The sequence below is a fragment of the Lepisosteus oculatus genome, chromosome 18, assembly GCF_040954835.1.
Source record: "Lepisosteus oculatus isolate fLepOcu1 chromosome 18, fLepOcu1.hap2, whole genome shotgun sequence".
NCBI lineage: Eukaryota > Metazoa > Chordata > Actinopteri > Semionotiformes > Lepisosteidae > Lepisosteus > Lepisosteus oculatus.
In genome coordinates, this window is record NC_090713.1 from 3,480,141 (window position 1) to 3,552,229 (window position 72,089).

General features: G+C 38.3%; 1 protein-coding gene and 1 long non-coding RNA gene across 2 annotated transcripts; both read left to right on the plus strand.

Moving 5' to 3' along the window:
* The first annotated feature begins 8,791 nt into the window (after positions 1-8,791).
* Positions 8,792-31,158, plus strand: LOC102683627 (ribonuclease inhibitor). Its single transcript, XM_069180572.1, is given in 8 exon segments — positions 8,792-8,880; positions 9,266-9,346; positions 12,763-12,936; positions 13,419-14,500; positions 15,848-16,019; positions 19,810-19,983; positions 23,145-23,312; positions 30,882-31,158. Coding segments are annotated over 4 exon segments (552 nt in total). The 5' UTR covers positions 8,792-8,880; positions 9,266-9,346; positions 12,763-12,936; positions 13,419-14,500; positions 15,848-15,987; the 3' UTR covers positions 31,060-31,158.
* Positions 31,159-51,823: 20,665 nt separating this feature from the next.
* LOC107075905 (uncharacterized) lies at positions 51,824-59,201 on the plus strand. Its single transcript, XR_011182431.1, has 6 exons — positions 51,824-51,859; positions 52,728-53,580; positions 53,678-53,807; positions 56,458-56,617; positions 57,034-57,090; positions 57,923-59,201. It is a non-coding gene; the product is annotated as an uncharacterized lncRNA (long non-coding RNA).
* The last annotated feature ends 12,888 nt before the right edge of the window (positions 59,202-72,089 follow it).

Consider the following 72,089-nt stretch of genomic DNA (forward strand, 5'->3'; position numbering starts at 1 on the left):
ATGAGTTACGCTGAACAGACTTCTGACTTTTTGCTTAAATCTGAGATTTCAATTTTAAAATTGTCATTAATTTCAGAGTTGTAGTAAATGTTTTTTTCTTTCCCTGGTTGTGGACCACAGTGCCAGATGGAGACCCTTGTGAATGATGCTTGACTGGAACTTGTCAGTGGTGCACAGAAGAAGAGATTTCCATTTTCAGACCTGTCATAGTCCATTCATTTTGTTTTGATCTGGCTACACTGTTTTGATCACCAACATGCCGACAGAAGAGAAAAAAGTAGAACAGGATGCGATTACCTTGGCTAACAAATCAAGCTACTGATTGTATCCAGCTTCCTTTCATTTTTGTTCTTTATAATCTTCATATGATTTCCTTGTGCAGTTGTTGTCTGGTGTCGAAGGAGTCAAAGACCAAGAGTTGTTGCTCAATTTGTTACAGTAGGTGAGTAATTCTGGTTGAAAATTGTTCCATTCATAAAGATTTAAGTTAAGGTCCTGGTTATAGAATAGAAACAGAACAGAGAATGATGTGTTTTAACAAAAAGACTGGAAATAGCACAGTTTAAATAATATGTCAAGTAATGTATTTTAACAGGTGCATCAGGTTATTAAATGTGGTCATCAATCTTATTACTTTTAATATTAAATACTGTTAAACAGTTATCTAAACTATTTAAATAATACAATTGGATAAATTACTCTTTTGGCATTAATAGGTCACTTCAAATTTAAAAATGAAGACATTAATTTCAGACTGTTTGAAGAATTTACATGTAAAGCAGTTATCTGACAGTTACAGTGCTTTTCAAATTAATACTTCTCTGCTTTCCAAAAATGAAGAGACTTGAGAAAGTAGTTCTTCTGCAATCTGAAAAGAAAGGTTATAAAAGGAATCTACATACAGTATAAAATTCCTGTTACATTCCTGTTCATCTAGTTTCTCGAGAGTTTCTGTATGCGCTGTTCACTTGCTTTTGAATCCAGCCTACAGACATTGACTGCTGCACATTTACTAGTAAGTTCAGTGGCATTACCTATTCCTTCTGGATAGCTGTTGCCTTCTTAGTAGCTTGTCAAATCATTCCCTGCTATTTCAAGCAATCCGGAAACTGGCCTCCATCTCTCGCACAAAAATCTAATAACGATATCCTTCAACAAGCATTCCTCCATCCATAGTTCACTAGTGTTAGAATTCAAATTTGTTTTCTCAGCTTTTCTCTGTGTTTTTTCCTGTATTATTATTTTGGGTGGTTTGTAGTTCTACTTTTAAGCCAAATCTTACAATGATTGAACATTCAACAAAAACTTTTCAAAACTTTTAATTCTTTGGTACTATAATTCTATACAAAACAATGTCTATAACAAACATTCAGGAGGGATGACATCAGCCATGTTCAATATGTCACTGCTGCTCTAACTCAATCATTTCTGATCTCCTATTTTAAATGTATAAAGTGTATAAAGTGTATGCTCAAGCCGTTTCTCCTCCAAGCTAACTCCACCTTTGCAATGAGATTTTGTGCCAAAATGGATTATATCCATGGTTAAGACAATACATGCTGTATATGGAAGCAGCATACAGTACTTGCCATTGGTCTGAAGATTCCTAATGTTTAAGTGATAAAACTTCTATTTATTTGTAAATATATTATTGTGTTTGTGTCTGTGTTTTATTGTTTTGGTAAGTGTGCGGGGTAGCATAAGAGGAATAAGAACAATGACTAAGATCAAAGGTATCTGATAAAGGAGACCTACAGAACCTGAAAAGTCAATAATCTGGGATAACGTACAGTGGGTATCCTGACCGAGGTTTTAAAGATAAGAAAAAAAAGGAAAGAAAAAAGCATTAATTTACCCTTTAAGCATTATTTGATTCAAGGAGACAGAACTGTTGAATGCTGTCTTTTTTGTTTTTTTATAAATTTCGCTCAGACTCATGACTATGATCGTTTTTTTTAAACTCCTGACTAATCTGTTCAGAAAAATCAAAGCAGCTTTCCTTTGGAAAGGTGGACTCAGGGTTTATTGTTGCACTCAGCAGACGAGCTTCCCAGCTGCATGGAAGTGATTCTAGCCTACTTGCCCAGGCGAGTTGAGCCAAATCATGCAATGACTGAATACTCTTTTAACACATGTAATTCCCAGGTGTCATTATTCCTCATGAACTATGACTTTTAGTACCATTTATGGTCTTCTGTTTAAGTATAAAGGTTTGGAATAAAATATCTAGTTTAAAAACATGTATATGCATCTTTTTAGCTTCATAAATTGGGACATCCAAGGAAGGGTGTGAATAGATTTGCAAAACACTGTAGATCAGGACCATCAATGGATCTCAGATTAATTGTTTACATGCATACAATCAGAGGCTCCTGACTTTTAAGATGGCATGCTGTTTCCAGTTCTGAGTAAATGTAAAGACTTCAGTCTGGATTACAGTTCATACAGTTTGGAAATCTATTGCCATTTCAAGTGCTTATTAGAATATTATAGAATATTAACAATAATGCTGCTGTATGGTAGTTTCCTATTCACCTAGTAGTCACAGTTTGTGATTTTTACTGTGCACACATCAGTCAGTTGCACTATGTTTTTAATTACTAACTTTCTAAATCCACTTATTTTAGATGTGTGTGAGAGTGTATCAGTGTTGTAGTGCAGTACAGTCTGTGAGAGTGTGTCAGTTTGTTAATGTGCAGTACAGTGCGTGAGAGTGTGTCAGTGCTGTTAATGTGCAGTACAGTCTGTGAATGTGGCAGTGTTGTTATTGTGCAGTACAGTGTGTGTGAGAGTGTCAGTGTCAGTATTAATGTGCAGTACAGTGTGTGAAAGTGTGTCACTTTTGTTAATGTGCAGCTCAGTGTGTGAGAGTGTGTCAGTGTTGTTAAAGTGCAGTGCAGTGTGTGAGAGTGCATCATTGTTAATGTGAGAGTTTCTCACTCTCTGTTGTGTGTTGGCAGGTTGTGCTGGTCTGGATCAGATCTCTGTCCTTGAGTCCCTCTGCTGATCCTCAGGAGGGGAGCAGCTTCTGAAATGTATCTCTCTGGGAGGTATGAGGATGAAAATGAAGTCATGGGACCTGAAATTGAGAGGTAGGGTTTGAGGAACTGACTCTGTCAGTGTTTTTCTGGTTTGGTAGCTGTGGGGGTGTGACTGGGTAAAAAAACACACTCCTCTACTATGTCATAAAGAGCGTGTGGAATGCTGTTTATACTGTAATCAAATACAGTTTAACACATGGACTCTGTATGATATTGTGTTCAATGGACAAGACAAAACAAGGGATACACCTTGGTGATACACACCACTGATATTGTAGATGTACTGTAGGTAAGCACATAACACTGCCATTGCATAAAACAATATAATTTAATTCTTCTAGGCCATGTGGGGAAACAAAAAAGCAAACAGAGTGTTTGGTTACAAAGTTAAAAATAAAGAACTCATTAATGAATGTTCTGGTAAAATTGCATAACACACACCAGTGAGGCTGCATTCATAATTCTTTACATTTTTAGTTATAGTTTGGTCAATGCGTATAATTTTTTGGTTACAGGCACAGATTAGGTAATTATGGTACAAGCCTGTGTTCAAAGGAATGTTTAATACTGACATGTGAAAAGACCTTTCTGTTCTCATAAGAGTGATTAAGAGAAGTCTGATTCAAGTTCACAGACACTGGCACAGTCAACCCAGTGAACTGAATCAATATCAGTAGTAATGCACAAACTGAGAGACATGAGTAGAAACTACACAGAATCAATTAGCTATTACAGATCAATTAGCTTCTATTTACAAAACGTAGTATAGGCTGAATGGCCTTCTCTAATGACTGTAGATGACAGAAAATCTGGAACACTTTTTGCACCTGTTGGATTGGAAAATTTTTAGATTAAGGCTGTTTTGAAGACCAAGCTAAACACAAACTATGCTTTGTGTATATTGTGTATTTGTTTGCACAAACTATACTTGAGGTGGACCAGAGAAATATTTTAATAGTCACCTTAACTGAATACATGATCTGACCAATGGAAGGTCCAGTAAGAGATGGAGAAGATCCCAGGTAAAATACATTGTTGATTTATTATTTAGACTTACACCATTAGCAACAACGTGATCGATGTGAGTGACTTCAGCTGAACATTTCTGACTCTCCAGTAGAAAAGCGACTCCAGGAACTGGAGCTGCTCCAATGTGGAAACCAGCAGGAACACCCTGGAGTTCAGGCTCATGTTCACACACTTTTATTGTGTTCTGTCCCCTGCAGGCTCTTTCCTTTAGACCATGAAGAGGGAAAGGGGTCACGAGGGCTGGAGTTGAAGGGGGAGAACAACTCTAATACTAGCACACTCACCCCTGAACATTACATAAGCAGCAATAGAGACACCTAAAATCTCAACAAGAGTGTTTCTGAAGAGACACACATAGCTGCTGTACTTCAGCCCAGTGTGCAGATGTGGAGAGAGGAGGTTAATAAAAAAAACTGTCTTGCTGTTCACAGGGTCAAGCTGGTGAGATCAGGGTCACCAGCAGCCAGCTTTGAGTCTGTGAAGAGTGAGGAGCCAATGTCCCCCCTAAGAGAGTTTGGAGATGAAGTCTTTCCTATTTACACCAGGTGAGGTCACTGTTGTCCTTTGGGTGTATCTGTCATATGTGAACTGGATCATTTCTCCCTTTCTTTATCTTTTAGTTTTGTCAAAAGTGTAAGAAGAATACAAATGCCAGATCTATAACATTTTGTGTACAAAGATCTACAGCTAGGATGTATTTTCACATGACTAAGGGATGAAAGAGTGTCTATCCACTGCAGACATAATCGCAGATGCACACAGGGGGAGAAACAGAGATCTGCAATTGATCACAGGAATAACAAGTGGCAGAACATAGAACTTGGATTTCTTAAAACGATTGTGTCTTGGAATTTGTCTCACACCATGAATGACAGAGGTAGAGAACTGCTGTACCAGCTCCTAGTGGTGTGTCCATGATGAGTGACCTTTCAACAGATCAACCACTAGACCTTGGAACAGGAGCTCCTCTAGGACACTCAGTACTTTTACACAACAATAAGAACCTGGTTTTATTGAGCTGACTTTCCTGAAAGCTGTATTGGTAGCAGATTGATGACAATGTGATGATGATGGTGGTGCTAGTAGCTTAGCTGTAATGATTACTGTTAATAGGGGTGTGTACGTCTCACTGATATTGTAATTATTGGTTTACAAAGTCCAGCCCTCACAGTGGAAACTAGTCACTGAGTCCTGTAGGCATGTGGTGTCACATCCAACAGGGTGATGTGCAGTAGGACATGTCTAGATATTAGCAAGGCCAGGGGAAGATTTGATATCTCTACTGTAAAGAATAATATAACTTACTTCTAGACTTTATGGTAAGGTTATATAATAAAAAGAAAGGGACTTTTTAAAGGACATTAAAATGTTTTAAAATTGTGTTCAATATTTGTCACAATTTTGTCATTGTGTACAATGCTTGGGTTACAAACACAGAGTGCTGTTCCACAATTAGTCCAGAGAAGAGGAACCAGATACAACCCTCGGCTCAAAGGAATGTCTAACACTGAGTTTAGAACTGAACTTTTGAGAGTCTAGTCTTCTGAGAGTTACTAAGGGGAGACTGATTCAAGACTATTGAATCCAAAAGACAGTGGCACAGTCAAGCCAGTGAGCTGAATCACTATACAAAACATTAAAAACAATAGTTGAAACAAGGAAGAGCATTTCAGACTGATAACAGGAGACTTTTCTTTACATAAAGGGTTGGCGGAGTGTGAAATAAGAAAACCAGCCACATGGGTGATACTGATACCCTTGGCTCACTTAGCAACTAACTACCTCCCTGGAATTGTGGGCCAAATTAACTCCCCTGGTGCTTAGAATTTAGATATAGGACACCTGGAACACTACTTGAACCTGCTGGATTTTCTAAATCACAATCAGGTTTTGTTGAATTCCTGCTGCTTTTTCAAGATTTATACCTTAAGTGAGGCATGAAGGATGTAATTACATAACTGAATATACAATCTGATGTGTGAAGGTCAAGAACAGGAAAATATTAGAAGATCTCAGGTAATATACATTAATGATTTATTACTATACCTACAACATCACCAGCAACATGATCAATGTGTGACTTCGGGAAAGAGGCTGTGAGGGCTGGAGGTGAAATGGAAGAACAGCCCCAATACCAGCATAGCCAACCCTGAAGACTACATAAGCAGAAATAGAGAGACACCTAAAATCTCAACACTTCACTGCACTTCAGCTCTGTGTCTAGATGTGGATAGAGGAAGTTAATGAAAAAACTGTCATGCTGTTCACAGGGTGAAGCCGGTGACACCAGCATCACCAACAGCCAGCTGTGGGTCTGTGAAGAATGAAGAGTCAACATCTCCAGCAAAAGAGTTTGGAATTGATGACTTTCCTACTTACTCAAAGTGAGATCATTTTTGTCCTTTGAGTGTATCTGTTAGCTGGTCATGAGATAAAATTGTGTGAACTGGATCATTTCTCCCTTTCTAACTCTTATAATTGTGTCAAAAGTGTATGAAGAATAAAGACGTAAGATCTTCAACATATTATGTATAAAAATGTACAGCAAGGATATATTATCCCATGCCTAAGGGATGAAAGAGTGTTTGTTCACTGCAGACATGATCACTGACACACACAGGTGCTGAGGAACAGTGAGCTGTAGTTGTACCAACATAGTAAGAGATGAGAAGATCCCAGATAAAAAACACTCTTTCCTTCAGGTCATGGTCAGAGCCCTGAGAGATGGAGAGCCAGCCTTATCCCATGCAGAATGGGAAAATTCCAGTGACAGGATCTGCTGTCTTATCAACAATTCACAACATTCAAAAGTAGATGCAGCTGCTTATGTTCACATCCTCTGTGTCACAAAAGCTGTTCATGTTGCAAAAGGCTATAATTTCTAACACTTGTTTTCCACTGACTGCCATCATATCTCAAGAACTTGGTCAAGTGTATTCTGTTCCCTATCTGTTTCAGTCCCTTCTTTTTTTTTGATGAGCTCCCTGTTCATAACTTTATCTCATTATTGTTAGTGTGCGCATCTTATGTGAGTTCAAGGTTAGGTGTTTGGTCTTTGTTCTTCAGTCTTTTCTTCTCACCTGTGTCTGTGCCTGTTCACAGGTGCAAGTTGGTGAGATCAAGGTTACCAGCACCCAGCGTTGTGTCAATGAAGAATGAGTGGTCAATCGATCACTCATTGCAGTCCAGAGGTGGAGCCGTTGTCACTGACCCCAGGTGAGGTCACTTTTGCCATTAGAGTTTTTCTGTCAGCTGGTCTTGAGAAATGATTGTGTGAACTGGGTCAGCTTTCCCTTTCTTAATTTCTTTAAATAATAAAGACTTGTGTAAAAAAGCTGAAAAAATCTATAGCTTTAGTCAATTAGGGACACACATGGTCACTGCACCTAAGCCCAGTGTACAGATGTGGAGAGAGGAAGTTAATGAAAAACTGTGCTGGTGCTCTTCACAGGGTCGGAGGTTAAAGGTCGAAGGTTAAAAACGAAGGTTATCGGAACCCATCCATGCATCTCTGAAGAATGAGAGGTCAAAGACTCAACTAATAGAGTTCACGGATGAAGCCACTGACACTGACCCCAGGTGAGGACACTGTTGTCAATTAAGTTTATTTGTCAGCTGGTCATGAAATAAAAAATCTGTGAATTGGATGATCATTGAGCTGGACTCCCTGTAAGCTGTATGGGTAGCAAATTGCCGACAATGTGATGATGATGGTGGTGCTGGCAGTTGTAATGATTATTGTTAATAGGCGTGTATCCATCACTCCATAGCATAATTATTGGTTACAAATTCCAGACCCTAGTCTGTGATTCCTGTAGTCATGTAAGTTCAAAGTCAACAAGGTGAAGTGCAGAAGAACTGCTTCTGTCCTTCAGTGTCCTGCACACTCAGCACACAGGACCCTGTCCAAGTAGTGCCAGTGCAGGACGAAGAAGGTGAACCACCTGGAATATCTCAGTGTCTCTTCTGGTGGACAATGCATGCAGTAGAAGGAGACATCTAATCATCTGAGTTTCAAGTCAGAGGATGAAGGTCTTGTTTTGTCAAGGTGCGACCAGGCTGGCGTGCAGTGGTTTCTCCACAATAAAACATCACACACAGGTGTCTCCCATTGCCAACATGTTGTCCAGGTCATGTGGAGACCAGAAAATGGTGACAGGAGCAGGACAGTTATGTCAGCAGCTTTATCTGTGAAAGAGCAGCACTGTTGAGGATCAGCTTTATATTAATCACTTCAGACTGGACAGATATGAGTCTGAATCTCTGTTTTTTTTTTTAATTTTAGAGAAGCAAACATGCACCTGTCATTTCAAAACAAACATTCTCAATAAAGAAAATATGCGACACAACAAAATACCAATATATTCACACAACTAAGACAGTTGTCTGGGTGTTTATTCTCCTCTACTGATCTCTGTTTGTGGCTGTGTGACTGTACCTTTTTTTTTTGTTAAGGAGCAGTGTAGTCAGGATATCTAAAAGTATTGTCTTTGCTCACAGTTTTGCTGGGCCTGGAGAAGTGTGCTGTGATTTCTGCACTGAAAAGAAGCTCAAAGCTGTGAAACACTGTGTGACCTGCACTTCCTCCTACTGTGAGATACATGCCCGACAGCACTACATAGTCCCAGTGCTGCAGAGACACAGACTGGTGGACATAAGTGAAGACCAGGAGCCCAGACTGTGTCAGCAGCACCACAGAGCTCTGGAGCTGTTCTGTAAGACTGACCAGACTCTTATCTGTAGTCTGTGTTCAGTGCTGGAACACAGGGGCCATGACACCATCTTTATGGCTGAACCAGCACTGACACAGGTAAGAGACTTCATTTACTCAACTGCTAGCTGATATCAGACCTGTACTAAATATTGACACTCTTTACACCAGCTGATTAACAGTGAAACTCTAGAGATCTGGAGAGACCATTGTGACTGAATTAATACACACATTACTGAGGGAAACTGGATGTCTGTGTGCTGTTTTATTTCACATGCAAAGTTGAAAAAAGTAGAGATCACAACTCAGTATTTCAGTACAGACAGATTGAGGGATGGTCTCTCATTCGTACTGTATAACTGTTGTCACTATGAATGTTGTCACTGAGTTTCTATGAAATCTTCAGATCTCTTGATTCCTTTGTACTCTGCCAATTTTACCTCTTCCTGAAGTCTCACCTCTCTCTCTACTCTCTGTGTCCAAGATGTGAGGAGAGCTGTCACTGAACTGACAGAGGAACTTCAGGATTTCTGCACAGCAGAATTGCAGGAGACTGACTAAACAGGTTAGTATGTGAGAGTAAGTGTCTGTTTCTTTGGATTGTCCTTCTCCAGACAGGCACACATACTGTCTCACACATTGAGTTAGAGCAGGAAAGAGCAGGTCAGTGTGTGTGAGAGTGTGAAGGATTTTAATTTACTGTAACCAACAGAAATTGGAATAATTGTGAATTTACTTTGATGATTGTTAGTTATCAAACATAATATGTTTGATATTATGTCTCACACATAGGTTATAAATATACAGTATACAATTTATTGATACAATAACGAAATATGTGTAACAAACCAACAAGAATAAAAGAATATATTTGTGGATCGATCTGCTGTGATACACATTGTTGATCATTTACTCAGGGATTAAAAACAATAAATTACTACTAAATTAAAATATATACACTAATGTATTATTGTCTACCTTGTAGGTTATATCAGTCTCCTATATCATATATCGGATATCATATATATATATACAGTATATCTCATATATAAGATGATTTGTTTGATCCCACATCCACTACAACTCAGCGAACACCTCAGTTGCTTTCTTGCTTTCAATGAATGTTGACACTAGATGCTGACCACTGTCTCAATCTATTCTTACACACTTCAACAGCCATACCAATACTATACAATGTACTATTCAGTAATTATACACAAAATAAAACACCTGAGTGAATTTATTTGATCATTTACTTTGTGTTTCCCAGACATGACTGCATTACGCGTTACTCACAATTTTCCATATAAAAGCACAAGAAGATACGCAGATACATGTGTATGAAAACAGAATGAAACAGAGTAACATGGTGTCCTGTGGTGACTGTGTTATGAATACTCTACGTTTATAACCCACAGAAGGAGTTCATCACACAAATTGTTCTTTACTTGTCTAAAGTAACTTAACTTAGTTACAGAAGGCAACTTTCAGAAACTTTTTTTTTCTATGGAACTTATGGGAGATTCTTACATAAAGCTGAACCTTACACAACACAGGGAAAGCTAGACCTTGTATCAGGTCTCCTCATAGTTTTCTTTGTTCAGGACTAAAAAGTTCAGTTCTTTCAGAGGCTCCCAATGCAACACATTTCTTTTAATTGTCACTTGCTAGAGGTTGTGACAAAGGGATAAATTGATCCATAAATTGGTTCATTAAAACGTTTAAAACCTAAGGTGACTGTGACAGATTCCCCTTAGATGGTAGCTGAGCACCTGCACACATTAACTGGAGACTGGATTTTGACTGGATATTTTGTATTCTAACCCTAATTCAGTCCCTAACTCTTTGTCTTCTTTAACTTTTTTGTATCTTACAAATGAGTAGCAGTGGAAAGAGACCTCAACTTGATTATTTTCATTTTGGCCTGTCAGCCTACCCTGTCTTCTTTTTTAACCTGTTTTCTTTATTAACTCCAGGAGTTACTTTCTCCCAAATAGCTCACTCCCTGATGAGACCAAACTGAGGCACCGGTTTCTGCAGTACACTAATACATAAATAAATCGTAATCATAATTAATCAGGTTAATTTTCACAACTTACAAGTTATCAATATTTTCTAAAACAAACTGAGAAAAAGGAACAGACAAAAAGTCTTTTTTCACTTTCATTAGTAAAGCCTTTCTGATGTACCCAGGGTGCCTTCATCATAAACCGATAATAACCATCTCACAAACCTAAATATGACCTAAAAATCAAAAGCTGAGCAAAATATATAAAATTAGATGTTGTATGCACTGAATAACAAGTTATGTACCTGCTAAACCACTGCTAAACCAAACTCATTGTTATGTCAGTACCTTTCTTTAATTCTCTTTTATTACTTCCTTGTATTTCCTGTATTTCCTGTATTGGTGCTGTGCTGTTCACCTTGTTCTGTACTGTACATGGATTTCTGCTGGAATTCCTGTTGAAACTGCTACAGATTTGAGAGCATTTTCATCACCACATCTAGCTCCTCTTAGTTTTTCCAGTTTGTTCATCTCTGCCTCCACAGCTGCTTCTAAGTCACTCACATCACAAACACTAAGGTAACCACTTTATTAAAGTAAGTACTGCTGCGCAATGAATAGGACCCCATTCAAATCAAATAAAACAGGATATAACAGTAAAACTTCCTTATTTTAAAGGAACAGGTAACAAAGCACCTCACAACGAAGAAGGCTCCACAGCCGAAACGTTGTGTTCCCTTTCTTTTCTTTTCAGGATGGAATAAACCCATTACCTGTTCCTTTGCAGCCTACGTATGCTGACGGAGCTACCTACTTGAACTACTTTCTTATTTTAATTCTCAATATGCACATAATGGAAGTTCCACAAATGAAATCTCAGAGAAGATAGAGCTTCCATTTTTTAATTCATTTCTAATGGCAGGTGGCTAAGTAAATAGTCTCCCACCTACAGTAATTCAAGGAAATTGACTTTGGGTTACATTTGGGGGAGGGGATCCATATTAATGAAATTGTTGTTAGCACAACATGATTAGTGTAGGAAGTCAATTAACATTTAATACTGTACCAACTTGTCAACATCTTGAACTAATTCAACTCAGATTTTTCTCATGCAAGATAACCCCTCTGTGTAAACTCATGAGAGGGTGGGTCTATGAAGCTGTAAGAGTGCAAGACTTAAAATTAATCAGCAGCTATATCACTCTGCAACTAACAAGTGGCAACCCACTTAAGCCAAGCAGGTGTGAGCCTGGCCAGTACCTGGATAGGAGACCTCCTGGAAAAGTTAAGGAAGAAGTTTCTGGAAGAGGTGTTAGTGGAACAAGTAGGGGGCACTCACCCTGCAGTCTGTGTGGGTCATAATGTCCCAGTATACTGAATGGGACACTATATTGTAAAAAGGCACCGTCCTTCAAATGAGACACAAAACCAAGGTCTCGACTTTCCATGGTCATTAAGAATCCTAGGACATTTATCGAAAAGAGTAGGGGTGTTAACCTTGGTGTTCTGACCAAATTTCGCCTTGGCCTTTACCACTCATGACCTCCTAAGAATCCCAATCTATTTATTGGCTTCATTCACTCTGTTCTCCTCCCCACTGATAGCTGATGTGTGGTGAGTGTACTGACGCACTATAGCTGCTGTCACATCATCCAGGTGGGTTCTACACATTGGTGTTGTTTGAGGAGTACATTAACTTTAAATTGCTCAGTGTTCAGAGTGTACAGGAAAGCAGTGATATTTACTGTAAATGTAAGGATTATTATCCTTATTATTATAAACTACTGAGACACTGACTGAAGACACCTGGGTCCATCTGTTTTGATTGTTTCTCATTATTGCAAACCTATACACCTCAGTATCAAAGGGCACAGGTGACTCTATAAGAGAGCGATCATCATATTACACTGTCAGGATTTCTCCTGAAGTCTCACAGCAAACTGTACCTTTATCATGTGTTCTGTCTGTTTTAGGGTGGATGCAGACACTGAAAGACAAACACAAGGAAGTCTTGAAGAGGAAGTTGTGTCTGAGGGAATTGCTAAGCCAGGAGAGCAGACCCTCCTTGATAACATCTACTGTATACACATGCATGGATAACTGAAAGCAACTGTGCTGAGGTCAATCATGGACATGAGGCCAGGCAGGTAGAGACAATCTCCAAAATCACAAAATCAGAAATCCGCTCCATCAAGTGCAGCGATATTTTCAAGCCACTGCCAGGACAGAGCAAACCCATCAGGACTGTACTGATGAAGGGAGTCACTGGCATCAGTAAAACATTCTCTGTGAAGAAATTTATCCTCGACTGGGCTACTGGAAAAGACAACCGGGACTTTGACTTTATATTTTTTCTTCCATTCTGTGAAATTAACTTTATCCAAGCAGAAATGAGTTTACAGGAACTAATTCAATGTTTCTATCCAGAAATAAAATCTCTTGATAAGATTTTGGATTGCTGCAAAATCCTTTTCATCTTTGATGGTGTGGATGAAAGCAGACATTCTTTTAACTTTGAAACAAACCAGATCTGGTCTGATCTGAAAATGTCGACATTGTTAGATATGTTGTTAACAAACCTCATCAAGGGAAACTTTCCCATTAACACTTCCATCTGGATCACTTCCAGGTCAGCTGCAGCAGGTTTGATCCCTCCAGAGCTCATCAGCACGGTGACAGAGGTCCAAGGGTTTGATGACCAGCAGAAGGAAGAGTATATCAGAAAGAAGTGTAAGACCAGAACTCTAGCAAACAGAATTATTTCACATATAAAGACACTGAGGAGTCTTTACATGTTGTGCTATATTCCTGTTTTGTGCTGGATTGTAGTTAGTGTTCTGGAGCACACATTGGAAGAGAACAGTGAGGAGAGTCCAAAGACATTGACAGGTCTCTATACAAACTTTCTGCTTGTGTTACTGACAGCAAAGGAAGGGAAAGAGAAGAAAGAAAATATCCTCATATCAAATCAAGAAGCAATTCTGAAGCTGGGAAACCTGGCGTTTGAAAGTCTGGAGAAAAACAGATATCACTGTGTTCCATGAAAAAGATCTGAGAGAATATGGCATCAATATCAACAACTCTTCTCTTTACTCAGGGGTGTGCAAGGAAATATTCAAATAAGATTCAGTCTTATTTGAGGAAAAGGTGTACAGCTTTTTACACCTGACAGTCCAGGAATATTTTGTAGCTCTGTATATTTTTGGATCTAATCACAACAACTATTTTAACCCACTAAAGAAAAAATATAAGGATTCCACTTTAAAAAGAAAATCTAAGCTCACTTTGAATAAAAATGCTCTGGAAAGAGCCATCCAGAGCAGTAATGGCCACCTTGACTTTTTTGTCCGATTCCTTCTGGGAATTGAAATGGAGAACAACCAGAAGCTTTTGAAGGGATTTCTGTCACACTCACAAGATTACCCCAGTGATATCCAGAAAACAGCAGAACATATCAAGAAACGAATTAAAACAACTTCCTCTCCTGAAAGATGCATGAACCTTTTCCGCTGCCTGAGTGAACTGAAGGACCAGTGTGTTAAAAAAATTCAGGACAAAGCCTCTCACCTTCCCAGTGTTCAGCACTTGCCTATTTCTCTCTGCTGTCTGATGTCTTTGTCTTTGATGTCTTTGATGTCTTTGACATGAGTAAATACGCCACATCAGAGGAGTGTGTATGGAGATTAATACCTGTGGATAACTACAACCATGGTAAGTACCTCACATTTACTTCACACATTGTACATCAAGATAAGATGGTGAGTCAAACTGTCCCTGTGAGGGGACGTCTCGTTAGGTGCTCAATGGAGTAGACATGTTCATCCTCTGCTCTAGCACACTTTTCATTTTTTACCATTAAAACCCAGAATTATTTGAACAATTCTTGTATTATTATTGACTCTACTGTATTTAACAGAATGTCTGAACCTAAAGGTAGAACCTCAGAAGCTCCAGCAGAAGGAGTCTCCCAAACTGCAGATTCCGTTTTCTTTGGATGATATAGCTGCAGCTACAATGGCAGCTGTATTTTGGAAATGGAAAACCTTTACATTGCCTTTTTAATGCTGACATTCAAACTCTATTGTGGCTGTGAGTCACAAACCTAAATCCACTCAGTTGTCTGTAAACTTGCAGGGCCAGCATCTTCTCGTCCTGCAACACACAGCCAAAGACACAGTTTATTGTTGTCATGGACAAACTGCTCCTGTAGTTTTAGCTCTAGTTTTTGTATAACTGAGAAGAGCAAATTTGTACTCTTCTTTTCCAAACAAAAAAAAAAGACAAAGATCTTTTAGACTGCAGTTCTTATCTCCTCTCTGTTGTGATGGTAAGGTATTGACCAAAGTACTGGTGTGAAAGTTGAGGTTGAGGTTGAGGTCCACTCAGTTATTTTGCCATACCAAACAGGATTCCTTAAGGTCTTTATTTTAATCTGAGGCTTTTGTGTCCAAGTCCATGTCCATGGGATGATGTCCAGGTTATTCATAATCTGATTCAGAGAAAGCACTTGACCAGGTGGAGTGACATTATTCATTTGTTTAATCTGAGACTCTGGAGAATTTGAGTTTGGTCCAGACTTTATCTCTTGTATTAGAGTGCTTTATAGCTCTCTCAATGCCTTGGTCTGAACTAATCATTTATCCTGCAATTACGTTTATCTGTTCAATGGCACAAGACAGGGTTGCCTTGTTGGCCCTATTTTTAGGTTTGTAGAGTTGGTGAGAGATTGAAGGGTTGGTTAAGAGCAAGATCTAGCTAGAATTCCTGTAGTAAAATTGTGGAAATAAATAATAATAATAAAAAATAACAAACAATTTTGTTTGAAGAGGTCTGCTGTTTTCACAATGAGACATGTGAGTCTATGAGTCAAAGTCTCTTTTTGTTTCCCTTTTCCTTTCACTGTAGCTCCACGTGTGTCTCTGTTTCCCCCTTTTGAGTCCTAAAATTGTATCATCATTCTCATTTCACCCGTGGACTCTAAGATGGGTATAGACATGACGTGTATTATTTCCTAGTTGGGTGCTGTAGTCAAGCTGCTGTGCTCCTTTTTGTCTGCAGGATGGGGAGCTGTAAACTAACAGAGAGATGTTGTGAGGATCTGGTCTCTGTTCTACAGTCAACACTCCAATCTAAGAGAGCTGGATCTGAGTGTCAATAAACTGGGGGATTCAGCAGTAAAACTGTTCTTTGTGGCTCTGATGCATCCCAACTGTAAATTAAAAACACTAAGGTAAGTTAAGACTGGTAATTTCTTTTTTTATTGTTTCTATAGTGGTGTTAAGACACACAATATTCCCCTTTTCACACACTGCACGTCAAAAAAGGAAACAAAAATACAAAACAAAAAATGAAGGGAGGCATATAGAAAGTCAAGAAACTAGTAGATCATTTTTCTTGTCTGTGGCATCTTTGTTACTGTCCCACTATCAAGAGACTCAAAATGTAGTCCTTCACATTTTGACCATCTTTTTTTAAAAACACATTGCTGATTTCTAATTCTGTGGGTAAATTTCATTCATAGTCTTGAACGTACCACATTTGAACACTAGGTCTAACTTTAGGTAGTAGGTTTAACACTAGGTCTAACACTAGGTCTGGCTATAACCACTTTCTACTAATTTGCGTCATGGATGCTAAATACTATCATAGTTATTAGAATAGTATTAATAAATATAATAAGTATTATTATATAAATATTTAATAATTATTATATAATAATTATTAAGAAATAAAGACATTTCTGCCTCTGAAGGCAGTTTATGCATTGTTTGTTCCTGAATAAAAAGTTTTCAGTTTTGATATAATGAGGAATTCTATTTTTATTTTCTCAAGAAATTCCTTCCACAACTTATTTTCATACCACAGCCATTCAGAATACGCATTAAAACTTATTGCAGCAATAACCTAGTGCTGAGTAATTCTATGTGATCCAATGGCTACAGACGATAAATATTGTAGGTGCCACTTGTGGTACTGTACATTAGATAATGTAAAATGTGAAAATATTCATTTTTAAACCCACTTTAAAGGGAATATTAATATGAAAACATGTAATTAAAGGGAAATCTGAGTAAAATAAAAATAAGTGTCTGAACATTATGAACAATATTAATTTATTGATATGTCTATATTTATATACTATAACTGAAAGTGGTAGTGTATTCCACTTTCTTAGTAAACATCGGCATCCAATTCTTTAACTCATTTAGTTGTGATTATTTTGGAAATGCTTTCACATGTTCATTTTGACTACATTTTGCTGTTGTTATTGTTGTACTAGAAAATGAAATGTTCATAGTTTGAAATGTACAGGGATAAAATGTTTGCCTACCACTTAGCAGGTCACATGCTTACTTTCTGGACAATTAATTAAGTTTAATTTTTAACAATGACAAATTTTTCTCTAATTATAAAATATATGTATACTATTTTGATATTTATTATATTATTATATTATATATTATATTATTTTATATATCACAATATGTTATATAATATAAAAATATAATATTAAATAATATTAACATAATATGAATAAATTAATGACATGAATGAGTAAGCAAACATGCATACTGTCAATAGTGGGAGTAAAAAACAGATATATTGGTTTACAACAACCCTTAAGCTAAAATTGCAATTGAAGTTTGTCTATATATTGTGTACAGTGTATTTTCTTTTAAAAACTAATAATTACATTTGCTATGTATAATATATTTGTATAATAAAAATCTAGAATAATTAAGAATAAAAAGAGAATAAACAACAAAAAGTAACACCTATGTTTGATAATGTGTGATCTCTCTCCTTCACCTTCTTTCCTCTTTTGTGGACGACAAACTCTGCAGAGTGAGAAATGTGAAAAGTGGAGGAGGAGTATGACAAACTAGAGTATAAGTTATTATTTAACTGACCATCATGTTCTAAAGTATGAATATACATTTACAGATTTATACAGTTTAAACTTGAAGAGCAGGATTAGGTACAAATGGTTAGAAAAAAAAACTGTGTAACTGGTGGTAAATGAATGATTACCTGAGCAAAGTAGTGTCAAAATGAGCAAGGAAGGTTGTCGAGTTAAATACTTTCCCTGAAGTAATATCCATAGATATCCAGCCACTCTTGCAGACTGCCTTCATCTATATTCAATTATTTTAATATATATATTATTTACACATATTAATATGTCCCCTAGCCACTAGTAGCCACTAGTTCACTGTGCCCGCTAGGGTATTGGAACAGACAGATAGCACACAGGCATTGCTTATATCTTAGGAACTTCAATTCGTACAAAATCCACTGGGCAACTTCCTGACATCTGAGTCACATATCTCATTATGTGCTTTTCTTCTTTATTTTCTTACAGCAAATCATTTTGGGATTTTTATTTTGAGATAAAGATGCATATAAAATAAATATTTATTAGTGGTGAATTAAAGCAAATTAAAATGAATTAAAAACGTCTCATACTGGCACTTGGGACTAGACTGGGGATTCAGTCTTATTTTATTTTTCAACTGACATAAAAAAATGAAGTAGGAAGAAACATAACAAAGTGAGGAGGGAGGCGAGAGAAATTCAGACTTCAGGCACAGCAACCATAAAGACTAAAGGGATTTTTTTTTTCTAAGATCAGGAAAAGAATGAAGTGTTAACTTTTTCAAGTTCCTTAATCACGAAACCATCACTTACAATATTTTATCCAGACACAAACACTCACAACAGGGCAAATTGACTCAGAAACAATGTACCTCCCAACATGGAGGATCATGTTTGCTCCCTTGAGTTGTTATTAGGATATATATCATGAACATTTTTGAAAAAAGTTAAAAGTTAGAAGTTTGGTAAAATTTAGGTTCTCATTAGTTTAGCGTGTGTTCATCATAATTTAATGAACTTCTCATTATATTGTTGATACATCAGCCCTGGGAGAACTTCTTCAAACAGCATCTTTGTTCTACCGGGAGCTCCGATTTCCTCCCACAGTCCAAAAAGATATACTGGTGGCTTCTAGGTAAATTTGCCCTGGTGTGAGTGTGTGTCTGTATCTGCCCTGTGATGGACTGGTGTCCTATCAGGAGTGTACTGTACCTCATCTTGTGCCCATTGCTTGCTGGATTAGGCTCTGGCTCTCCCATGACCCTGTACTGAATAAAGTGGTTAGAAAATGGAAGGGTGGGTGTATGCAAATACAATGTGGAAGACATTCTCTTCACATGTTGTTTAACATATGAAAATTTTTAAATATTCCCGCTGTCTGTGCGTGAAAAGATAGTTTTTACATTTTGATATGCAGATTTATTAACTGCTTTTAGTAAGTCAACTTAATACAACTTACAGTGGTGATTGTGAACAAAATGTAATTCAATTTCCTGGTACTTTTTCCATGTTCGAAAGTATTCTTTAATGCAGAAAAGTGCTCATTCTAAGATTTTTTAAATATGTCATTTAAAAGACAAGATGACAGATTAAATGTTCTTTGAATTGGCTATTTACAATGGATACAATAAGAAACTGATTACTTCTTCATTTTAAAAAAAATATTGACACAGCTATGAATTACTATAACATATTAGTTTCATTTATATTTATTCAATTTAAATGCTATTTATTAAACTTATGTATTAACTTTTATTGCTTTATTAAATAATGTACAGTTCTCCCTACCATTTTATTCACGGGACTTACATCACCCTTATCAAAATCACCTTATACCTTGAAGAGGCACTATATTGATTTAAAATCTGGAAAAGTACTGATAGAGATCTATCTGGATATATTACTTGTATACAACAGGTCGCCTGCACACAGGGATGACTTACATTCTGCTTTTGCTACATAAAGTCCTGAAATAGACAGTTTAACACTTACTGACAATTTCTTCTTATCTTACTTCTTTCTTCTTTATCCCAACATTTTAAACAGATATTATCATCCTCATCCTTGGACATTCAAAGACAGGTGCATACATGATGTTGTATATTATTGCTTAGTTGTGTGTGCTTCTGTCGTTTTGTCTACAGGATGGTGAAATGTGGACTGACAAAGCGATGCTGTGAAGATCTGGTCTCTGCTCTTCAGTCTCAATACTCCACTCTGAAAGAGCTGGATCTGAGTGAGAACAACCTAGGGGATTAAGGGATGAAACTGTTGTCTGCAGCTCTGAGGGATTCTAAATGTAAATTAGAAACATTAAGGTAAGTGAACTGGTGATTTCTATTTTATTGTTTTTTGTAGTTATGGTGAGACACACAACATTCTCTTTTTAACATGCATCATAAAAGAAGAGAGAGAGTAGAGTTTACTGTCATATGCACAAGTGCAATTAAATGCTTTGCATGTACTGTATGCTCCTATACAAAGACGTCAAGGAAACACCAAAAACAAGAACACAGAACAGGGGCAGCAACAACAACAAGTTAAATAACATACAACTTAGAGAAAAAAACATCAGTGTGAGCCAGTGAAAGGGGCAGAGTTCAGTAAACTGACAGTTTGAGGGAAGAAGCTGTCTCTGAGTCTAGACGTTTGTGCCTTTATGCTCCTATAGTGCTGGCCAGAGGGAAGGGAGGAGAAAAGTGAGGATCCAGGATGACTGGTGTCCTCAACGATACTTCCAGCCTTCCTGAGACAGCGAATAGTAAAAATGTCTGATATAGAGGGGAGCTGTACTCCAGTGATGGACTGGGCTGACCTGACGACCCCCTGTAATGCCTTCCGGTCAGAAAATGAGCTGCTGCCAAACCACTCTGTAATACCACATGTGAGCACACTCTCAATAGCGCACCTGTAACATGTGGTAAGGACAGTTGAAGACAGTCCAAATGTTTTCAATTGTCTGAGGAAGTAAAGGTGCTGCAGTGCCTTCTTTGTAGCTCCAGTTACATATTTGGACCATGTTAGGTAGTTAGCGATGAATGTACCCAGGAACTTGAAGCTGCTAACCATCTCAACAGCCACCCTATTGATGTGAACGGGGTGTGGTCCCCACCATGCTTTCTAAAATCAATGGCCAGCTCTTTGGTTTTATTAACATTGAGCGAGAGATTATTGTCAAAGCTCCACTCCACCAGGCTCCTGAACTCATCCCTGTAGGATGTCTCATCATTAGCATAGATTCGGCCAATGATGGTGTGTCATCAGCATATTTGTAGATGGAGTTGGATCTGTCTGGACACACAATAGTGGGTAAACAAGGAGAACAGCAGAGGGCTAAGCACACAACCCTGAGGGGCACCTATATTGATGGTCAGCGTGGAAGAAAGTTTCCCATCTGCCTTCACAGTCTGTGGTTTGCCAGTCAGAAAATCCATAATCCCCCCGCACAGAGAGGTGTTGACGCCCAGGTCATAAAGCTTCCTCACTAGTCTGGAAGGAACTATTGTGTTAAATGCGGAGCTGTAATCAATGAAAACCTGTATTTTATATACAGCTGAAAGAATGTGAGTTAAGATTTTGCTACCTTGGCATAAAAGTATTATGCATTTTATTTGAGGGTCTATCTCTTTCACTGTTGCACAAAATTGTCAAAATGATGAAATCGGGATCAATAACACTAGTGTGCAACTAATTTGCTGTGAATTTTTAAGTCCAGAATTTGTCAGAGCTCTTCTCTCAGTCTCTTGTTACTGTTTGTTCTCTGAGCTTTGAAGTTCCTTTGTTTTGACCTTGGTTTTAAATTTGTACCCTCTGCTTTTATCTTGTTAAGTTAAGAGATAGATAAGATCACTTTATTACCCATACCCATTTCTTGCATTAGGAATTTGTCTTTTTGCATAACCCCACTTGCTCTCCATGAGACACACAGGCGGGGAGAGAGAAGCTTGGGGTCAGAGCATAGGGTCAACCATTTACAGTTATACAGCACCCCTGGAGCAGTTGGGGTTAAGGCCTTCCTCAGGGGCCCAACGGAGTAGGATTCCTCTACCAGTCACAGAATTTGAACCAGCAACCTTCCAACCACAGGCGCAGATCCTTAGCCACAGAGCCACTGCTCTGCCCACCCCATGCCTTGCTAGCTGGACAGGAGGTGTTATGGACCTAAAAGCAAGGACAATAAAGTCCAGTGGAAGGTGGCTGCCTCACAGCAGTATCAACTCCACTTTGCAGCCACTGATTCAGAGCAGAATTCAGGACAGGGCCAAGTTGGTCAGCCTACACTGGACAGACAGGGTGCATGCTGCCAAGGCAGTCAACCAGAAAGGGCACCTGATACTGGGTTGTTTGGACCACACAATCTTCAGGGGGCTGTTCCAGAGACCAGGCTAGTGCATGCTCTCAGTGTGGATTGAGGAGGTGCACCAGGGACCAGGCCCACCGATGATCGGGACTGGTGTGGTGTAGAGACCAGGCCTTCCTGTTACACATAGCAGACCGAGTCAGTTCTAAAACATACAGCAATAGACAGGGTTCCCAGTCCAGGCAAGTCAGGGAATCATCACGTGAGGACTCTGGACAGAAGAGATGGTAGACAACCAAGGAGAAGCTGATCATAAGACGTATCTTTACCTTCATCTAATTCTCACCAAGTTCTAACAGTAACAGAGTGGAAATGTTTCAAAAATAGAGTAGGGCTAATAGCTTGTGATTATGGAATAATAAACTATTAAATTTGGTGCTTAAATGTATAGTAATGACCTGATAACACATTGAAAGTGTGTTTTATTTATGTTATTCTCATATTATCTAGTATTAGTATCATCTAATACTATCACTAATAGTATCACTAGTACTGTATCTAGTATTCTCATAATTCTCTAGTACTTCCATTGCCTCTCCTACAGTTCACAATTCACCCTCTCCTATTCACGCTGAGCTCCAGCACCTTGCAGATTGAGCACTGGTGAAGGTCTCTGCTTCCTTCTTTCCCTTTTGTCCTTTTTCCCCTTGCACACATCCACGGGGTAATACTGACAGGGTCTGGGTACCTGTGTTGTGACAGTGTAATAAACAGTGTCTCTGTGATCGGTGCTCATAAATGTGCTGCTCAGCCAGGATTTTTACCTCAGCTACACAGACTTTCTCCTCTCTGTCTCTCAGTTAAGTCTCTCAATCACCTCTGCCTCCTGGGCTCCTGGCTCCAGCACTGTGCAGCAGTGACTCACATTGTCAAGACAGTAATAGAACTGTTCAGTGGGTGCAGTGACAGGTATCAGTGTCCTGTTACTATGAACATGAATAAAATTAAAAAGGACATATGGGAATAATTTAGTTCTGAGAAAGGTAATGATGTTACCTGTTATATGATGTTATATTTTGTTATATTTTACCGTTAAGTTTGGTTTTGTAGTGAACATTTAAAATGAAAGATGCAGATGAGCTGTGCAGATGTTCAGCTGTGCTATCTTTTTGTCTGCAGGATGGGAAGCTGTGGACTAACAGAGAAATGTTGTGAAGGTCTGGCCTCTGCTGTTCGGTCACCTCACAACAGAGAGCTGAGCCTGAGTGAAAATAAGCTGGGGGATTCAGGAGTAAAACTGTTGTCTGCAGCTCTGAGGGATCCCGACTGTAAATTAACAGCACTGTGGTAAATGAACACTGTGGGATTGTGTTAAAAGAACATTATCTTTTTCTTCCTTCATGCATAGTTCAGTCCATGCCTCTTCATTAATTACCCTCTTCTCTTGAGTCTATTAGAACTGAGGATTCAACACTTGGAATTCAACGCAACAAAAAAAATAATGTCTAATCAATCAACTTTCAGGTGTCCCCAGAGTCCTGCAGTAGAACTAGGATTAGGTACCAAACCTAATTGTTGTGGGTGTGGGGAATTTTATCTCAGTTGCAGGTGGGGCAAATTTACTGTTCTGCGGGAGTAGGTGGTTAGATATTTAGGATATAACCCCATATCCTAGGATTTTTTTAGGATATCTAACCTAAATATCTAACCGTTGTAGGCATCCTCTCACAAGGCACCAGTAAATGTAGGGGTTTTATGCTTAACTGGGACAATTATTAATTGTAGCAGAAAGTCACAAAATGATTTTTCTGATGGCTATTAGAATCAACCTTGCGGGATAACTCAAACAACGCACACACACAGATACTAATACACGAGAATACATTTATTAATACAATAAATGTGCATATAAACATAACAGATCTTATCGTGAGGGTTAGCAGAGTACAAAAGGTATATATTCAGACACTAAGAGTTACAAACCAAGAGGGACATACAGATGCAGCCATTCAAAGTGCGCGGTACAGACACGTACCGGAGGTAATTGGCTACGGCCAGGGGCACTCGTCGGTTGGTCAATCGTAGAAAGATTTAAATGTCTTTACTGTGCCCGTTTTAGTATTGAATATTTATATGGAATTTTACCACTGAAGGGAAATCTTAGTAGCTGAGCATAAAAAGAATAGGAACATACTGTAACGCATGTGAAGGCCATAAACAATATTAATTTTGGAACATAAACATACAGTATATGGCTGGTCTCGGTACTTTAAAGAAAACATACACACCAGTATTTCATTTCTCCCTAAACATTTTAAGCATCGAAGTCTTTAACTAACGTGATACTGGAGTCAACAAGCACACTTTTAGAATTTGATTAAAAGGGAATATAATATGGAATCAAGTATCTAAAGAAATTAATAACGATATAATTATATTCATGTACCGCAACACAAGAATTGTACATGCTATACGATTTTGTTGATGTTTTGTAGGGTTTTTTCAACACTCCTCATGTGACCTCACCAGTGGTGCTGTGGGTTAGGTTCCTGACTACCATCTCACACGCTGGGTGTTTGAATCCTGCTGGAGTCATGACTTTTTTTTTAACAAACATTTCTCTAAAAAAATAAAACGTTTCCCTGGCTCAGAGATTAAATAAAACTTCACTCGCACCAAACAAATTTATATTTCTAGATATCACAACATGATCGAATTTAAGTCATTTTAATAACAATGAATAGTCACCTATGCGTTACAATATAAACATTTATATTGATTTAAATCGCGTTTAAATCGCCTTTATTTAAAACCCATAAATAAAGCTGATACTGTTTATACTTTTAATTATTTAAAACTGTATTACAGCAGCACAATGCATAATGCAACGTAAATCGCTATCTTTGTCTTCTGCGTAATAATGTTCACCTCTCTGTCCAGCAAATTAACAATAGTAATAATAATGAACTTTATTGTATATGGCGCCTTTAAAGGTGGCTCCTCAAAGCGCTTTACAGGATAAAAACAATAACAACAATACTGTCAGGCTGGGCAAACGATTTTTTTTTAAAGAAATACAAAATGAGATATAATGATGTGTTCCGGCTTAGACATTAACGAAGAGCATAACACGTGGGCGGCGTAGCGGTCGGCTCTGGCTTTCCCATCTACTGTATACCGATACACTGCAAGTACAACCCCCCTCTCTGCGGGAGTGCTGGCTGTGACGAATTAAACCGGTTTCACAGGTATTTTCAAAGTTGAAGGGGGCGAGATTTCCAGCGAAAGACACCTCCCCCCCTCCAAAACCAAGTAAGTACAGTACTTACTAGTTAAGAAAGCTAGGCTCCTCAATGAAATCACTTTAACATGCTAATGCGTTGGTGTAACAATCTGGGCGTGGCAAGCTTCTAATGTCTCCCGACTACGGCGAAAGGAACCCTTCTTTCATTGGAAGACAATGAACATACTCTAGCCCTAAACGAATCAATAGCAAACATGGTTTACATAAAATACATTTTTCCAAGAAAGTTTAGCCTTTGTCACTAATGAAACCACTAAATAAAGACATAAATATAGAAATCTTAAGATTTTTAAAATACATGACTTTGCTCAAATTTATTTAAAAATAAAAACGATTACAAACGCCAGCGGAGAGAGAGAACAGGGGAGGGATGTTGGTTTTGCATAAGGGGCGGGGCTATGGAAATGAGGTCTATTTGGGAATGTGGAGTTACATGTTCTGGCTGTTTGTGAATTATATTTAAGGTTCCTTTGATAAGGTTTCCTAGGACAGCTCCCAAATGGGGATGCACTTAGCTAAGCCTGGCTATCATGATCAGTGGTCATCCATTGGCGCCTATCTGTCTAGGGAGTGCCAGATGGACATCTGGACTGCATTCCTAGGTGTTAGGAGTAAGTGACTCATATCTCACCTTGATCAACCAATCAGGGACTGGTATGGCCGAGTAAGCCACGTGGGACTCTGATGCCCATGAAACTTTCAGCCAATGAAAGAGCTGAAGTTCCTCCAGGTAAAAACAGGCAACACAGAGGGCCTGTGAGACTATTTGAGACTGTTTCAAGGAGAAATTCTAAGGAGAATCTCTAAGGAGAATTCCAGGGCAGGACGGCCCAGGAGCAGAAAGGCTCCCAAGGGCAGGACATTCTCGCAGCACGCCTCCTGACCATCCTGAGACTCAGCCCGGACAACCAGGGAACGGCCAGTGTGTCCGAGTGCCAGAACTTTCCTTTGTTCTAAGAGTCTAGAGCGGAGGTTGCCAGAGAGTAACCAGAGGATCCACCAGCACCAGCACCAGCACCAGCAGCAAGCCTCGTGAACAGGTCGGAACTGTGGACAGCTGAATCACTATTCAGAACTAGCTCTTCATCAGGAACGAACCGGTCCTCTTCCTGACCTGCCGGGACCCACAGTCATCTTTTCTCCTGTGCACAAACTGTGCTAGTTAAAGCCAACACTAACTAGCCGGTCAGTGAGCATCAGCAGAGCACCGTGGCAAGCAGCACAGCACAGCCTGGCACAGAGCCAGAGAGCCCGCAGGAGATCTGAATCCCCAGAGATTGGATGAGTATTCAAATTCAATGCATTACAGCTCTAGAATTCAATTGTTATCCCAACCAGTTGATATCAATTTATTTCCTAAGAGTTATGTACTTGTTTTGAGTATCTAATGTAGAAGTTGTAACCAAGTTCAATTACGAAACGGTCTAAATGAATGATATACTGAATACTTCGTAACTGACTGAATATATACCTTTTGTATTCTGATAACCCTCTCGAAAAGATCTGTTAGGTTTATATGCATATTCTATGTATTAATAAATGTATCCTCGTGTATTAGTACCTGTGTGTGTGCGTTGTTTGAGTTATATCGCAAGGTTGGATTCTAAGGCCATTAAAAGAATCAATTTCGTGATTTACTGCTACAATTAATAATTGTCCCAGTAAATACCCAAACCCCTACAGAACTGGTGCCTCGTGAGAGCACACTACACTCCTATTCTTTTTATGCTCAGCTACTAAGATTTCCCTTCAGTGGTAAAATTCCATATAAATCTTCAATACTTAAACGGGCACAGTAAAGACATTAAATATACATATACATACTGTATACAGTACAGTTTGCATACAGTAATATGTTTATGTTCCTAAATCAATCTCTTTTATGAGCATGTGAAAGGCATGGTGAATCGGAGATTCTCAAAAATTACTGTACTTTGCATGATAGGAAAGAAATGCGTGATTGCGAAATGCTGTGGTGTTACTTTTACAAAGACGGTCAATGAAAAAAAGAATGTGGACCAGGGCAATACTTTGAGTTTACAGCTTGTCCAAGGTCATTCATTATTAATACTATTAGTAATATCTTCATTTAAGACTTTGATGGCGACAGCTCAAACATGAGAGGTTGAGCTTTATTAGCTCCACCTCGCGGAAATTCCGGATACTATTATTTTACTTGCGGTACTATAGGAGAATTTACGGTAACTCGCGGTAGACTGCGTAAAGCGCACCGCAAAATAATGTGGTATCGCCCGCTTGTTTTGAATGGCTGCATCTGTATGTTCAGTATATCATTCATTGAGACCGTTTCGTAAATGAACTTGGATTACAACTTCTACACTTGATACTCAAAAGCAGGTACATCACTCATAGGAATTAAATTGATATCAACTAGTGTTGAGGTAACAATTGAATTCTTGAGCTGTAATGGAGAACGTTGAATACTCATACAATCTGTGTGGATTCAGATCTCCAGCGGACAAAGAAGCAGTGGCAGGCTTGTTGCTCTCTGGCTCGGTGCCAGGCAGTGCTGTTGCGGCTTGCGACGTGGTGGGAGAGATTTCTGCTACGATGCGCTGCTGATGCTCTCTGAATACCAGCTAGTTAGTGTTGGCTGAAACTAGCAAAGCTCGTGCACAGGAGAAAAGTGACTGCGGGTCCCAGCAAGTCAGGAAGAAGACCGGTTCATTCCTGATGAAGCACTAGTTCTGAATACTGATTCAGCTGTCCACAGTTCCGACCGTAGTTCACTTGTTGATCAGGTGAGGTTTCGCGGTGGGCTCATGAGGGCTAACCTCTGGTGGATCCTTTGGTTACGAGCTGGCAACCTCTGTTCTCAACTCTTAGAACAAAGGAATGTCCTGCTACTCGGACCCACTGGCCATTACGTGGTGGTCCGAGCTGAGTCGGAGGATGTTCTGGAGGAGCTCTGAGTCTGAGAATGTCCAGGAGGCGCCCTGAGGGACTCTGCACTGCATGTTTTACCTCCGGTCATTCATTGGTTGAAAGTTTCATGGGCATCAGAGATCCACGTGGGTTTAACCTGCCCTACCAGTTCCTGATTGGCTGATGATGAGTAACTATGCACTCTGACCTTAGAGTTGTAAACAACTTTGAATAAGACTTTCCCTTGGAATCCCAGACTTTAAGGTGCCAGAGATGACCATTTGTCAGGGTGGTTGATGTGTCTCAGCTTTGGGAATTGTTCCTTATCAGGACACTCTATGAGCTAGAAAAACATCTTAATTGTGAACCAAATGGAATAGCCTTTCTGTATCAAGCACCACTTGAGATAAGGGAGAGAGAGACTGGCAAGGGAACAGCAAACTGAATTCCTGTACTTAATTAAGCCTTGCTCTTACACCGTGCTAATATAATGTTAAAGCTCCATGAAGATAGTCCCTCTACAAACAGCACAAACAATGAAACCCACCACATTCATTGGTGTTGTTTTGTGCCGTAGAAAGTAGCATCCGAGCTGCTTTCATTCCTAAGATACAGCTTCTTATTGTATTTTATAGGGATTCACGTGACTGTCTACAAGGAATTTTACTGTTAGTAACACACTCCGGATAGTTTTTCCACCTACAGTATCTGGACCTAGTCCGGATGTTCTTAATTACTGAATATGAAGATGTTCTTATGAAGATAACAATACCTGCGATTTGCTTTCTCAAATGTCCTGTCTGGGGGAGTGATGGGTAATGATGTTTTGCATTTGAATAATAGCATTTCTTGTGCGTTTGTTTGAATAGTAAAAATAAATCTGTCTCCAATACCTTAATGTAACCACATTACATTTGTTCTTTTTAAAATAATTTTAGCCTTAAAAAGAAACATTGGGGAAAAAACAGATTATTAAAAAAAACTAGTATGTCATACAATGTAATACATTGTAGCTGTGTTAGTATTTTTTTTATAAATGAAAATAGTAATCTAGGGAGTTTCTCATCATAACCTTTTCAAATAAATGTGCTGTTCAAAAGATGCTTAAACTTTTAACCTCTTTGAACTATATATTTAAAAAGGTTAAAATAAACAAATTGCTGTGTTAAAAGACCAGTGTTGTACTAACATTTTTTGCAATGCTAGTACATAAATATGAAAAATTATGTGTTTTGTTAGTGGCACTGTAGTAATAAGTTGACTTAAGTTGTTCTAACAAATCTGCAAAATAACACTGGAAATGCTTCAATCACAAATACAGAAATCAGTTATATTTGAAAATATTTTTTTGCCTAATTTTGAGGAGAATACCTGAAATGGAACATTTTTACAATTATACATCGACCCATCTATCCATTGTTTTAACTCTGCATTTAATACAAGGTCACAGGGGAGCCAGAGGCTGTCCCAGCAATGGGAGCAAGACAAAGTACACCCTGGATGGGACGCCAGGGCATCACCGGACACACACAGACAAAAACACACATAACAAACTTTCCCAGAAGCCAATTAACCTACTAGTATGTGTTGGACTGTGGGAGGAAACTGCAGCACCCGGAGAAAACCCATGCAAACTCCATAAAGATAGCATCCCAGGAATTAAACCCAAGGTCATCTCAGTGAAGTTGATCCTTCATCAATTGTTTTTGCTAGAGAGTTTTCCTAATGGTAAAGTTTCTAGTAGATAGTCACGTGATTCCCTCAAAAATATAAGGTTCTATACCAGGAATGAATGGAGCTTGGACATTATTTCCAATGAGATTAATGGAGCACTAACAAATGAGATCTAACAAATAACAGATCTAAATAGCACAAATCTTTGTGCTGGGAGGGAGCACAAAGAGGGCATCTTCATGGAGCTTCCCAATCTACAAAACAGAGTACCTAATCACTCTCTCTAAGACACTCACTTGTTAAAATCACTTAAAAAATAAATCAAACACAGTCAGAATCTTCTGGTAAATATGCATATGTACTCTGGGCAGCAGTTCATTCCGGGAAATCTGGTCCAGACCAACATCTCTATGTTGTCTCAATCTCACACTCTCCTTCCTTAATTCTGCAGCTTTTCTCAAATAACAGGCCGACATCTTGGCTCAAGACAGCTGTTCTGGGTCTGGGTTTTGAGCCATGTTGCTGCTTCCTGTAGTTACCTGTCCCTATGTTCACTAATCACATTCATTAAGAAGATTATGCAAGAGTTATAAGGAATTGTTTGTTCATAGTTAAATCTTAGTTACTGTGTGAATAAGTTTGAATATTTGTTTTCCTTTGTGTTACAAGAGGCATGGTGGCGCAATGGTTAGAATCGCAGCCTCACAGCACAGGGCCTCTGGATTCAATTACAGACCTGGGACGCTGTCTGTGTGGAGTTTGCATACTGGTCAGACGACTGTCTTCTGAAACAATTGGCTGCATGTTACCATGTGCGTGTTTGTGTCTGTGTGCCCTGCAATGGAATGGCATCCTGCCCAGGGTGTATCCTGTCCTTGTGCTTGTTGCTTGCTGGAATAGGCTCCAGCTCTCCTGCAACCCTGATTTGGATAAAGACAGATCTTTGGTTCCATTCGGTTAGTTTAAGTGACCTGAAGCTTGATCTTGGGAAAGAAAGCTGTGAATGGGTTCTGCAGATGTTCAGCTATGCTTTTTTCATTTTTTCTCTGCAGGATGCTGAGCTGTGGACTAACAAAGAAATGTTGTAAGGATGTGGCCTCTGTTATTCAGTCACGACACTCCAGTCTGCGAAAGCTGGATTTCAGTTACAATGACCTGGGGGATTCAGGAATGAAACTGTTGACTGCAGCTCTGAAGGATCCCAACTGTAAATTAGAAACACTGGAGTAACATTCTCGTCCTCCTCCTTTTTGGCTCACTCCAGTCCATTCAGCTACTGTCTCTTCTTTAATTTACCCTCTTCTCTAGAGTCACTCAGTGAAGTGGAACTGATGGAACAGATGACACTTAGAATTCAACTCAATAAAAACAATAATGTCTAATTAACTTTGAGGTGTCCTGAAGCAGGATTGGGATTAGGTAGGGGGACATCCTTATATCTTTTGCAGGTGGGACAAATTTACACTCCTGATGCAGTAGGTTGTTAGATATTAAGGACTCCAAGGTGATATAGGGCTTTTTTCTTTCAAATCCATGTTGATTAAGTCCTGAGAAAATATTTTCAATTTGGAAAGGGTGCACTGATAACATACAACTAGGAACCAACTTCCACAATGTAGAGTACAAATTGAGGAAACTAATTAATTATACAAATTATACTGTTACTGTTACATAAACCACTCCACATTTCAGCACAGTGTGAGGCAGTGCTGGTGATTGCTTGGCAGATCAGTGGTTTAGGTGTTTACCATGGAGAGGAGCTCTTGAAGAAAACTGAGTGAGTTTTAAAGGGTGGGAGTTTATCCAAAGTACTAATCAAAACAGTTTAAATTACTGAGTATGTCAACTGTCGTAGATGACCCGTCTTGTTAAAGGGGAAAACTAAGTACAACATGAGTACAATTGTACAAGTACAATCAGAATGGTTCACAGATTTCAGGTTTCTAAACAAATTTTGCATTTACATCTCACTTAGGAAAGAGGAATACAGACATCAAATAATACTGTACAGCTTTGTGATGAGTAATTTGTAGGTCAATGTCATGAATATTGCAAATTTTAGACGCATTCTGGACAGAAGCACAAACAGGATCAAGGGTGTGAACATAGACATGGATGGGAAAATTCACAGATTGAGTGAGATCAAAGCAATCCAGGGTGGACAAAAAATGTGAAGCAAACTAACAGCTTAAGGAGTCAACATGAAAGTTAAAATCACCAAGCATTAACACTGGACAGGTTATAGTGCTTAGTGTTGTCAGCAGTACAGATAAAAAGACTTAGGAGGACGATAAACAAGTAGAATCAACAATGACTTGGGGCCACAGAATTTAAAGGCAAGGTATTCAAAGGAGGTGACAAAGCAAATAGAGAGCTCCTTGATAATTATACTGTATCTTGCCTGTAAACTAGAGGCCAAACTGTCACAGTGACCAACAGCATAGAGCGTGGTTAGTCTACATGAGTAAAACCTGTTACCAGGTCTCAGTCATGCACAGAATGTCAACGCATCCATCAATGATGAAATCATGTAGCATTTGTTTGTTGAATGTTGAAATCATGTAGCGGGTGTTTATGAGTGCGAACGTAATGTTGAATCAATTTACCAGCGAAAGAGGATTCCTAAGGCGATGGAGCAGCCACATGTTTGGTGTTTATTCCTGGTTGTAGGAGCAGCTTGCTTCTTCTGTGGTTATGCCAGTTCGATCAGATGCTTGGAATGCAGTCAGGTGCTAAAGACACAAAAAACAGTTTAAATTATTTTTAAGTTACATAGAATTCACTATTTCAGTTGTACGTAGGTTTATGTTAAAAAAACACTTTCCTGTTTGCCAAATGCCAACACTGACTGATGTGTGGAAAATGTGACCGTTAAAACAAACTGTTAAACAGAGAATAGCTGTCTCCATCCAGTTTCCATCCCACCCCTTCACAAACCTTATATGTAACGGAAGCCGGTCCAGGCTCCCGTGAAGCGTAGTTTAGGACCCTTTGCAGATGGTATAATCTGGAAGTAGGTGGAGAAGGACCACAAGGAAAACATGATTAGGATCATGATGGGTTGACAGACAGGGGACAGTGATCCGGTGCTCGGGGGGTGTGGCGCAGGCAAACAAGTCCAAACAGTCCAAGGGGGAAATTTGGGGTGCATTCCAAGGTCCAGATGCCGGGAGAACCATCCAAGACAGACAAAGTTAAAATCCGGAACGGGATCCGGAACCGGAACAAGAAGTTAAAAGAAACTAACAAGGCTAGGCGCTCCGAGCCCAGATGGCCAGGACGCTGTGATGAAGTCTATGCCGTCGGGTCTCTCCTGGACCTGCTGATAGGCGGGCTTCCGGGCGTCCATCTCCCCGTGCTGAGCGAGGAATAGTGGGAGTGCTGGTCTTAAATAATAACAGGCAAAACAGGGGGCAGGTGCACATAATACACTAAAATACGAAAGGGTCGGAGCGCCCTTAAGAGGAGGGATGACGATCGGGACATTATACAGTAGTTACACTAGTTATAGAGCCTATAGAATATGTTTTATTTTTTTGGTTAAGTTTAGTTTATTTGTCCCATGAACAAGTGCAAATAAAATCCTTATTTGCATGCGTGCTCCAATACAAAATACATTGAGAAAACACCAAAACATAAATAATAGAACAGCAGCAGCAATAAATAATAGAACAGCAGCAGCAACTGCAAACACATCAAATAACATAAAACATAAGTACGAGCCAGCACTTCTATTAATGCATTTTGTCTGAAAATGTCATCGGACACTTGATGTGTGACAGAAAACACTCTCACAAGATTGAACACAAACAGCATGGTCTGTTGAGAAACAGCATGGTCAAACAGTATGTTGACAAATCTACGTTCATCTCTCCAAAAGTGCTAAAATGAGCATACATCTAACTTTGTTTCTTGGGAGCAGCCATTTTGTCCAAAATATTTGAATTTACACATCAGTGTGATAAATGTTATCGGTGACAGTGATTCCAAATAGAAACTCCCACTAAAAATAATGCAGCCAAACAAACAAACAAATCCTTTTTCTTCCCAAAGAGCTTTCTTTGGGGTAGCATGTTGTAGAAAATTACTGAACAGTGTAGCGCAGATATTATTTTTTAAATTTAATTTCCTCATGGCCTATTAGACTTTTATTCCATGACCCACGTTCAATTACACATCCTATTAAAATCCCACTGTGTGTCATTAATCATGGGCCATAGGTTGCCAAACTCTGGTTTACAGGCTTTTACATAATGCATCACCCCGACGATCTTTTTGAGATCTGTAACGGACTGTTAAAACTAGATATTTCAATAAGTATCAGCTCAATCAAATGTTTCATAATGTCTCATTAATGGCTTCATCTACTTTTTCGTTATGCCTACAATACTGACATACTGTATCAAATTTTGTTTCTCTATTAAGAGCTGAGTGAGGGGGTGGGGGGGAGTCCTGCGGGACTCAAAATATTGTGTGGGGTTAGGATTTCTAGGGGGAGCAGGTGGTAATGAGGAATGGAATAATAATTCAAAACATGGCTTTACACTCATACACATCTTTGCAAAGAAAATCTGGGGGACAACAATTCTGGTGTCAGAATTATTAAATACACTTTTTACTATATATTTTTTACTACACCTTATACTATAATCAAGTTTGCATTGTTTATCACTTGCCCATAGTATGTAGAAGATATAAAATATGGATATTAATACAAACACCTGATCTTTTTAACAATAGAAAAGGTCAGTGTTTCACATATTGTACTTATAGTGTATGTTTCACATACCGACACACAAAACTCTAAACTTGAACCCTGTTCACGTGAAACTTCATCTGCCAGGTGTTTGCCCATTAACGTTTAATTAATAAATCTTTTTGAATTGCATTTGCTGCCTCTAGTGTTTGCTAATCCACCTAATTTTGTTTAATGTAGAAACTTGGTGAGTTTACTAACTGTACAAGAAATCTGCTATAAATTAAAATTAAACAGGCATAAATGAAGAAGAGTGGTCCTAATACAGATCCCTGTGGTACTCCAATAATTACATCATCACTCATAGAATATCTCTACTCATTTTTAATTTTTAACTAATATTCAATTCAAAAACAAATATCTCTGCCTGGACATGAGAATTAATCTTGCTATGGAACTTTATTAAAAGTCTTGTAAAAATGCAAAAACACATATTACATTGTACTCTCTGTGTGTTCATTACTGTTATTTTTTGTTCAAAGAACTAATGGGTTGGTTAAGAAGGACCTACCTTTTCTAAATCCCTGTTGACTATTTTTCATGTACTGTATGTGATCCTCCAATTTAGTGCTTATACCTGTTTCCATAACGTTACATATAATTGAAGTCAGATTTTAAGTCTATAATTGGTTCAGTATTGTCTCCCTTCTTACAGATGGGCAATATACATACAAAAAAATATACATATGATATGTTGATGTTAGTGGTTTTATAATAAATAAAATATAAATTTGTATTAATTCATTTGTCTTACATTTTGTTAAGTCACATTGTTAGACTACTGTATATACTGCAATGAGGGGAAAAAAAGTTAATCTTATCTCCTAAAGTTAAGTTTATCTCCTAATTAGAACTTTATAAAATCCTACAGAATGTGAGATTTTTATACTACTCTTGTATAGGATAGGCTTCTTCAAGCACATATTTGTAAATCAACCTTTGTATTTGCGGGAAGACGCTACCAAACCAAAACACCCAGCGAGATCTCATAAGCAGTTGTGAAATACAGTAGGGTTAATAACCTCTGCATTAGGATCATACATTTAAAGGGATTTAATCAAAATCTGAAGTAAAATTGTTTCCTAATAACTTGTTGCTGAAATTAACATTCAGACAGAATACAATTATTTTAATGTGGTGTAAACCTCAAAAAGTACATCACATTCACAGCAAACTATAATAATATTTTAATATATAATATTATTATATATAACATATTTTTAATATGAGTATTTTTTCTTTGTAGAACACCCCTACTTTATTTTTTTTCATATTAATATAATATTTAACATACTATAATATGCAAATGCTTATATTATATATTATATATAATATATAAAATTAACAAAAGTTGAAACAGTATACAATTTAAATTCTGTAATTGGAAAAAGATTGTCCCTACGGGACTGAAAATTAACTGGGACTCAAAATCAGGTGTTTTGTGTGACAGCCCAGAATACTTCCATATTCCATGTTAGGCATTCACTGCACCTGGCAGTTTTACAAGTACTGCAGTCCTGCATCAGATTATTTTAGAATTAACTATTTGTAACATTTTTTGTTGTGCTTTCTGAAAGGCTGGATCTGTATATTAGAATGATGATGCCACTCATTGATCTTTGAATTGAATTTATCATCAGTCCGACAATTTTATTTTAAATCTAAAGTCATTTATGGAAAATATTTGAATGTGGCACTGAATGCTTTAAAAATTAATCAGTTTCATTTTCCATTAAGGTCATGATTGTTACAAAAGAGTTAAACCTGACATCATTTGTTACAGTTATGAATTTAAATTTAAAAAAAATCTTCTATGCCCTAATTAAGAGAAAAAAAGTTTTAATTAATTTATATTTTTCTCATAGAACGAGAACTCTTGGCTGCCTTAGTTCAAACCGTTGCGTTATCTTGCAAATGTATTCATCTATGCGACACTTGCATCCGTTGTAATGTATAGTTAATTCCTCTAAATTGCTCATTCTGTCCAGATGGTGGGAGGTGGAGCTAAAGTTAACATATCCTACCCCTCTTCCTCTTTTTTAATATCCAATATGTCCCAATATGTCCCTATAGTGTGAGATATTAAACAGAAAATACCATTTGTTTACTTAAATTTCAACTCTATAGCTGACCTAGCAGTCGTTTTATTGAAAGTTAGTTTCATTTTCCATTCTACTTCAATGTGGCATCACAAAGAAGATAAGATGGTTGCAAACTGCTCTAAAGTCGTATAGCCAGCTTTACAGCATAAGGAATTTCGGTTTGTGCTTCTTCAGACAAGAAGGGGAGTGAAAATAAGCTAAGTCCCCCCCCCCATACCGAGAGGAGACAATGCACCAACTCTATAGCTGACCTAGCAGTCGTTTTATTGAAAGTTAGTTTCATTTTCCATTCTACTTCAATGTGGCATCACAAAGAAGATAAGATGGTTGCAAACTGCTCTAAAGTCGTATAGCCAGCTTTACAGCATAAGGAATTTCGGTTTGTGCTTCTTCAGACAAGAAGGGGAGTGAAAATAAGCTAAGTCACCCCCCCATACCGAGAGGAGACAATGCACCACCTCAGCATGTGCCATCTCCTCTGGGGTCACATAAGAAGTAAGAAATAGGACCTACAGTAAGTGCTTTAACAACTTCGTGAAGCAGACTGACTAAAAAACATAGTTTTTATCAAATACTAAGAAGACAAAAGTGGCAGCAAAAAATATATATATAAAAATTTTAGATTTTAAATTTTTGATAAAAGCACTACTTTTGTATTGTTTGGGATCGAACACGGAACCAGGCCCATAATTAGGCAGGAATTGTATCACAGAGCCACCAGTAAGTCATTTGAAAAACAAATTGATTAAACATGGAAGTGTGACATTATTTTTTGTTAACGAAAGTAAAACAAAAAAAGTCTTTTCATGTTTATTTCAGCTTCCCTCTAATATTTTGATTGTATAATTAGCATTTAGTCAAAATATAAATAATTGTCTTCCTCACAAAGCAAGCAAAGAGCGTATTGTACTTCATACTCTATCTCATCCAGAGACTTTTCGGGAAAGTCGTTTGATGACTCGTTTGACCCAACATGGAGTAATGTATGATAGAAACGATCTTGCTCTTAAGCCAATTAGGCACAAACAGTAGTGATACTATAAAAAAGGGTGGTCCAACTCCTGTTTTGTTCTGAGACTATACAGTCCAGTTAAAATGGAACAGGAAGTATTCAGTTTTAATATGTCACGTGACATATGTCAAGTACAGCAGTCTTGGATGAGATTATTTAAAAAAATAAAAACAGGTGTTGGGTGTTACCATACAGTGTAATACGGCATATTCTTTGACGTAGATTATGGCTAGAGCTTTCTGAATCGCTGAATCTGTATAATTAACCAAGCCATTATATGGATTGTTACTAATATTAGAAATATCAGGAATAGGCTGAGTGGATAAATCAATAATTAAAATAAATAATTTTCATCCTCAACTTATAGCGATTTTGTCAAGAATATACCCACGTAGTTGGTATAATTAGATGCACCTGTGTTCTTTGGTGAAAAAAGTCACAATTCAGGCACACTGGGTTCAACAAAGATTTATTAACGGTGACGATGACACACTAAACACCAGACTGCTACCAAGTATTCAACTCCCATAACATCTGCAAAAGCCAAAAGAAGAGATTAGAGCTGCATGGGAACCTAACTCCCTATTCAAATAATGCACCTACTAAGTAAAAGAATCAATTTATACCAGGAGATTCTCTATAGTTTCTCAAACCAACAGAATGGCCAGCTCTCTTAACAAGGTTCAGATACTGAATTCGTCTGTACCAACCTGTTTTCTGCTGTGTTGTTAGACAGTTAATGACACTCTTAGTCATCAACCCAGAACATAATTAACTAAGGTAAAACAAGGTAAACTTTAATAATAATTATTATTATAATTTCTTACACTTATATAGTGCTTTTCTGCACACTCCACTCAAAGCACTTTACGGGTCATAGGGATCCCCTCCACCACTACCAATGTGCAGCCCCACCTGAATGATGTGACGGCAGCCATAGTCCGCCAGTCCACTCACCACACACCAGCTCTCAGTGGGGAGGAGAGCAGAGTGATGAAGCCAGTTCAGAGATGGGAATTATTAGGAGGCCATGATTGGTAAAGGCCAATTGTTACGACCCCAAGTGTCTAGGCGTATCGGGGTGTAACATTTAGGATAATTCTTTTGGAAGCAGGTGGGTTTTGGTGACAGACTAGGAAGCGTGATAACAAGGGTAAGGAACTAGAGTGGTGCCAAAGAAAAGAAAATGACAAACAAAAATGGAGCTGGCTAGGACAGTGAGGGAAAGCTAATCTGACTACAATAGAAAACCCGAAACACACGGTCTTCGGCGTCTTCAACACCCTAGCTAACCTGCACTGACTACCCAAAACCATACAAGACAAATGGCACTCACCCGTACTAAACTAGTGTTACTAATACAAAGTCAACTAAGTGTGTAAAGTGTACCCAACAACCTAAACTAACCTTATATGCAAAAGTTGACACAAAAACACAAGTGAACCAGGAATACAAATAAGGGAAAACAAGAGTAATCAACAGGAACAGGGTACAAAAGAACACAAAAGTTGAACATGTGACACGTTATGGCAAGGTAATGGCAAAACAAGGATAAACACACAAACAAACGAAAGTACAAAGAAACTAACAGAAAACCAACAAAACAACAAAGCCGAAGCTATACGAAAATACACACGCACACAAAGCAAAACAAACCAACAAACCCGAAGCAATAACCAAAAGCGAAGTGAAGCGATAACCAAAACTAAACGGGACCGAAGTCAAACGAAAGGCTTCTCCTTGCTGAAAACCTCCATGTTATATTCTGAATAAGATGTGTTCTGATTGGCTGAGAGCTAATTGATGATGACATCAACTGAAAGTGTGGTGTAATGGTGGGTCAATGGGGAAGGGAGAACAATCAAGGGTCAGCAGTGTGGATATAACAGAAAAAACACACACTGGGATGTAACACCAATGGAGGAAATTTGGCCAGGATGCCGGGGTTTACAAAGCAAACTTTATGATTGCTTTGATCACTGAAGTGAGCAGTTTAGCATCAACACTCCCAGGATAGCAGGACTAGATAGAGAGCAGCTTTATAAGGAGCAGAGGATGAGACACAATCAGCTGAGCCCTTATTGCACTGAACACAGCTGGAATAGAGTGGAGTATGAAGAGTCTGGTAAACTCACCTTACAATGAGCCCAGGCAGAATCCTTGACATAACATGACAATAATTGTACCCCAGGTCCAGAATTGATCCCCATTGAGTCCCAGCACTGCAAAAGTAATCACTGTGTCACTGCATTGCCTAAATGTTTATTTATTTGTAATTTGTAGATTAATGTTAGTGTTTATCAATTTCATATAAATATGTGGTTAGTGGCGGGTTGTTACAGTACCAACACTTCGGAGCTGCCCAGCTAGTGGGTCCTTTTCAATCCATATTGTTGTAAAGTTTCATGAATAACATTTTAAAATTCTTATTCTTTATGGTTTTGGCAACACTATCAATAAAGTCATAAAAAAAAACCTTTTTGAGTTTCAGAGAGTTGATATAGACATGCTGACACTGCCAAAGTGACTTACTGTAGTTGAGGGCTAAACAGACACACTGATAGTGACAAGGAGAGGGGTTAACTGAGAAACTAAGTGAGACAACAACCTTGCTAAGCCTGTTTGTAAATTCACCTACAGAATTCTTACACAGCACTGGGTGGTATAACAGCTGCTCACACAGGCATATTTTAAGTGAAATATTGGAAGTATGAAAGATTTTTTCTGATGAAAACTGTGATGTGAACAATGTTTGTAATCTTGTATGAAAAGGGTGTGTTAGTGCAAAAGTACAAGAATTTTGTTTTGACAGATTCCAAAATGAAATACCTCTGTCTACCCATCAAACCTGTGCACAAAACATATACCTGATACTTCACCTGAAAAACCACTTCAGTTCCTGCATCTATTTCCCATTGTTTTGTCTTTTGGAAAAACATTTGTGCATTTTAAAGAAACAAAACAATTTAAAAATGCAAATCACATAATCTCCACATTTCTATAGCGACCTTCATGCCAAAACCAACTCAAAACCAAGCAGATGTAAGCAGATTCCCTGTGCTTGAGGAAAAAGTGTCTTAATTTGTAATTTTTATAGTTTCTATTATAGTTCTAGCAATGGAAATGACAGCATTTAAAAACTTTGACTTTTATTTAATGTAAGATGGATTTGATTAGGAAGAAATGCAACACTTTGTGTTATGCTTTGGGACTAGTAGACAGTTTGGAAGTACTGTATATTGTAATGGATTGTAGTGGCCTTGAGTGGTCAATTTCAGATTTAAATTTCTATTTTTCTGTAGATTGAAAAATGACAGCAACAAATTAACTTTAGTATACTAACCATACGGGGGACTTTACATTCCCTTATCACTGTTGTTTTCGTACAGACATTATTTCCCTTGGCAACCTTTAGAAAAAAAACAGCTTTTTGTCATGTCTAATGACACACTAAACTATAAGGTCTAATGATGTACCTTATGGCTTAGCTTTGTTGAAATACGCTGTTATCCATACCACTATAGAAAAACCCTTTTTTTAAAAAAGAAAAGTGAGCTACCCAGCTTTGTTACTGAAGTCAAGTTGTCTTTAATCTGGCGTCTTTCAAGACACAGTTAAATGAGATTCTTTAATTCACTACTATAAAAATTGGCCTCATAGTCATCATACAAGTCTTTTCTAATAAGAACATTATTTTTGGCACTGTTAATAATAATTTACTATAGTAACATATCTTGTAATTACCAGATAGTACATTATTACAGACCTTATGTAATAACAAATATCAATAACAACAATTGTCATACAATACCTACATTATCATTAATTTGATTCCACACACTTGTTCAAGGATGAACTTAAGTATCATCATGGTTATAATGATTGTGTTCACATGAAGTACATATTATACCATTTCATTCCAAATAAACCCCAGTCTAAAGTATGTCCGTGTACAGCGTGCAGCATTGGGTGTTGTCACGAACACTTACCCCAAAGCTGCGGTTGAGATATCAGTAGCTTCTAAGTGCTGTCTGTTATGTCGCAGCTGCACACTTGCTACAGCCACAGTCGGCCTTGATCAGAATCCAAGCGCAAGGGACCGAAGAGTTACGGAGTCACACCAAGGCCAGACTGCATGGAACACGCGCTATTTGGGAGTCTCCTCCCGAGCTCAGACCAGCTTGTGCTGTAAGAGCTTCAGAGGCATGCCAAAGACCGAGCAGGGAGTGTCAACTGCTGGGACCAGGTCCAAAACATGGTCTCTATTCCTCTTACTACTCTATTCCTCTTAAAACTCTCTTACAGCTACCTGAGATTGCCCTGCACAGCACAGTCAGGGGCAGAACTCGCAGATGGAATCAGGGAACAGAATCCCAAAAACGAAGAGGGCTCCACTGGAAAACTGGAAAGTCCAGGACAGAGAGAGAACAGAAGAGGACAGGGCCAGCGGTACAAGTGGAAGGCTGGGGAAGTCAGAGCAGAGGCAATCAAAAATAAGGGCCGGGATTGTGCAGAGTGACAGCCAGGACAGCAAGTGGGTGGAGGCAGTCCAGGGTGAGCGCTGGGACTGCACAGAGCCAGCAGTTGGGTGGAGACGGTCCTGAGTGAGTGCTGGCACAGCGCGGAGGGACAGCTATTTCAGTAGTTAGGTGGAGCCAGTCCAGGGTGAGCACTGGAACTGCTCGGTGTGTAATATGCTTATAGCAAGGATAAGGTCAGCCGGAGAGGGTGGAGGATTCCAAGGCTGATTGGACTGCACAGACAGAGAGCACTGAGATCTAGTCAGAGGAAAAGGTGGAGTGGTATGAAGGCAGCACAGTTCTAAATCCACTCTGCATGGTTAATGGTGAAATGGTGAAGTGCAACAATAGTGACATTTCTGAAGTATTTAGGGGAAAGGTATAATAGAATAATTGGAGTCCTGATTAGTGATGAAGGACAAAAAAGAGATCCAGTGGTCGCAGCAGTGAACCATGGCAAACCGTGAGCCCTCATGGGTTCACTTTCCCAGGGCAATGGCACACTGACTTAGGACAGCGGTTGTAACACTGTCATTGTGCAATGGAATGGGATGTTCATACACTCAAATTATCATTGGTACAGTATCTCCTAACTACGAGATAATATACTATCTTGCTTTATGATACATTTTTCTCGTGAATTTTTTTTTTCCCTTGATAGCTGCAAAGTGCTTCCATACTGCAAAATGTTGAATTCTGAATTCAGAATGTTGAATACAGTTACTTGACAATGCTCTTTTATCTACCCTCGACACCTTTGCTCCTTTAAAAACTCGAACCATCTCCTTCTCTCGCCCTGCCCCCTGGTACAATGACCACCTGGGATCCATGAAGGCAGCATCTCGCAAACTTGAGCGTAGGTGGCGTCTTTCTGGCCTAAATGTACATTATCAGACTTGGAGAGATTACTTATCTGAATATAAGGTTACTTTAGAGTCTGCTAGATCCACCTACTTCTCTCACATCATTAAAAATCACCAAAACAACCCCAGACATCTTTTCTCGACCATCAACAGACTGCTCAAGCCAAACTGCCCCACCACATTACCTTACTCATCACAACTTTGCAACACATTCTTAGATTTCTTTAGTTCTAAGATTGACAACATCCGGCATCACATTCTCTCCACTATGCATATCATTTCCATACCTCCTCCCTCCTCATCCAACTTCTCTGGTTCCCTTCTCTCCAGGTTCTCTCTTCTTGACTCAGCATTCTCAATAAACTAGTTACACGCATGAAACCCACTACATCTATCTTAGATTCCATTCCCACCACTTTATTTCAGTCCTGTTTCTCTTCTCTCTGTCCCATTGTCCTCAATATTATACATGAATCCATGAGCACTGGTATTGTACCAACAGTCCTCAAAACTTCTGCCATTACCCTCGTGCCAAAAAAGCCTAACATGGCTCTCGACAATCTTAACAATTTCGCCCCATCTCCAACTTACCCTTTCTTGCTAGAATTCTAGAACGTGCTGTCACACTTCAGTTACATAACCACCTCATGACAAACAACCTTTACGAACCCCTCCAATCTGGCTTCCATTAACTTCACAGCACAGAAACTGCCCTGGTCAAAGTCACTAACGATCTTCTATTAGCTTCTGATTCTGGTTCTTTTTCTATACTCATCCTTCTTGATCTCAGTGCTGCTTTTGACACTGTTGACCATAACATCTTACTTTCTCGTCTTGAGACTGTGTTTGGAGTTTCTGACACTGCCCTCAAATGGTTCAAATCTTACCTCACTGATCGCTGTCACTTTGTCTCTCTCAATGGGTACAGGTCTGAAATTGGTCTTGTTAAGTCTGGTGTTCCTCAGGGCTCAATACTGGGCCCCTTGCTCTTCAGCATTTACATGTTTCCACTTGGTCAGCTTTTAAGATCACATGGCCTCAGCTTCATTTTTACGCTGACGATACTCAAATATAGATCCATACCAAACCTGACACTGATGTGGCTGTCTCTATTCCATCAAATTGCTTCGCTGACATAAAAATTTGGATGACTCAAAACTTTCTTCATCTTAACTGCGACAAGACTGAAGTCATGCTTATTTGCACCCCCCATCAACTTCGTAAAGCCAGTCCTGTAACCCTATCTGTAGATGGCTCTGTACTTGAATTCAATTCAAAACTGAAAAACCTTGGGGTTATATTCGATTCTGGCTTAACATTCGACCCACATGTGCAGCATACTGTCAAAACATCTTTTTTTCACCTCAGAAATATCACTAGACTACGCCCTATGCTTTCATTAAATGTGGCTGAAAAGCTGATCAACATATTTGTATTCTCTCAAATTGACTACTGTGATGCTCTACTCGTCGGGGGAACTAAATCTACTCTGAACAAACTGCAGTATGTCCAAAATTCAGCAGCCAGAATCCTGACCAGGTCTAGTGCAAGTGTTCACATTACTCCTATCCTGGAGTCCTTGCACTGGCTTCTGGTCAAATTCCGTGTAGACTTTAAAATCCTCATGCTCACCTATAAGGCTCTGCGTGGCTTGGCACCTCAGTACCTGTCTGAACTATTATCGCCCTGCTCTCCACCTCGCAAACTTCGCTCTTCTAATTCTGCTCTGCTTACTGTCCCCCAAGCCCGTCTACATTGTATGGGTGTCAGGGCCTTCTCCTGTTATGCCCCCAAGCTCTGGAACTCTCTGCCCAAGGATATCAGAGAGTCACCTTCTCTAAACTCCTTCAAATCCGGACTCAAAACCCTCTTCTTCAGAAAAGCCTTTACTTAACTGGTTCCATTCTTCATTCCTCTGCTCTTCTTAGTACCACCATCTTCTTATTTATTGTTATTGTCATCCTCTAAAGCGCTTTGAGAAGCCACCTTTAAAGGCGCTATATAAAAAAGTTTTTTATTATTATTAGTACTATTATTATAATTCTGATAATATATTTTTTGGTTAAATAAACAGCTACAGTAGCTACACATTCAAACTAAATGACATAAATATTACTTATAATGTAGTTGCAGTTCTGACGATTACTCGTACCACTGGACCCAGGCTTCTGAGGTCAGTCGAGAGAAAGGGACTGCCCCAGTACAATGGCTTTCCACTTAAAATAAACTCCCACACAGGTCTCAGTCATCGTCGGACATGATGGACAGCGACCATGTGACGTTTTAAAATAGATTTTCGTGGTTTGCTAGTCATATATTAAATATTGCCAGACTCTAGATTATTTCTTTCAGCTGAAAGCATGGAAAACTGCAAGAAAGTATTTACCAGTTCCCCATAGTTTTTCCTACTCCAGACACACTAGTTTTAATCTTTAATCTAATTAGAACAATGCATACATCTTATTAGTTATCTGTGTGCCAATCAATTAACACACAATAAGGGTTCATGACGTGGGATGTGGAAAAGACGGACATTAAATGAGGAACCAGTACAAAATATGAGATAAAAGGAAAAAATGGCCAATTATCACACAGAGGTTTCTGGTTGAATTGAAATTGAAATGGAAATTGAAATTTATGGTGAACAAAGTGTGACAAAGTTCATTATCGTATTGAGTTTTAGTCAAACATCTTATTTTGTCTTGTCTTAATTTACTCAATCAAAAATGCAAAGCCGCTTAGTCTTCATCGTCGTCATTGTGGATTATTTCTTGAGCGTGTCATCATCTTTGACTGAAATAAAAAAACAGTTTTATTTTTTATTGTTGACTGAATGAACAGTTGGGGACAGGAACTCTTCTACCCTCGCCTCCAAGGAACTGCAGCATCTACACCCTGTATCTCTCAGACATTGACTTGAAAAGAGCTGCTAGCAAGGCTTTACCATATTCTTCTGTTTCTGTAGTGGCTCACTACCCCAGGTTCTACACATTCTGCCTACAGGTTTACCGATAGGTTTCTCTTTACTCAATAAACTCCTCAAGAAGGCTGGTTCTGTTTTGGGGCTGAGCCTTGACCACCTGGAGGTGGTGATGGAGGGAGAACGCTGAGCAAGCTTACAGCCATCATGAACAATGCCATTCATCCGCTACATGGGACTGTTACTAGACACTGGAGCACTTTTAGTAACACACTACTCCAGCTACGGTGTTCAAGGGAACGTTTCTGAAGGTCCTTCCTCCCTGCGGCTGTCAGGGTGTATAATAAAAATAATAATTGCTTACACTTATATAGCACTTTTCTGGACACTACACTCTAAGCACTTTACAGGTAATGAGGATCCCCTTCACCACCACCAATGTGCAGCATCCACCTGTATGATGCGACGGCAGCCATAGTGCGCCAGAACGCTCACCACACATCAGCTCCCAGTGGGGAGGAGAACAGAGTAATGAAGCCATTTCATAGATGGGGGTTATTGGGAAGCCAATAATTGGTAAAGGGATAACACCTCTACTCTTTTCGAGAGACGCCCTGGTATTTTTAATGACCACACAGGACACAGTCAGGACCTCGGTTTTATGTCTCATCCGAAGGACAGTGCCTTTTTACAATATAGTGTCCTCGTCAATATACTGGGACATTAGGACCCACACAGACCACAGGCCCCACTAACACCTCTTCCAGCAGAAACCTTAGTTTTTCCCAGGAGTCTGAGTTGCAGGGTGATATGGCTGCTGGCAAGTATAACACTACCCTAGGCTAGGCCTGTTAGCCCTTCATCTGCTCATCTATGGACAGCATGTTGCACTCATGTACTTTTTGGACACTGTATTAATATACTGTTTATACTGTGGTAGTTTCAATCTGTATATACCTATGCACATTTTGTTATTAACATATGTTATTGTTTTACAGTGACTATTAGCATATTTTGCACACACCTGTTTTTTTCCTAACTCTTTTTTATTTTTGTATTCTACATACTTCATAATTACTCTAATGCTGAAGTTATTTTAATTTTTGTCTATTCTGATGTCTGTCTTGCTTTTGTTGGGCTGGGCTGCTGTAATGTCTCAATTTCTCTTCGGGATCAACAAAGTCTTATCTTAACTTATTGCTCACACTTTGGAAGTACTTACTACTGAGACTCCTCTGCCTTTTTTAGTTTTACCATCAGCCTAGCTTTTTTGATGTGATCAGGCTAAGAATATTCTGTACTTTATACTGGAATTCCTAGGTACTTACTCTTTGTAATCTGAGGAAAACAAATGTCCAAATGTCCGTAAAGCCCCTCTCATCTCTCTCTGCCACTGGGCCAACAAGTATTTCACAACTTCTTCCTTCATGAAGAACCATAAAGCATACCTCATACTTCACTGGCTTCCAAGCTTTTCAAAAAAGGATTGATCTTAGCTCCGTCGTTTATTTATTACCTCCAACAGGGCCTCTGTAGAGATAACCCTTTTCTCCAGCTGTTTCTTCTCTGGAACTGCCTGGTTGACCTGGGACTGGAGACTGGCTGTCATTCACTTCCTTTTCTATACTGGACCCTTTGGACTAGAGCTCGGGGAGGGCAGACATATCCTGTTTATTTCCAACCCTACCTGTCACTAAAGCTGTCACTGCTGATCTTGGGTTAAACTGTGGTGTCTAAACTGCTTAACAACAATCAAACTATTCTGATGGCAATTAACTGCCTAAGGACAGTTCATGAATGATTCCTTTGTCTAAGTCCATGAAATAAACGTGTGAGTGAAGGAAAGCACATTTAATGGAACTGCTGAACATCTTTGACTCAGTCGCTTAGGAATGCTGCCAAGTAGGCAGCATGTCCTCTTTCTCAAACTGAAACCAATTAATTAAGTTAGTTGAGATCCTGACATCTTGAGTGATGGATGGCCAACTTCAGCAGCGTCGAGATGGAGGCACACCAGTCTCTAGACCTCTTCTGTTATAAATCCACTGACAGGGCCAGAGGGATCCTGCAGTTAGCATGTCATGACCAATCAACACCTGCGCAAGCAGCTGACAATTTATCAAGTACTCTAATCCCAACCACCACTGTCCAAACCACCACAACAAGCAATTGCTGGGCTCAGAGAACATACATCAACCAGAATTCTACCTAAGGGTCCTCTCCAACAAGTGTCTGTGATTTTGTCTGATAATAATACTGTCACAAATCAGAGAGGATGGGGTCAAAATAAAGATTATTCTATCAATTTAAATTAAAAGTTCCGTCCCCTAAAGTTAGGGATTACACAGCTTGTGTTTTTTATTCTCCGTACAACTTGATACTAGAGTAATAATCAGGTGTAATTTTAACTAAGACTAAAGCTCATAATGATAATCAACACATTTACTGTATATAATTAAAGAAAGCTTCACAATACACACCTGATACACTATTGCCAGATATTTAAAACTCTACACATCTGCGGGCTTCTATAGAAAACAAGAATTCTTCAGACTTCCTCTTGGCTCACATCCAGCAGATGAAAACTGACAAGCTCTGGCACAGATCCAGCTGAACTTCTCTGCATTTTAAATCCACATCAGAACTCTGCCTGGCCAAGCATTTTCAGTGCTGATAAGAATGCATGCGATTTTAACATTTCACAATCAAGAATTCGACTCTTATTCCAAATAATTCTCTCTCTATGCATGTTAATTAAAGATTCAGTTATGTTCATAAAATATTTATTTTAAAATATTGCAAATAAATAATCTCTTGAACTCCACGCTATAGCAAACTTCTTTCAGCACATCTTTCACAGTGATGCACGTGAAATCAGGAGGTGGGAGCCCATACCACATTACAGTGCCTTGCGAAAGTATTCGGCCCCCTTGAACTTTTCAACCTTTTGCCACATTTCAGGCTTCAAACATAAAGATATAAATTTTTTTATTTTATGTGAAGAATCACCAACAAGTGGGACACAATTGTGAAGTGGAATGAAATCTATTGGATTTTTGAAACTTTTTTAACTAATAAAAAAATGAAAAGTGGGGCGTGCAAAATTATTCGGCCCCCTTGCGTTAATACTTTGTAGAGCCACCTTTTGCTGCGATTACAGCTGCAAGTCGCTTGGGGTATGTCTCTATCAGTTCTGCACATCGAGAGACTGAAATTCTTGCCCATTCTTCCTTGCAAAACAGCTCAAGCTCAGTGAGGTTGGATGGAGAGCGTTTGTGAACAGCAGTTTTCAGCTCTTTCCACAGATTCTCGATTGGATTCAGGTCTGGACTTTGACTTGGCCATTCAAACACCTGGATACGTTTATTTGTGAACCATTCCTTTGTAGATTTTGCTGTATGTTTGGGATCATTGTCTTGTTGGAAGATAAATCTCCGTCCCAGTTTCAGGTCTTTTGCAGACTCCAACAGGTTTTCATCCAGAATGGTCCTGTATTTGGCTGCATCCATCTTCCCCTCAATTTTAACCATCTTCCCTGTCCCTGCTGAAGAAAAGCAGGCCCAAACCATGATGCTGCCACCACCATGTTTGACAGTGGGGATGGTGTGTTGAGGGTGATGAGCTGTGTTGCTTTTACGCCAAACATATCGTTTTGCATTGTGGCCAAAAAGTTCGATTTTGGTTTCATCTGACCAGAGCACCTTCTTCCACATGTTTGGGGTGTCTCCCAGGTGGCTTGTGGCAAACTTTAGACGAGACTTTTTATGGATATCTTTGAGAAATGGCTTTCTTCTTGCCACTCTTCCATAAAGGCCAGATTTGTGCAGTGTAAGACTGATTGTTGTCCTATGGACAGACTCTCCCACCTCAGCTGTAGTTCTCTGCAGTTCATCCAGAGTGATCATGGGCCTCTTGGCTGCATCTCTGATCAGTCTTCTCCTTGTCTGAGCTGAAAGTTTAGAGGGACGGCCAGGTCTTGGTAGATTTGCAGTGGTCTGATACTCCTTCCATTTCAAGATGATCGCTTGCACAGTGCTCCTTGGGATGTTTGAAGCTTGGGAAATCTTTTTGTATCCAAATCCGGCTTTAAACTTCTCCACAACAGTATTACGGACCTGCCTGGTGTGTTCCTTGGTCTTCATGATGCTCTCTGCGCTTTCAACAGAACCTTGAGACTATCACAGAGCAGGTGCATTTATACAGAGACTTGATTACACACAGGTGGATTCTATTTATCACCATCAGTCATTTAGGACAACATTGGATCATTCAGAGATCCTCGCTGAACTTCTGGAGTGAGTTTGCTGCACTGAAAGTAAAGGGGCCGAATAATTTTGCACGCCCCACTTTTCATTTTTTTATTAGTTAAAAAAGTTTCAAAAATCCAATAGATTTCGTTCCACTTCACAATTGTGTCCCACTTGTTGGTGATTCTTCACATAAAATAAAAAATTTATATCTTTATGTTTGAAGCCTGAAATGTGGCAAAAGGTTGAAAAGTTCAAGGGGGCCGAATACTTTCGCAAGGCACTGTATATCGCTGCACACACAGCATAGCAAATTCAATCTGCACACTGCATGAGTCCTCCCTCTGCATGGTCTCAGAATTGTAATGGCACTGAATGGGACTCCACCAGGCTTTTCTACTGCTCGATGACACAATGTTCATCCTCTACGGAAATAAAACATCTGGATCAGTACTTTCTAAACAGCACCTGCCACATTTGATGATGGACACAATTCTGCTGTCTAATTAAATTCTGAACCCTGGACTCCTCCAGGAACATTCATCACTGACTCTCTTTCACTGAGAACTACAGTACATATACCATATGAAACTTTTTCTATTGTAATGATCTAATAAGAAGAACACCTGAGTGACAAAAAAACCTGAGTGAAACAAGTATTATGAACTAGTTTAGCCACATTTGCAGTTCACATCCTGATTGCAATACTCAAGACATCTGAGGATTTTCCTTACCATAATGAAGGTCAGACATTAATGAAAGCATTCATACAAAGAGACAGGAGAGACCAAAGAAGGAAGAAAAAAAGAGAGAATGACAGCAATGCTAACCACTGCGCCTCCCTGATTTATTTGTGATAATAGTCATCACAACAGGAAATATTATCACTAAAATATTCATTGGTAGCAAATGATTTCTAAAACCAAATTTACATGTACTTGGGAAACCTTTGGAAGGCTTTAGCTCAAAATGACCTACTTTCCTTTAGATTAATTCCTGTGCTCATGGCAAGCTTCACATTGCTGTAATGTGCCCCAGAGTCTTACAAGAATGGAAAGGGGAAAAAAACTCCTGGAAAATATTAAACTTAGTATTTCCTTCAGAATTAAAATGTCCCACATAATGTTTTCACCAAGCACCATGTATATGACTAAAATTACAAGAAATTAATTAAAATCCCAATGCACAGTTTTTATTTCATATTCTTCTGTTTCTGGTTTCCATGACTTTGATTGTTTGAATAAATCACAGTTCATAATTTTAAATGAGGGTATACTGGCTTGTAAGTGGAAATTTCACATGTATTTCCTGCTTTCCTTTCCAGAAGTTATTTCTTATGGTTTTATGCCTTATTATTAAAAGGACATTCAATTTAATCCTGTATAAATTAATATTATATTTACACATGAGGGGATTTATTTTTTTTCCTTTCAGAGAATTTCCATTCAGCCACACCTTGTTTCTTTATGTGGGTTGAAATTCCATCCAGCTGGTTTCCCCTGCCAGACATGCCACCGTGTTCCCTTGGCTTTATAAAGTGAGCCCTCAAAGCAAAGCCAGCATCTGTCTCTTAGTCAGACTGCAAGAAAAACTTCACAAGCAGCATTCTGGTAAGACTTTTACTTTTCTTTGACCTTATTCCTATATACCCACTGTACTTGAATATACCATATATATTATATATATATATAAATTCCATTTCTACTTATTAATATTATTTAAATGACAAGTTTTAAAGGTTTGTTTTTGGCCATGCATATTTTGAATTTGTTCTTCTTTAACTGAAATTAAACTTCAGAACAAAGAGATTTTTTTCAATACATTGTGAAGACTGAACTTCCGGTTATTTTATATTTTATTTTATATTATTATTTGTTTTATATTATAAAATATTGCAAATAAACACCCCAACACTGCAGCAGTTAAAAAGAGGGTTTCCATTTATTCTGTCTAGTTCACATATAATAAAAACATAAAATATATAATATAATAAACACATATAATAATCCTATTTATCTCACAGTTATATTAAAGCTTTCTGTCTATCTGTGATTGAGTACTTTTATCAGTCTGAGCTGGAATATGGAACAATTTACGTATCCTGGAGCTGTAAATCAAATAATCCAGTGATATTCACTGCTGCCCATGGAGTGACAAAGCCCATCAAGGTGCTTGGTTTCATACTATGTTTGTTAGGTCAGTATAAGATCAATGAAATCCATAATGGGTCAGATTACAGCACCCTTCTTAATTAAGACCAATTAAGCTCATAACTGATTCAGTTTTGTCACTTTGAAACATTCAAAGTCAACATCCTGTAGATGACTGATCACATGTTTTTATTTTCATTAATATCCTTTAAAGCATTTAAACCTGTTCTTGCTGGAGACCCTAGAAACCATGGATCTCAATGTTTTTCTTTTAAAAGGACATTTTAAAATGGGAATATTAATTGACATGTCTATTTTTCTCTTTAAGTGGAATGTGAAATCCACAAGGTGCAAAGAAATGAGAAATGAAGCCAACCGTTTTGACTTTGCCTTCAAAACGGCTATCAAAGACAGCAAGGTGGACATCAAAAAGGCAGAATTTCAGTGCTACGATGAGAATTTCCAACCATCAAGTGTACGCAAGTTGTATTATTCTTTTAAAGACTTTTCTAACATCCAACATGATTGGATATGGGATTTGTCAAAAAGTGCAACAACATTAATTTCCAAACAAAACAGAATTAATACAAACGTTCTCAGATTATGTGTCTGAGTTTATTGTTTTCAAGGGAAGATGTTTAATTAAATTATGGGATCTAAGACTAATTCTTGCTTCATATGATTTACATTAGCTCTAAAGTCATACAGTGCAACATTACATTTCTCTCAACCTTTTAGCATATACATACATGTAACGTTTTAACTAAATCATCAGACAAGAAGTCAAGTCAGGGTCTTATTTTGAAGAGCATTCCATTCACTCTAACACATACCTGGGAATGCACTTCATTTGGGAATGCACTTCAACTTTGCATATTCGGATCATAATGTTACAAATTTCTTTGTGGAAGACTGGACTCAATAATGCCCTTCTCCTAAAACTTCAATATTCCAGTACTTTGTTTTCTTTCAGCTTTTTTGGTTTTGTACCTCATTTTCCTGCTCACACAGCACTGCTCATACAGTAGAAAATTTTATAATGACCTCTATTTGTTTTTTGTTACCTCCGAGTTACAAGAAACTACTGAAGAAGCAGAATATTGACCTCATACCTTTGAAGTTTGATGACCCAGTGAAGACAGCAGAGCTTATTAATAAAGAGGTGAAAGAGAGGACAAAGGGTAAATTCTGAGATGTTTCTCCTCAAGTCTTCTGGACATGTATTATATCTTCAGACAAAAACATAAGAAGCAATAACTGTTAATTACAAATTTCCAGGGGCAATTGAACAACTCCCCGCAATATTGAAGAGAGTTTTTTTATCACTGTTGCTGGAGTTTACATGAAGACAGCCTGGGATTTTCCACTACGAGATTCATCGTTGCAAAAATTTCATACAACAGAGAGGGTATGATCACTTACTTTTACCTAATTACTGCATTGTCCTAATTAGTATTTAATCAAAGAAAATTGCGTAATTTTCACTGCTCTGTATTAACTCATGAAATCTTTCGCACATCTAATTGAAATAAGAGGTGTTGTAATTATTACTATTTTTTTCTTCCGTATTGAAAATATCTTGGATCCTCTGTGAGATTACTATTACTGTAGCTCCCACAGATACCAAGCATTTTGAAAGAAAAACAAACATGTATATTATTTCTTAGCAGAGAGAACCTCATACAAGAAGAGTCAAATGGAAACATATTGTCTCCCTTGTTTCAAGCAGCATTATAGAACAAGATAACTAGGATGGCCATCTCTTATCAAAGTTACAACATACACATAGCCGTTAAACTTATATCTTAACCTTAGACTTTGAAATCCATTAAAAAGTATAGATGTTAAATTAAAGGTCAGGCTCTGTCCCTGACCTCTACAAGTGATACATTGATGACTGTGTCAGTGCTGCCACATGCTCTAAGGACCAGCTTGAGCTCTTTCTGCATCACGTCACCAACTTCCACCCATCCCTCAAATATACAGTTAATATATCTTCCACTACTCTTCCGTTTCCAGACATCAACTTCTACATTAACTACCCCCGACTCTCTACTGCAGTCTATTACAAACCCACTGATTCACACAACTATCTCCTGTATAGCTCATTTCACCCCAAACACACTAAAAACTCTCTCCCTTTCTCACAGTTCCTTCCGCTACGACAACATCGATTTCCATAACCAAGCCCCCAAAATGTACTCTTTTTTTATCAACAGAGGATACCATAGGAGTGTTATTGACAGGGCCCTTGCCCGAGCCAAAACCCCTCGGACCATCAACTCAATCAGGAACTCCCGCCATAACAATCGCATTCCTTTTGTGCTTCCCCACCACCCCAACACACTTCCTATCCCCAGGACTATTTACGACAACTTTTCCATCCTAAAGGATGATCCCTCCATTGGGGCCCTCTTTTCTGACCGCCCCATAATCTCATATCACCGACCATCTAATCCCATAACCTTCTTGTTCACAGCTCCCCTGACCACCCTCAGCAACCATCCACACCAGGCACTTTCCCCTGCAACAGAACCTCTCTGCATCACCTGCAAGCACATATCTAACACCACACTCACCCCTCAGGACAATTCACAATTCTGGATCACTCAGATGACATCTTGTACCTCCAGCAAATTTATTTACTGCATCTCTTGGAGTAAATGTCCAGTCATCTACATTGGGGAAACAGGAAGGAGACTTGGAGACCGCTTCAGAGAACATGTTAGGGCTCTGAAGATTAAATATTTCTCCAAGCCCACTCATTTCACTTCTGATGGCCATGATCACACTTATCTCTCCATCTGTGTTCTCAAAGATGGTTTTCCTAACTCCCACATTAGAAAGACTACAGAAACTAAAATTATCCTACAGGTAGAATCACATCTTCCCCCTTCTCTCACCAACAGACTCATTTTCTTCTAAATTCTCTCTATTCGTTGTTGGTTTCATTTCACACCTCTCTTCACCTATCCTGACTTCACACTGCAGGATTGGCCACTCTGTCTGTCCCCTACTCCTGCCTCCCGCCCCTCCTCTCTCCCAGCTTTTGTTCTCCTATGCTACATTACCTTTGCTTACTGCCCTGTCTTTCTCACACCTGAAGAAGGCTCCACGGCCGAAACGTTGTATTTTCTATTTTTTTCTTTTCAGCATGGAATAAACCTATTACTTGTTCCTTTGAAGCCTACGCATGCTGACGCAGCTATCCACCTGCTGTTAAATTAATACATTCAGTTTGTGTTGTTTGTTAACTTCACACAAAGACTTGGTTAAATAATGTAGTATGGTCTTAACTGTCTTGTTCATACCCTGCCTGTCTCTGAAGCTCTTCTCCCCTAGTCAAGAAGTTGCCGATATAGTAGTGACTCCCTTAGTACTGGGAATTCAACAGGGGTACAGCAGTACATTCAACATGGAATGCAATACCCTTATATAATATACAATGCATGATATAAATAAACATCAAATATTTTACTAATGCTTCATATTCTATGAAATAATGCATCAGTCTGCAACTGTTAATTACAGAAGTGACTCTGTGTTCAGTAGAAATCATGTACAATATGTCCACTGTAGTCTCCAGGAGGAGATCATTTGATCCATCTGATTTTGGTGCCAATGTTTCTGATTTTTCATTCATCCTGCATTCTTAGTAAGATCCAACTGTGTCTCAAAGTCTCCTTCCTTTTTGTGTTTAGTATTAAAGGATTAACATTGTCACATCACTGAGGATAGATAGAGACATGAATAGTTAGTTTGAGGTTTGGAGCCAGTTCAGCACAATTTATTATACTTTATACTTTATACTGAATTGTGAAGAACAAATAAACTGAAATTATTATATATTGTAATTTCAAACAATGCTTATATTTAAAGAATTCTAATTGGATTTGGTTTCACATAAATCAATTATACTCCTAAGCATTTTGTGGTTTGTCAAATGAAGTTTTGCTATTTAAAACATGTACCTGCAAATTTTTGTGTATGACCACCATTTTGAAATCTATATATTTTCAGTGTCCCCAGATACTATGTCGTACATTTTAATTTTTTAGCTGCAAGTCTTGGATAAGAACCTGCATGAAATCAATCTGGAAGAGATCCTGAAAGAGACTGTGCAAAAGAAGGACGTCATAATGCCAGCCTTCATCACTGGAACAGATGTGGTGTGTCCATTGACTACTATTCATAGAGACCCTGGGAAAAAAAATTCTCGTAAGTTAGCAGAGCAACATCATAGTCTTATGCCTTTCAAGACTTCAGCACCCTTTGCCTCACTGAGCTTGTAATACCTAATATCACCATTACTGAACTCTTAGGAGCTCAAATGGTCACGTAAGAACATAAGAATGGAAACAACAGGCCATTTGGCTTATGTAGCCTGTTTGATATTTGGTAGTTTACTGATCTATGGATCCTGTCCAACTATTTGGAAGTATGTCGGCTTTAATAACAAGGCTGGGCAGCTTGCTCCAGGCTCCCATCTTTAATTAATTAATTTATTTCATGTAACAGTGTGGGAGTGGGAGAGCCGGTAAAAGTTGATGCCCCATTTGAGGGGGCAGAGGCACCGGTGTGAGGCTAGCAAAAAACAATAAAAAGAAAAGGTCTGGATTATTCCTATCCAACAGGGTCCAGTCTGGGGGAACAAAGAAAGCTGAAAGCAAAAGAAAATTCAACCTGTCCTGGTAAGTCATCACAGCGGGATGAATGCTGCACAATGGTGGTGTTGGAGGGGAGTCCCCATTACTTGTAAAGCGCTTTGAGTGGAGTGTCCAGAAAAGCGCTATGTAAGTGTAAGTAATTATTATTATTAATTAAAAGAAAAAGAAGCAAAAACACGACCTTGACACTACCTCCACAATCCCCTCTGGGACTGTCATATTCTCCCCTTATGGGAGTATCAAGACTGGAGTCCTGCTTACTAGCCCCTCTGGGGAAATGCTCAGTGTGTCTTAAAAGGCCTCCACAGCTGCAGCTCATCCTAAATTAGCCAGGGCACCTATGGTTGCTAAAGCAATGCGTTGCCCTTGATCCAGGTCTCCGCCTCCACACTGAACACGCCCCCGCGTTATATCACAAAAGGAACACCAACATTTTTGTTATGGTGATACTGGCAAAAATAATCTTTGTAAGATCAACACGTGTTCCAGGGAGCTTGACCAGCTGTGTGAGAGTGAGTTTATATGAAAACAGCTGTGTTGGGAAAACTGTCACACAAAAGCAGTAAACTGCTGAGCAAGGGGTGGTGCAATGAGCACATTCCTACAACAACAGCTATTAAGCACTTTGCCTGCTTCGAGTAGACTGTGGATTACATGTGTATTGTAGTGTGCTTCAGATCCGGTATCCAGGGTCTTATTTCTCTCTGTTTCAAACTGCTAGGAGGAATCTGTGACATAATTCAGTTGTTTCAATTGCCTTCTTACGTCCTATTTGTGCAGCATGCAAAGTTCATGAAAGATACAGAAGAATGACGTGAATTATGCATTTAATTTCTATTCATTTTTGTTTTCTCAGCGCACCCTGATCCAAAGTATAAGCCAAAAGTGACAACAGGTGCCTCAATAACTGTTGCAGCTTCTGAAATATTTTGTAAATCTGTATCAGCTGCTGGAAATATTACCGTAGATCCAATGATAAGGGGAGGTGCATTTGAAGCGAACAAAGAAGAGAGCCAGCATCCCTGCATCAAAATCGACTGTCCATTTGTTTTCATACTGGCTGTGAACAGAGTCCCTCTGGAACAGGGGTCCAATGTTATTCCCTTTTTCATTGGTCGCTATGAAGATCCTACAAAAGAGATCGAGCCAACGAGCCTTGTTGTTCCACTGGATGACAGCCTATTGGAATAAGGGAATCCAGGTGGATTCCATGTTCTATCTATTCAGTTACAGAATTAATAGATACCAATATTGATCTAAATAGTCTTAAAACATTCTTTTATACTGTCATTTCAATCTACACTGCAGAGGAAATGTTTATACATCCTCATTATGGTTATGGGAATTATAATTTCTTCTGAGGAAAGAAAACCTTTTTGTCCCAATAACTAGAAGGTTTAGCAAATTCAATGTTTTTTTATGATCTAATGGTGTAAGTTTAAAAAAATTAAGAATCAGTGCATGTGAAATAATAAGTGAATCCCCAGATGACGTAGAATGATTGGGATGAGAATTAAGAATCAGAACAATATTGAAATAAAATCTACTTTAAGTGAATCATCTCGTCATAGTCAACATAGTTTTACATTAGTGTTGAGTTATACCCTTCTTTCAATGCATTCATCCATTTATCATTTACAATAGAGAAATTTCACCAGAGTTTAAAACGTATCATAAACCATTTTTACTTCAAAAGTTTACAAATATGCATTGTGACAAGAAAACCAAGAATAGCATTGTATAAAAGGGACTGCACCATTCACAGATTTAAGCAATTTTTATAATTTGTTCTCTTATCACAGAAACAGGGTGAAGGTTTATATGTGTTGTACTATGTAATTCACATCTTGTGATTTAATTAAATAATACTGGATATTTTGTTTTCCAAGCATTTGCTGTGAATTAAAGTTATACCAATGTAATCCATGAAAAAAAAAACTCTTTGGAAACAGTATCACTTATTGGTGTTCACTGTTTTTCTCTTGAAAGTGAAGAGATAAGAACATTTATGTTTTCTTCTCTAATGTTAATCATACAATTAGCTTTTATTAGATTTTAAATGGGGAGGGTTGATGTTTTATAATGGGCTCATTTTATTCAAGGGTTTTTTGTTCATTCTGTGCCTTTCTTCTGAACTGCAAATTAAAAGCCATTTGCTATACTAAAAATCAAACCTTTCTTTTCATTCAATTGTTATGTTTATTGTTATTTTCTTATTTTATTTTAAACATGAGAATTGACTGAAAAAAATCTAAACAAAACCCCTTCCCCCATCCGATCAGTGTAAGCACATTCTGAGGTCAGGCTCGTAGTGTGTCCAGCCAGCCAGATTGACAGCATTTGTGTTGTTGTAAGTGAGTAGTTGTCAGTCATTATTTAAGAAGCATATTAATTACAAGAAATAATGAATAAAAGCACAGCCTGTCTGTGTTAGCCAGTTTCAAGGTGTTTTACCCAGCATTACCAGTTCTTTCTCAATGTCCATACTGTGCCAGACACATGAAAGTTATCTACGGTTGCCAGGGGCTAAATCATTCAAAGACTGTACACCTGTGGCTCTCACCTCTCTTTTAGCCAAATTTATGGAAAGAGTTGTAAGTAACCACCTTTTGTCATCAGTAATTTATATCTTGGATCCACTACGATTTTCTTACAGAACACGCAGGGGGACAGAGGACACATTCCATAGCCAAGCACCTTCAACACTCAAATTATTTTGTGTGAGCTCTCTTCATTGATTTAATCCCTGCCTTTAACAACCATGCAAGTTCATACTCTTTTTCGTCGTTGTGACTTGAATGTGACTGGGAATGTTATATGCTGGATCAAAGAATTCCTTACAGTTCAAGCTCAGAGAGTCCACATGAACGGTGTAATCTCTGATGAACTATTTTTAAATACAGGTGCTCCCCAGGGTTGCAGATTCAGAGTAGCACAGCCAGTCTGATTAAATATGCAGATGACATGGTTCTCGTGGGATTCTGTTTAAAGGACCAACCTCTGGGTGAGCAAACGTACTTTAAAAACATCATCTTTGAAAACCAGTGCTAATCCAGTGCATTGGAAACAAATGTGACCAAGACTAAAAAGCTTACAATAGTACAAGAGCATACAATAGTACTCAATGGTCTGTCTTTAGAGGTTGTGGAGAGTTTTAAATATCTGGGAACACATATTGATCAGAGGCTTAGTACTACTGAGAATATAGAAACCATTTTTAAGAAAGCAAATCAGACACTGTTTTTAATTCAGACTCAAGAACTTTATTGTTAGTCAAAATGTCCTAGAGATGCCATATAAAAGCCTAGCTGAGAGCATCCTAACATTTAACATGACAGTTTGGTTTGGAAACCTGGGGTTGAAAAGCAAAACCAACCTCTGCAATTTATATCATAATACAGTTCAGAATGGCCAGGAACATCACAGCTGATTCCACACATCCACTCCATTCTCAATTCATAATATTCCCATCAGAAAGACGGTATAGGGGACCCAATTCACATACAAAAAAATATTTTAAAGAACTCCTTTGTCCCCCCTGCAATAAAATTACTTGTACACTAGAATATTGTGTACAATTTCAGGCATCATGTTACACAAAATATATTACTGTTTTGTAATCAGTCTAGAAAAGAGCATCCAAATACATTCTATGGCTTAAGGCAATGGTTCTCAACCTTTTTATCAACTGGTCCACAACCATGGCTAAAAGCAAGTCTCGCCGGCCACATATATTAATTACAGATGCAGCCATTCAAAGTGCGCGTTACAGACACGTACTGCAGGTGGCGTCGCGCATTGTGACGCAAGATGACGCGAGGCACCGCAGTACGTGATTGGTTGACCGACAGGGGCACTCGTGGTCCGTTGATCTGTCGTAGAAAGACTTACAGTAAACGTCTTTGCTGTGCCCGTTGTAGATATTGAATTATACCACTGAAAGGAAATCTTAGTAGCTGAGCATAAAAAGAATAGGAGCATATTGTAATGCGTGTGAAGGCCATAAACGATATTAATTTTGGAACATAAACATACAGTATATGGCTGGTCTTGGTACTTTAAAGAAAAAATATACACCAGTATTCCATTTCTCCCTAAACATTTTAAGCATCGAAGTCTTTAACTAAAGAGATACCGGAGTCAACAGGCATACTTTTAGAATTTGATTAAAAGGGAATATAATATGGAATCGCGTATATATATTATGAAAGCAAGATTGCTCAGCTGGACAAAAGTACACAACCTACCTTTATCAGAAATATTTATGCATCAAAGCCTTTACCAAATATATTACTAATAGTATTAATAATGAATGACTTTGGACAAGCTGTATACTCAAAGTATAATTTCTTTAGCACATTTGTACAAGCACTTGGAATCTGTCCAAGCCATACTTTGTCAAGCATTTTGTTTTACTTCAACGGGCATAAAAACTCCCTTGCTTTTAACAGGGCGTTTCATAATTTCTAACTACGAAAATGATTTAAAATGCGACACTTATCATTCAACTAGAGCTCAAAATATCACAAGGATCCTCAAGAGCACAGCAAAAACTGTATTAAAAGATACTTGTATGAGATACATGAGAATCCAGGCTTTTTTATCAATGCTTTCTTTTCCGTATACCAGATTTTATGGAACCACTTCAGAAGGGTGTCAGCCAGTCAGATTCCAGGAATCGGTACTTTAAAGGAAAAATACACACCGGTATTCCATTTCTCCCTAAACATTTCAAGCATCGAAGTATTTAACTAGCATGTGAAATAGTGTGTGAAAAAGTGGTAGTTTTAAGCTTTTCTGCTAATATAATATGGAATCGCGTATCTAAAGAATTTATTAACGATATGATTATATTCGTGTACTGCGACAGGGCTATGTAGGGCTGTTTCGCCTCCCTGTCATGCGAGTTGTCTTGTAGCCTACTGGTCTACGTGCCTGATTAACAACTTGCAGGTTGTGTGTTCAAATCCAGCTGGTGCTGGACTTTTCTTTTAACAAACATTTCTTCGAAAAAATAGAATAGCGATATTATGGACAATCAATTGACTTTTATATTTCAAAATATCGCAACATGATCGATTCTAAGTCATTTTTGATAACAATGAATAGTCACCTTCTTCCCTTCTGACAACGGTCCCTGCTTCTGCTTCTTGCTTCTATTGTGTGTGTGTGTAATAGAGTAAATTTTTATAGAGAAATGGAGGCTGGACAGTATGCGATACAATATAAACATTTATATTGATTTAAATCGTGTTTTGATTTAAATCGCAAACGCGTGTTTGATTATATGTGTTTTTTTAATCATAATCAGGCTAATGCAACATAAATTGATACAGTATCTCTGTCTTATTTTTAGTAAATAAAGTGCATTTTTGCACACTATATGTGCAAACGTTTTATGATATGTCGCTGTTGTGAATGTCTGTGGACATGTGCTGGCTGGACAGGAGGCTCCACTGTACACAGAGAGCTTAGAAGACAAAGATCAGACCTGGGCGCCGACAGTCAATCTGGACAAGACCAGTTATGGTTTTCCAGAAAAAAAGCCAGACCCCAGGGAAACAGCTACAAATTCACACTTAACAACGCATTAACACCTAACAACGGGAGCAGGGACGAATTAGGCCAGTACCCACTATTGTTAAACATACAGAAAAGGATATTAAAGTATTGAATATTAGTATTGGCTTTAGTATTAGCCATACAGAACATTAAAGTGCCCCTTTTCCATTCAGCGGGTGCCTGAGCCGCTGTGTCCTATCTTCTGACAGTCGCCATTGTGAACAAACATTTATTTGAAAAAATGAGACGTTTCCCTTGGTCAGAGATATAAATATATAATATATAAATAAATTAAATTTAACTAACATGTGAAATAGCGTGTGAAAAAGTGGGAGTTTAAGCTTTTCTGCTAATATAATATGGAATCGTGTATCTAAAGAATTTAATAACGATATGATTCTATTCGTGTACTGCGACAGGGCTGTGTAGGGCTGTTTCACCTCTCACTTCATGCGACTGTACCAGGAAGAGGATTTCTTTCTATTCGAAACGTGTATTTTAAAAGTTTAAGAAGTAAAAACCTTACAGCGTACACAGATTTCTAAATTGATTAGGATCGTTATCTTTGTCTTATGCATAATAATGTTCACCGCTCTGTCCAGCAAATTAATAATAAACTTTATTTTATATAGTGTTTTAAACGAATAAGTAATTAGATTGCTCATAAACCTAATCACTTGCTTTATCTTTTTATTTAGGCTCAGATTTCAACTATAGATCGTATTATTAATAACCATAATAACAACCAACCAACAAAAACAACCATATAAACATAATACCAACCAAAAACAGAGATAACGACCACAATACAAAATCAAATTTATCAAACCATTATACTCTCGCAATTCCTCCAATTATCATAATCCCGCCCCTTATGCAAAACCAAACCCTCCTCCGATCCCAGTTTATCCTCTTTATCATAAACAAAATCCACTTCAATTTTCAACATAAAGCCTTAATGCTTGCTGGGTTTTTGAGGGGGGGTGTCTTTCGCTGGAAATCTCGCCTGCTTCTACTGTACGAGTACAACCCCCTCTCTGCAGGAGTGCTGGCTGTGACGAATTAAACCGGTTTCACAAGTTTTTTTAAAGTAGGAAGTACAGTGTTAACTGGTAGCTGGGCACCTCAATTAAGTCGCTTTAACATGCTAATGCGTTGGTGTAACAGTCCGGGAGTGGCAAGCTTCTAATGTCAACTCGACTCGATTGGAAGACAATGAACGTATTTTAGCCCTAAATGAATTAATAGCAAACATGGTTTACATAAAATACATTTTTCCAAGAAAATTTATAATAATGCAATCTATAGTTGAAATCTGAGCCTAAATATAAAGGAAAAGCATTTTCAGAGAGCAATCACGCTGTGTTTATGTAGAAAAAGTGATTAGGTTTATGAGCAATCTAATTACCTATTCGCCTAAAACGCTATATAAAATAAAGTTTATTTAGAGATGAATGATCAGTGTCGCAGCTTAAATAATTTTCGTAGGAGGGCTTGGACAGATTCCAAGTGCATTTTTGCAATTTACGTTGTAATACAGTTTAGAATACAGTTAGTCTAAGCTTTATCAGCCTTATTTATGGGTTGCAATTTAGAAAAAGTCAAAAACCGCACTCAAAATGCAATTTAGAGCTTTCTGGCAAGGGGAGACACCCAAATTATAATATGACATGCCACTGTTTGTGCATTAACAAGGTTATACTGCAATTTTCGTTAGATACGCGATTAAAAAAAATAAATTTTTTGAATCCCCGGCGGAACACACTCCATAAGAATCAGCGCTTTTATACAGTATATCGCCTTTAAACACATATATTTAAACACACGTTTACGATTTAAATCAAAACGCGATTCAAATCAATATAAATGTTTATTTTGTAACACATAGGTGACTATTCATTGTTATTAAAAAGACTTAAATCCGATCATGTTGTGATATTTAGAAATATAAATTTGTTTGGTGCGAGTGAGGTTTTATTTAATCTCTGACCAAGGGAAACGTTTCATTTTTTCAAAGAAATGTTTGTTAAAAAATAAAGTCATACAGTAGTTCCATGGGATTCAATCACAGACCATGTGACATGGGAGTCAGGAAACTAACACACAGCGCCACCAGATTTGATAACGCTACAAAAATGCTATAAAATAATGTGACTAGGCACAGAACAAGTTTACAGCACAGTACAATAATAAATGCTGACCATGACTTTAGAAGCATAAATTACCTTACACTCAATTTAAACACAAGCTGTCTTTAGTCCTCTAAGCTGGTTCATACAGAAATGTAGAGATCCAGGCTCAGAACTCATTAGCGAATACATATGCAGGACAACTAGAGAAGACGTTTTACAGAGGATGGATTTGTAGAAACATCCCATCAGTGACATCACTGAAGTCAACTCCTACTGTAGGTAACTGTCGTGTGGATAGTTTCACAAGAATCAGACAAAGGTTTAAGCATCGCTTGTTCTAGATAAAACTGCAAAAAAAAACAACAACCCATAATGTACTTCTTTGCGGCTCTGTTTGCCCAAATCATATATTCACAACGTGAAATTAGAAAATAATATTAAGTAACCAAAATCCGCAATATGGAAACAGAACCTGTGTAATTGTTGACAGATGATGTTCTCGTAACATTTTTACAAGACAAACTACAACATTTAAAAAATGACTTGTATGTACTTGATATCTCTAATCAATCCACGGCGATATAGTTAAAGCAGTCCCCGGACAAAACGAAACTAAAACGCCCTGGGCATACTGGTTTGCGCTTCTTATCAGTTGCTCAAAAGTAATTTGACCGTATGAAATGCATACATATATAGATATATATATATAGAAACATATACAGTACGTGAACAGTACTTACGTAGTATCGGTGTCAAGACATACCTCTCAAATACTGTAAATCAAGTTAAAAATATCTCAAGACCGATTCTGGTCATAATGAAACCATGTTTCGTTTTCTTTAAAGTACCGACACCAGCCATATACTGTATGTTTATGTTCCAAAATTAATATCGTTTATGGCCTTCACACGCGTTGCAGTATGCTCCTATTCTTTTTATGCTCAGGCACTAAGATTTCCCTTCAGTGGTAAAATTCCATATAAATATTCAATACTTAAACGGGCACAGTTAAGACCTTAAATATACATATACATACTGTATACAGTACAGTTTTCATACGGTAATATGTTTATGTTCCTAAATCAATCTCTTTTATGAGCATGTGTAAGGCATGGTGAATCGATTCTCAAAAATTACTGTACTTTGCATGATTGGAAAAAAATGCGTGATTGTGAAATGCTGTGGTGTTACTTTTACAAAGACGGTCAATGAAAAAAAGAATGTGGACCAGGGCAATACTTTGAGTTTACAGCTTGTCCAAGGTCATTTATTATTAATACTATTAGTAATATCTTCCTTAAAGACTTTGATGGCTACAGCTCAAACATGAGAGGTTGAACTTTATTAGCTCCACCTTGCGGAAATTCCGGATACTATTATTTTGCTAGCGGTATTTACCGGTAACTTGCGGTATTTACCGGTAAGTTGCGGTAGACTGCGTACAGCATACCGGAAAATAATGCGGTATCGCCCGCGCATTTTGAATGGCTGCATCTGTACTACTAGGCCTATCTTATCTGCGTGCATAATAGCTATTAACCATGGGTATGTATACAGATGCAGCCATTCAAAATGCGCGGGCGATACCGCATTATTTTCCGGTACGCTGTACGCAGTCTACCGCAAGTTACCGGTAAATACCGCTAGCAAAATAATAGTATCCGGAATTTCCGCAAGGTGGAGCTAATAAAGTTCAACCTCTCATGTTTGAGCTGTAGCCATCAAAGTCTTTAACGAAGATATTACTAATAGTATTAATAATAAATGACCTTGGACAAGCTTTAAACTCAAAGTATTGCCCTGGTCCACATTCTTTTTTTCATTGACCGTCTTTGTAAAAGTAACACCACAGCATTTCGCAATCACGCATTTTTTTCCAATCATGCAAAGTACAGTAATTTTTGAGAATCGATTCACCATGCCTTACACATGCTCATAAAAGAGATTGATTTAGGAACATAAACATATTACCGTATGAAAACTGTACTGTATACAGTATGTATATGTATATTTAATGTCTTAACTGTGCCCATTTAAGTATTGAATATTTATAAGGAATTTTACCACTGAAGGGAAATCTTAGTGCCTGAGCATAAAAAGAATAGGAGCATACTGCAACGCGTGTGAAGGCCATAAACGATATTAATTTTGGAACATAGACATACAGTATATGGCTGGTCTCGGTACTTTAAAGAAAACATACACGAAACATGGTTTTATTATGTCCAGAATCGGTCTTGAGATATTTTTAACTTGATTTACAGTATTTGAGAGGTATGTCTTGACACCGATACTACGTAAGTACTGCTCACGTACTGTATATGTTTCTAGGTTTATATTATGCATTTCATACGGTCAAATTAGTTTTGAGCAACTGATAAGAAGCGCAAAACGGTATGCCCAGGGCGTTTTAGTTTCGTTTTGTGCAGGAACTGCTTTAACTTTATCACCGTGGATTAATTAGAGATATCAAGTACATACAAGTCATTTTTTAAATGTTGTAGTTTGTCTTGTAAAAATGTTACGAGAACATCATCTGTCAACAATTACACAGGTTCTGTTTCCATATTGCGGATTTTGGTTACGTAATATTATTTTCTAATTTCACGTTGTGAATATATGATTTGGGCAAACAGAGCCGCAAAGAAGTACATTATGGGTTGTTGTTTTTTTTTTGCAGTTTTATCTAGAACAAGCGATGCTTAAACCTTTGTCTGATTCTTGTGAAACTATCCACACGACAGTTACCTACAGTAGGAGTTGACTTCAGTGATGTCACTGATGGGATGTTTCTAAAAATCCATCCTCTGTAAAACGTCTTCTCTAGTTGTCCTGCATATGTATTCGCTAATGAAGCTGTGTGTTCTGAGCCTGGATCTCTACATTTCTGTATGAACCAGCTTAGAGGGCTAAAGACAGCTTGTGTTTAAATTGAGTGTAAGGTAATTTATGCTTCTAAAGTCATGGTCAGCATTTATTATTGTACTGTGCTGTAAACTTGTACTGTGCCTAGTCACATTATTTTATAGCGTTTTTAAAGCGTTATCAAATCTGGTGGCGCTGTGTGTTAGTTTCCTGACTCCCATGTCACATGGTCTGTGATTGAATCCCATGGAACTACTGTATGACTTTATTTTTTAACAAACATTTCTTTGAAAAAATGAAACGTTTCCCTTGGTCAGAGATTAAATAAAACCTCACTCGCACCAAACAAATTTATATTTCAAAAATATCACAACATGATCGGATTTAAGTCTTTTTAATAACAATGAATAGTCACCTATGCGTTACAAAATAAACATTTATATTGATTTGAATTGCGTTTTGATTTAAATCGTAAACGTGTGTTTAAATATATGTGTTTAAAGGCGATATACTGTATAAAAGCGCTGATTCTTATGGAGTGTGTTCCACCGGGGATTCAAAAAATTTATTTTTTTTAATCGCGTATCTAAGGAAAATTGCAGTATAACTTTGTTCATGCACAAACAGTGGCATGTTACATTATAATTTGGGTGTCTCCCCTAGCCAGAAAGCTCTAAATTGCATTTTGAGAGCGGTTTTTGACTTTTTCTAAATTGCAACCCATAAATAAGGCTGATAAAGCTTAGACTAACTGTATTCTAAACTGTATTACAACGTAAATTGCAAAAATGCACTTGGAATCTGTCCAAGCCCTCCTACGAAAATTATTTAAACCGCGACACTGATCATTCATCTGTAAATAAACTTTATTTTATATAGCGTTTTAGGCGAATAAGTAATTCGATTGCTCATAAACCTAATCGCTTTTTCTACATAAACACAGCGTGATTGCTCTCTGAAAATATTTTTCCTTTATATTTAGGCTCAGATTTCAACTATAGATCGCATTATTATAAACTTTCTTGTAAAATGTATTTTATGTAAACCATGTTTGCTATTAATTCATTTAGGGCTAAAATATGTTCATTGTCTTCCCAATCGAGTCGAGTTGACATTAGAAGCTTGCCACTCCCGGACTGTTACACCAACGCATTAGCATGTTAAAGCGATTTAATTGAGGAGCCCAGCTACCAGTTAACACTGTACTTCCTACTTTGAAAATACCTGTGAAACCGGTTTAATTCGTCACAGCCAGCACTCCCGCAGAGAGGGGGTTGTACTCGTAAAGTAGAAGCAGGCGAGATTTCCAGCGAAAGACACCTCCCCCCCACTCAAAAACCCAGTAAGCAGTAATGCTTTATGTTGAAAATTGAGGTGGATTTTGTTTATGATAAAGAGGATAAACTGGGATGGGAGGAGGGTTTGGTTTTGCATAAGGGGCGGGATTATGATAATTGGAGGAATTTGTGAGAGTATAATGGTTTGATATATTTGATTTTGTATTGTGGTCGTTATCTATGTTTTTGGTTGGTATTATGTTTATATGGTTGTTTTTGTTGGTTGGTTGTTATTATGGTTATTAATAATACGATCTATAGTTGAAATCTGAGCCTAAATAAAAAGATAAAGCAAGTGATTAGGTTTATGAGCAATCTCATTACTTATTCGTTTAAAACGCTATATAAAATAAAGTTTATTATTAATTTGCTGGACAGAGCGGTGAACATTATTATGCATAAGACAAAGATAACGATCCTGATCAGTTTAGAAATCTGTGTACGCTGTAAGGTTTTTACTTCTTAAACTTTTAAAATACACGTTTCGACTAGAAAGAAATCCTCTTCCTGGTACAGTCGCATGAAGAGAGAGGTGAAACAGCCCTACACAGCCCTGTCGCAGTACACGAATATAATCATATCGTTATTAAATTTAGATACGCGATTCCATATTATATTAGCAGAAAAGCTTAAACTACCACTTTTTCACACGCTATTTCACATGTTAGTTAAATTTAATTTATTTATATATTATATATTTATATCTCTGACCAAGGGAAACGTCTCATTTTTTCAAATAAATGTTTGTTCACAACGGCGACTGTCAGAAGATAGGACACAGCGGCTCAGGCACCCGCTGAATGGAAAAGGGGCACTTTAATGTTCTGTATGGCTAATACTAAAGCCAATACTAATATTCAATACTTTAATATCCTTTTCTGTATGTTTAACAATAGTGGGTACTGGCCTAATTCGTCCCTGCTCCCGTTGTTAGGTGTTAATGTGTTGTTAAGTGTGAATTTGTACCTGTTTCCCTGAGGTCTGGCTTTTTTTCTGGAAAACCATAACTGGTCTTGTCCAGATTGACTGTCGGCGCCCAGGTCTGACAGTGCTGCTCCAGCAGTGCCAGGTTCTGGCGCAGCCTCTGTTCTGTGGGCGACAGTGGGACTAGGTCGTCTGCACAGAGCAGGAACTCGATTTCCATAATTAATGCAGATCAGTAAATCAAGGGACAAAACAATTATTGAGCCCGGGTCCTCAATAGGCTTTGACGTGCTAATGCGTTGGTTTAACAGTCCGGGTGTGGCAAGCCTCTAATGTCTCCCGACTTTGAAAACCAAGTAATAACTTAACTATATGTGCAAACGTTTCATATGTTGCTGTTGTGGATGCCTGTGGAGTCTTATTTGCCGCGCGCCCTCCCCCCCCTCTTTCCCTCAATTCAATTCAATTCAAGGTGTTTTATTAGCATGGCAGATGGGTTCAATCAGTGTTGGGTATTTACTTTGCTTTGAGATTCCACTTTTAAAGGTGATATATAAATTTTTGACTAAAATAAATTGATATCTTTGTCTTCTAAGCTCTCTGTGTACAGTGGAGCCTCCTGTCCAGCCAGCACATGTCCACAGACATTCACAACAGCGACAGATCATAAAACGTTTGCACATATAGTGTGCAAAAATGCACTTTATTTACTAAAAATAAGACAGAGATACTGTATTAATTTATGTTGCATTAGCCTGATTATGATTAAAAAAACACATATAATTAAACACGCGTTTGCGATTTAAATCAAAACATGATTTAAATCAATATAAATGTTTATATTGTATCGCATACTGTCCAGCCTCCATTTCTCTATAAAAATGTACTCTATTACACACACACACAATAGAAGCAGGAAGCAGAAGCAGGGACCGTTGTCAGAAGGGAAGAAGGTGACTATTCATTGTTATCAAAAATGACTTAGAATCGATCATGTTGTGATATTTTGAAATATAAAAGTCAATTGATTGTCCATAATATCGCTATTCTATTTTTTCGAAGAAATGTTTGTTAAAAGAAAAGTCCAGCACCAGCTGGATTTGAACACACAACCTGTGAGTTGGTAAGCGGGCACATAGACCAGTAGGCTACAGGGGAAGTCACATGAAGAGGGAGGCAAAACAGCCCAACATAGCCCTGTTGCAGTACACGAATATAATCATATCGTTATTAAATTCTTTAGATACGCGATTCCATATTATATTCCCTATTAATCAAATTCTTAAAGTATGCTTGTTGACTCCGGTATCTCTTTAGTTAAAGACTTCGATGCTTAAAATGTTTAGGGAGAAATGGAATACTGGTGTGTATTTTTTCTTTAAAGTACCAAGACCAGCCATATACAGTACAGTACTGTATGTTTATGTTCCAAAATTAATATCGTTTATGGCCTTCACACGCGTTACAGTATGCTCCTATTCTTTTTATGCTCAGCTACTAAGATTTCCCTTCAGTGGTAAAATCCAATATCTACAACGGGCACAGCAAAGACGTTAACTGTAAGTCTTTCTACGACAGACCAACGGACCACGAGTGCCCCTGTCGGTCAACCAATCACGTACTGCGATGCCGCGCGTCATCTTGCGTCACAATGCGCGACGCCACCTGCGGTACGTGTCTGTAACGCGCACTTTGAATGGCTGCATCTGTATATACAGTATAGAGAGAGAGGTTGGAAAATTTATGGTGTAGTGCACAAGGTTTCTTGAGAAACAGGACATTTTTGGGGCACTTTTGCTTGCACAGCTGATGAAGGGCTTCCTTCCAAAACATCCTGTTTCTCAAGCAACCTTGTGCACTACACCACTACACCAGTTTTCCAACCTCTACATTTCCTACTGAAGTATGCTGCAGTTACTTCCTGGATTTTCTTATATATATAATCTTAACATTCTTATGGAATACTTGACGTTGTCTGGAGGAGACCAAACACATGTAGTCGGGCTCTAATTGTGTGACTGCACAACAAAGTTGAAATTCCAGGTGGAGACTCACAAACGTGCATGGATGCATGACTTGATACAGCAGATTCTGTAGAAATGTATGTCGATTCAGATATGGACAGTATTTTTTCACTTTTCTGCCACAATTCTGGAATGGAAGACGAGAGTTGGGCGGCATAGGACCTCCCTCTAGCTTGTAC